Below are 60,948 nucleotides of genomic sequence, written 5' to 3'. Positions count from 1 at the left end.
CGGTCACCCCAACCAGCAGGACTAAAGATCTCTGATTTTAAGATATCTGGTACATCTAGGCTGAATGACCTTCTGACTCCCTGAGAGGCTGGATTTCTTTTTTACACAAGAGGACGGAGAGCAAAGGAGGGGAGAGCAGAGCTGAAGAAACACTTTGGATATCACTGATACTTGGATTGCTTATTGGTTGTCTGTGCATGAATCTATTCAAGCTTTTTCTGTGCTGCCACTTATTCTGAAGAATGCAGTCCATCAGAGGTAAGTGTTCACAGACTTTCACTGGATTTACTCTGATTGTTTCTTCTTAACCCTAACCCTAATTTAAAATGTTGCACAAATTGGTATTTAGTTGTTTTATCTTAACCACAGAATATCTCATTTTTCAGTTCTGTGATTAATTTAATTTCTTCTAGACTTGAAGGCCAACTTCAGTGGCCCTCCTCCTTCCTCCATGGCTGCTGGCCCTGATGCCTATCTCCAGGGCAACATCAGGATGACTCTGGAGGACACTGAACTCTGGAAGACCTTTCATGGAATCGGAACAGAGATGATAATCACTAAACCGGGCAGGTAAGACAAGATGAGAATCCATATTTAAAGCAAGATGTAAGAAAACTAGCGCCTGTTGTTCTTTGTGTTTGCTTGTTTTTCTCCAACCTTCACATCTTCACCTTTGTGTTTTCCAGGAGAATGTTTCCACACTGTAAAGTGAATCTGTCATGTCTTATTCCCTGCGCCAAGTACATCTTACTGGTCGATATGGTTCCAGAGGATGGATTCAGGTATAAGGTAAGACAGCAACAGTGATTTCAGGGTGTTATCTTGATCTTAAGTTTTAGCAAATTTCCTTTTACTTTCCATTTAAAGAAAATAGCCTTGACTTTCATTTGGCTTTGGCCGTAGATATCCCTCAGTGGTTACCAGAGTCACCCCCTGTTTATCCCCCCCACCCCCCTCCTCCAACCCCCTTGTCATCGTACATCAAAGGGTACTATCTCTTCCTGTTTTTCTATCCCCTGCTGGGACCCCACTGTACTACCCCCCTATCTCTGTGGGTGGTACCAGCCAGCCATCACTCTCCACTCCGTCGTCCTCCTCTCACTGTGGGAAGTGGAAGACGTAGCCCCTTCTGTAAATCCCTTCTCTGTATGATAGATTAGCCTTTAATGATTCCCTGACTATCTGTCTCCTTCCCACAGTGGAATAAAGAGAAATGGGAGGTGGCGGGAAAAGCGGAGCCTCAGCCTCCCTGCAGGACTTACCTCCACCCAGACTCTCCGGCCCTTGGGAGCCACTGGATGAAGCAGTCCGTCTCTTTCCTCAAGCTCAAACTCACCAACAACACGCTCGACCAACACGGCCATGTGAGTAAAAAACACTCAGAGATATTGGAATGAGATGCTACTTTTTGAAAGATGTTAGATAATTGACAAAAGAAACTGGTAACATTTAAAGAATTGATGCTTTAGCAACAATAAAGTACATACTTGTGAAGTGTGTACTGCTTAAAACTGCTTAAAATCCCAGAAATAAAAGAACTCCAGCAATAACCAGTCTCTTTATATCTGCAGATCATTTTGCATTCGATGCATCGCTACCACCCGCGCTTCCACATCGTCCAGGCAGACGACCTGTTCAGTGTCCGCTGGAGTGTTTTCCAGACCTTTACCTTCCCTGAAACCTCCTTCACAGCAGTCACCGCTTACCAGAACACCAAGGTCAGTTTCTGTCTCTGCCAACTATTGAAAACTTGCTGGTAGGATGTCACATATCGCTGAGATTTGAACATTCATTGTGTCTCTCTACAGATAACAAGGTTGAAGATTGATCACAACCCATTTGCAAAAGGTTTCCGTGATGAAGGGACAACTAAGAAGAGGTGGGTGTTGGTGGTTATGGGGATGGGGGCCTCTGCAGCAACAATTCCAATTTTGCTGTTTAATTAGAAAATTGGATCCTCATTTACACATTTCTTTTCTCTATTTTAGGCGTGCAAACAAGAACCCAGCCTGCCTTGAGAAGCGAGCCAAGATCTCAGACATGTTGAACAGGGACTCTGAGGAGGACAGTCCACCAGGTACTAACTCAAACTCTCTTCCTCCTGATGTTTCCTGTATCCTGTCCTGGGATTTTAAGTTGATCTGATGATTTTGTGTATTCGCAGATTTTTGCCGGTCATCCTATGAGGGTTACGATGCAGATGAAGGAGACTTGCCGAAAAGGAAGGAGGACGACGACACAGTCAAAGAGGAGCGTTACTCCCCCTGGGCTGCTGAGAGGGAGCACAGCGTGAGGACCGACTCGCCTGCTGAGACTGACAACAGGGACATGTACAGCACAGAGCAGCTGGTTCCTGCTCCATCATCCTACCAGCCTTACAGGTGAATACTGGCAAAGTTATGTGACATGTTAGAACATCATCGTATTACAGTAAACAGAAAACTGATCATCTTTATTTTACTCTTCAGGTTCCACGAATTTGGAAAGTCACCGTCTCCCTCCTCCAGCATCGGCAGCAGCAACAGTGGATCAGGGCGCAGCAGTTTCGAGTCCAGGGTCCCTGATGTCGCTACTGTCCCCGATCATGACTCGTCAAAGCACCGCACCCATGAGATTGGGCCTTCCCACGGTGGACCCCAGCACCTCCCCGGCCCCCAGGACTACACCGGTGTGCTAAATATGACCATGGCTCAGGCCGGAAAGCCGGGAGTGATCGGCCACCACATCTACAGCCCCTACAGTGCCGAGCAGCCCCTGGGTCAGTGGAGTGGCCCCGGTCCTGCCCAGTATCCCCCTCCCCACCATCTGACCACTGACTACACCACGCAAGCTGTGCACCACGGCTATCACCATGGCAACATGGCGGAGTGGAGCCAGTACCCACTGTTCTCTTATTCCTGCTGGTGAGGGGATCTTCAGTGTTAACTGACTGAGACTGACTTTACCAATGCTGCTGCTGCTGCTGCGCCATCTTACCAGAATGCAGATCCTGTGCTCACAGCTACAAGAATGCATGCCCACACAAGGCTGAGGGCCAGAGGCCTGCGACAAGAATAGAAAAACTGAAAGAAGAAAAGAAATATGGAGCCGTCTGTCGCTGTCTTCTGTTGAGACTGGCAGGATTCAGGCCCCAGTTGTGCCGAGTGCTACGCCATGCTGATCAGTTGTGTTATTGTTGAATTGTCTATTTATTTTGAATTTCATCCCATCTTCATGTGTATATATTATTTTTGTAAAAAAAAAAAAAAAAAAAGAAAGAAAGCATTAAATGTAAGTGTGCAATTTATTTCTGTCTTCCAACTGTAATGTGATCTGCAAATAAAAACCTAAAAGTGACTTTTAATTGGTTTCTTCTTTTTCCAATATACAGTCAGCAGTTAGCAAGTTTCCTGCGTGTTTGGTAGGAGTCTTTGTCCGTGGGTGCACATCTGCATGCTGTGTACCTTGCAACCTCTGATAAGCAGCACATCCATTGCTCATGTTTGTTTGCATTTCCCCTTTGTTGATCTAATGAGTACCACTCTGTAGTTTCGACAGGCCCAGCATGCATTAAAGACATTGTATTACCGTGACTCTGGCTCACCTGCTGAGGTTTACCCACCGGCATCATAAAGCACTGCACGACTCTCGTTCTCCATCTCAATGAGCCTTAAAAAGCATGAAAATGGGGGGCTGTTGGCTCCTTTTCACAACTGAAAAACACAGACTGAGCCCATCACCTCCACCCTGGGTGGATATGAGCTGCTAATGACTGTTGTAAAGTCCAGGGAGGAGGAGGAGGAGGAGGGGGAGGGAGAGGGGGTGGAGGTCATCCTTCAGGAACAAACCTAGTGTGGATTCTATTCAGTACTATTCATCATCTTCCAGAACCAATATGCACAACCTGCTTCTCCTTTGCCTCAGACTTCTTCAGTACTCAGTTAATTTTCTCATTTCAATAAAGGTAAAGAGAAGGGAGCTCTGTCCGGCAGGGTGTGCAGCTCATGTGATAAAGATCAAATCATAGATCAAGATCATATATTCAAATTATAGAGATATCACCCAGAGGCCAGTGTTTTAATTAGACAGGAACAGAAAAACTAAATCCTGGTTATGATATTAAAGAACCTTAGGCATTTATACGACCTTTATATAAAGACTAGATACTCGAAACAAAGTACATTTGTCAGTGCACAGTAAAAAATTAAGTGATTAGGACAGTAGTAGAAGTTTTAATAACATATTATATTTATTTATATTATACTTAATTGAATTTAATTTCATGGTGAGATAGTATTGCTGGCAATATACTAGGATCTATCCATCTTGCCCTTTAAATACCTGTTAACAAATGAGGAAGAAGAAGTCACATTGTTCATAAATACTAACCAGCAACAGCCTCGCTCCTTAAATTGTGGTGCCTAAGTAGCTCAGAGGGGACCTGGAACAATCTGCATATTAGACAGGCCTCTTCTCTGCCTGTTTTTAAATCTCTTAACCCATCTCTTCTCATTGGCCTTTGAAACCTTGTGAGACATTGATTTTATTCATTTGGTTTTATGTCTTTTAATGTATTTCATTTCATTTGATTTGTTATATGCAATTATATGCCTCATGTGAGCTGTTATGCCTTTTATTATGTCTTTTCATCTGTACAGCACTTTGGTCTTTGGTCTTTTGGTTTTAAAGTGCTTAAAAAAATTAAGTTGGATTGGATTGGATTAAATTCAATGACAAAATTCAATGTTCTTGACTATCTTTAAATATAAAGGTTGAGGATATTCTGTTTCTTGGATAAACGTGTTATGTTATGATGATAGTGTACTACACTACTACAGGCTGACCGACACCAAATGTATTTCTCGCTGAATATAACGTTGGTTATGGCTTTTTGTAAATGCCTAAAATGTGGTTCAAATAGAGCAATGTGAGAGGGTTACCAGGTGCACCATCCAGCCTATTCCCAAGATGCTCAAATATGTCACACAGTGAAAAGAAACCTTTTTGAGTCCAAATCTCCATCCACAGGTGACTTCCTTTGTTCTCTATTGATTTGTTTCCTGACAAACTGGCGTTGGACCTCTCCCACACAGCAGGAGAAACAAGAATGAAAGAGAGCACTTAGTAAAATCCCCTCGACACAAACACGCACAACTCCACTGGGTTTAATCTGCATAGCTCCACATCAATGGGTAATTTGGGCCTTTTAATTGCTCTGATAATAGTCCAGCAAAGAGCACCAGATCGACCTGCACTCAGATGACTGTAAAGGCTGCTGGGTTAAGTGCATGGCATACGTCTTAAGTGTCCCCCAGGTGGTACTAACTTTAGATTTGAAAAGATTGGCACATAAACGTAGCAGATTGTTGATCCTGGATATCCACTGCTGGTGTCAGCAAGATCCCACCAGACAACGTGCTGGGGGCTGGCACAATAGTGTGAAAGAGAGAGAGGAGGGGGGGCACTCACTTAGGTCTGGTGGGAGGTAACAGATGTAGATGAAACGGCCCAGGAGAGGAAAGCAGCAGTCAACCTTCATAAAGCTGATGGAGTGTAGGGCCAAATGGAGAGGAACTAGTAGAGACTGGGAGGAATAAAGGGAGCAAGGCAGTAACCACCAGTAACCAGTCAGTATAATGACAGGTAAAACATGAGAGATTATCTGGTATATTTGTGAAATTGTGTTGAATTAAACAAAAGTGCAGCAACATAAACTTTAATAAATGAAGATATACTCTACACCTAAAATAAAGCTGTAGTCAGGATTTCAGGAGGTGATGAGTCAAAGCCCCCCACCCTCAGACACTATTAACAGTGTCTTAAACTCTGTTTATTTGGTCTGTTGTTACTTTTTGCAAGTTTCATCTGAACAGAGCAGTTATTTTTTAAGTATATCATTAACTGCTTGTAATGGAAACACAATTCATTTAATTCTAATCAGAATATTTTCCTTGTAAAATTACAGGATTAAGGTTAAAAAGTTATTTTCACTAAACATTTAGATATTTACAGACCTGTATAATGAAACATTACCATGTTCTTCCCCAATATGAAGACAAATTGGTGATAAAAACATGCTGGTGGGAATACATTTCTGATGGAAAAGAATACTGAATCCCTTCATTTATTTATTTTTGTTGGACTAAAAATATCCATTTAAAATACTGAAATCAGCCTAAATAAAAACAGCTATGTGTTAATACAGTGATAGATTTCTGTGATCGCAACTAACACACACACACAACAAAAGCATGTATTACCAATTTTATTAAATTTGAGAACTTACCTTATGAATAGGACACTAAATTTGCATATCTGGTCTAACAGTGTGTCCTAATACATCAATACCATACATACAACATAATATGGGAAAGAATTCAAATTCTACAACAGATTTTGTTCCTGAAAAGTTTCAACCACAGAGACATAAAGGATGCATAGTGAAGCAGGAGTCATTAAACTGGACAGCGTAACCGTGAACGGAGGAAACAAACAGAAGTACAGAGCAAAGCAGAACCAAAATATTCTAAAACTACTCTTCATTGTGCTCTTTGGATCTTATCATGGACTAACTTACACAGTTCGAAAAAGTTACAGTTAAATGAAAGGACACAACAACGACAAAAAAAAAATCATAATGGTTAGCTTATCATCACACAAACATGGAGACATGATGCTACTTGACTTACAGACATGGCAACACATTGTGATTTGAGGTCTACAACCTTTAGCACCAGTGCCTCATCATTCAGGTACGAACACAAATCAGTTCAACAAAGTTTTACCAAACAATTTGTGATATCAGAGGCACAAAACCAAAGGCTAATAAAAAGCACACCACACCACATAAGTTCAGGAAGTAGCCAGAGAAACGAGGCACAATGTTAAAATTGAATGATGACTCTGTAAAGCAGATGTGATGATGCCTCCCATGTACTTCCTGGCATTAATTAGTCACTGCCAGGTGGGAGAAAAGTCAACAGTAGTCTTTAATCTCAGAAATTGACAATTTAGCTGTTTAATCTATTGGGGCGAAAACTCTCCCTAACCCTAGCTGCCAGTAATGCAGTAGTAACCACGTCAAAAAAAAAAAAAACTATGGGCAGCTGAGAGTTGTCTATATTTCCCTGTTATTGCATAGCCAGTAGTCTTCACTGCTTAATTTCACTTAAAGATATAAAGGGTCTCTCTGCAGAAAATAATGAGGGATCACCAACAAACAGTAGCATTAACATTTAGGCAGGTAAAGATTTTGTGGATGTAACGTGATTATCTAAGAAAATATCTGAGAACTAACAAAAAGTGCGCAAAGGTCCTAAATGACACTTTGGTTCAGAGGCACTCAAAGTGGTTAACATGCATGAAGGACACAATGCTGCCCTAACCACTGCCACAAAAGTATCCTTAAAGTACTTCGGATTCAACATACTGAATAAGAAAAGTGCATGACAGTCACCAGTGCTCATACTATATAGATTCACTTAATTCTCTGCAGATTAGTCCTCACTCAAGTCCTCTGAGTTATCAATGTCCAAGTCTTCCCATGAAGCCTTGGAGCGCTGCTCCCAGCTCCTGGCCTGTGCCATCACAGCAGGAGGCATGAGCACAACGCAGGCTGCCAGACCGGAGACATGCTCTTTAAAGTCTGTCCCGTTCTCCCACTCATCTGTGTCGGTGTTGAACACGTGAACATATTTCATCCTGCTGCCTTTGTCGTGAGAGCGCCCGCCTAGTATGTAGATGCGACTGTCAAGTACAGCCACACCAGGTTCCCCATGTCCATCGGGGAGAGGGCTCAATAAAGACCAAGAGTTGGCTGCGGGGTCGAAGCATGCCACCTGAAAGAAAGAAAAGGAAAAAAAAGAGAAAATGAATTATTCTGTATTTCATAAAAAACTCTGTACAGACAGAAATAAGCTCTGTCAAAAGGTGACGCTCTAGCTTGAACAAAAGTCAATTAAACTAATTAAATGCAATGGCTTTTTACCCCACAAAAGCTTTCATCAGGATGTAAAAGGAGGTTGGACTCAACAGAGTGTAGTATATTTTCTAATTTAAATTCATGGCAGCTAAAGGCTGATTTATGCTTCTACGTAACCTCCACGCCGTAACTATGCCGGTGCCCCAACGCCATCGTGCACCTTTCACAGTTCTGCGTCTCTCTGTCGTGTCGTGTTTTGTCGCGGTACAATTCACCACCAGAGCGGTAGGGGGATGAGCTCCTTTCCTGAATGGTTATCAGTGTCTCTAGTTGATTCTTTGTTTAGCTTCGGGTTTTTCTGGTCACAGTAGCCAAAAGAGAGAGGATCTTGCTGCAGTTGCTGTTGTTGGATGTGGAAGAAAATATGCTTTTATTGGAGTATTACCAAGATAAAAATGGCGGGACGGGCGACCGAAATTAATTTCACGATACCAGAAATACGTTGCTACCAAGCAAACCAATCACAGCCCTCACGGTCTGCGTTGCCTCGACGTGTAGTTACATTTCTGTTGAGGTGCACGTCAGGGGATGGCGTAGGGGTCCACAGCGACACAGAGATTCTCTGCGTAGGGGACGTCAACCCAACGTAGAAGCATAAATCAGCCTTAAGAGTGTGGGGAGGTCAAGAGGAAGGAGAACTTAGACATAAAAGTTAACAAATGACCACTTATGAAAAGCAAATGGAAAAAATACACTCAAAAAGAAATCTGTCACGTTACAAGTAAAGACATCTTCAAGTGTAAAAACTTTTAGAGAAAGCAAGTACATTTTATTTGAATATAAAAAAACTGATGGCAGAAAAACAGGAGTACACAAAGCATCATTATATAGCTTATGAAAGATGTTCAGAGCATGTCCAGAATAAACAAAGCTTTCAGTGTGCAGCTTTAACAGCTCTCATGACTTGTGTCATTGTACCTTCAGGACATCACGCCGGTATCCATAGTCATCATTGCTTCCCCCAATGACATAAGCTCGTCCATTAACAGAAGCCATGCCGTGCCACGCCCGCCCCACTGGCCCTTCTGCACACCCTGTCCAGTGGTTGGCCGCTGGGTCGAAACAGTAGGTTTCTTTGAGGTACGCCAATCCTCTGCGCCCACATGTTATATAAATTTTCCCATCCACCACTGCTCCAGCATGGGCATAAACCTAGAGGGAAGGTTAGATAAGTATTGAAGGAAACTCAAGGAAAGAGGGAAATACTTGGTATGCATCAGGAAAGCACCATTAACAATACACTGGTGAGTATGTAGCACCATCATGTGGATGATGAGAGTATTACATGAAATCTTTTTACATCTTTCAAATTTACTCTCATACCTCTCTTTTGAGGGGTGACACGAATTCCCATTTGTTTGTTTTTGGGTCGTAGCGCTCCACACAGTCCAGCTCACTGCTGTAGTCTCGCCCTCCTATGGCATATATATGGCCACCCGCCACGCAAACACAATGGTCAGCATGCTGCTGCTGGAGAGGCTGGATAGTCTTCCAGCTGTTGTGACGAGGGTCGTATCTGGAAAGAACAGACAAGTTACTAAATAGCCCTTGTGGTGAGATTATATGCTCAATTTTAATTTTAGTTGGTCCAAGAAATTCAAACAAGGGAACAGAATAAACATGGAGAGAGGGAATTTGTGCTGAAAAGATTAGTCCATTAATAGAAATATCTAGTTGTCGGAACATGAGCAGAAAGCTATTTTGATAAATTACTTAATGTATTTAAAGACATTTCTTTTGACTAAATTTAAATGTATTAATAAAATATTGGTAGTTTCAGCCCTTAAATGAACACAATACGAACCAGTCAACAGATCTGCGTTAATTTGAAAAGAAGAAGTATTTTGATGGGTTCTCACCTCCAGCAGCGGGTTTCAGCAAGAAACCCACTGGTGTTCTTGTCTCCCCCAATAAGATAGACAAAGTTGTTAACCACGGCGATGCCCTGGTTGGACATTCGTGGTGAGTGAGCTGCAGTGAGAGTCCTCCACTCCCCCCAGCTTGGGTGGAACACCTGAAACAAGTACTCGTTGTCTGTATATGAGGTGAACATCCCCCCAAAGCCCAAGATACAGTGGAAGGTGGACCTCGGCTGGGTGAGAGGGCTCTGCAGGACGGGCTGCCAGATCTCCTGCTCATGGTAACGCAGGGCATCAGAGACGCAATCCTTCAGTGGACACTGGCTCAGTTTCCCGTACAACCTCTGCAATACTTGTTTCTCAATCAGGCAGAAACGTACAGCCTCAAGCATCTTGAGATTGTCCTGTGGTTGAGAAAGATTTTAAAAAAAGAATTCAATGTAAATAAATCTTTGGCAAATAATGAGTAAGCAGGAATTGTGTTTCTAATCTGGGCTGAGCTGGAGAGATGAATACAAAATGCAGACACACCTTCAGACTGACCTGCAAGTACACCTGGTCAGTTTCCACCTGCTCTGGACTGTAGTGGTAGTGAAGCGCTGCCTCGTACACCTCATTCTCACTGTTCACCTGAAGCTCGTTACTGCTCAGTGCTTTGAATATTTCATCTTGGGGGAGCTGTCGGTACACGTCGGCTCGAGACAAAGTCTGGATGTTCCTTAGGATGTAGGAGTGCAGCCTGGCTTTAAGCTGCTGCAGAGCGTAAAGATCAGCGAGATGGTGCACCTCTAAAATGTTGCTCTCGTCCAGCCAGGAGAAGAGGAAATCACAGCAGAAGCCGATGACATTCTCAATCTTGAAAAAACAAAAGGGCAAAGATTAGCTGAAGTAACCTTATATTGAAAAAACGTAATTCTGCAGAAGAAGAGTGTGCTACCTGAACCAGTGTGGCAGCTATCAGGACTTCATGCACACAGTCCAGGTCCAGCTCAATCTCTGACGTGTAGATGTAGTCGAGTATTTTTTTCATGGCCATGTAGGATACTCCATGAATTGCGATCTCATTTTGCTGTGTCTCCCGAAGGCCTCCAGCAAACATCCCCCTGGTGGAGAAGAGAAACTCTTTGTTAAATGGTTTATGTTGGGAAAAACTCATGGTCTAATTTGGTGCCAATCAGAAAAACCTTCTCATGCTTTCAATCACATTTTCTGAATACATGAGGCAAGTTGTTAAACCTGAGAGGCAGGTGCAGAGTAGACCACATCATATCGCATCATATCATATCTGTAAAGTAATGTTGTGTTGTGTCTTATCTTTCACACACCCCTCCGGCCCAATGCACACTAACACAACTTATTCTTTGAATTCACATTTAATTAATCCATCTGTATCCTTCCTCTACATTAAGTTTGCTTCTGGTTGAGTGTGGACATCAATTATTAGATCTGTGATCTACTTTACATTGTCCACAGTTGCTGGAGGTTCATTTACATCATGGCAGAAGCAGACAAGTAAAAACTAGAGTAAACACAAACAAGAAGGTCAACCAGAAATTATCATATGATATTGTTGAAGAGCTGCAGGCGATGGTGGGAAAGAGGATGAACCGGGATGAACCAAGCAATGGCTGCGTCTTGTGACAGGGGGCTGCAGACACCTCCACTGTCTACTCTGCAAATGTGTATGTAAATGGAGACAGGAATAAAATAAATCAGCTTGTGTCAGTGGGATATATTTAGTCTCATGGAGGCATCTTTTTATTTGGTTATGACCAGAGCTAGGCATGAGTGGTGTTACATACAATAGCCTATATCTTCACTGATTTTGTATCTTTAGTGGCATCTGCAGCTGTAGATGCCTGGAAAAGTGAAACCCCTATGACAGTAACTACGATTGTTGCCTTTTTTTATTTCTACCTGCGACATATCTGACATTCACAAAGAAGAAAGTGAAAGTGCACACAACAGGGAGAACTGCTGGGATTTTTACCTAAAGTAATCGCAGGAGGCTGCCAGAAGTATACGGTGGGCTTGAATAGGTCGACCCTCCACCAGCAGCACCACATCAAACAGGATGCCACTTTGTCTGAGAGCCAGCAGGCCCTCCAGCAGGCTGCGGGAATGGGCTGAACTTCTGTAGGTCTGTCGGCTCGGGCGGCCTGTGGAGCCGAAGCGTCCTCCCTCTTCTCCCTCTCCATCCTCAGCCATTGCACGACACTGATATTCAGGTTTCATCACTCTTATCTGCCTGGTACTGACATATTTCGAAGTACTTCTCACATAGTTGTTTAGAAATAGAAGCAACAACTACTGTCAACAAGCAGAGCAAATACACAAACAGGAAGGGGAGGAGGAGCAGCTGGTCAAAGAAGGGTGGTTGCGGTTTCTTGAAATGTCATTCGTGCAAGTTATAAACACGATATTAACGCTGTCTCATTTAAACGAAGGGCTATTAGAAAGACGCTAAGCTATACAGTTACACTCGTGACCTACTGTCGACCTGCTATCAGCGGCTTCTGCGCAGCTTAGCTGTCAGCTAATGTTAATGTAGTTTAATCGGTTCAAAACATCAGCTAGCAGCGGACTAACAGCTCATGTAACGCAAAACATCGACACTGGGCTAGATAATAACAAGTGACACAAAAACGACAATGCCAAAACCTGCCAGTCTTCGTCAAAACAAGCCGTTCAACTGTTTGGTCGTAAAACGCCAAACCTCCCCTTTTATGGAGAGACTAACGGGACCTTCTGATTTTTAACAGATCAACACAACGTCTGTTTACTTTGGTATCTGGCGGTGAGCTCAAACGCGATTGGTTGTTGTTGCCCTGTTCCCTCCTCGAGTCCCGCCCATATTTCAATAAAGGGCCAATCAGAAATGTCCGTCACACTTAGCAGGGACTAGAGTGCCTATAGAACTCTCTATAGGCACTCTAGCAGGGACATAACAGGTTCAGGTTGTCTTTAAAATAATAATTACTGTTTATTGTGTGTAGAATTTGCCATTGTATGTTTTCCTTTGTTTAGTTTCTGATTATTTCCATACAGTAAGGCTTTAGTGAAAAGAAATGTAAGAACATGTGACTCTCTTTTTCTAACACAAGAGGATGCTGTTCCCTTCTCAAATGTCTTTATAAGGACATTTCTACAAGGTTTCTCTCTGTGTGTGTATGTGTGTGTGTGTGCTGTCACTGTATTAGTGGACCTGTTCCAGAAATGGAAAGCAAGCCAATGTACAATTACCTTTTTCTACGGTCTGCTGTTTTGCTTGTTTGTTTGTTTGTTTGTTTGTTTTTACATAAGTTGACTATTTGAATTTAGTTTGACTTTATACTGCTATTCCACTATCTTTATGGGGTAATGTTGTTCTTTTTATTCCTCTACATCAGTGGTCACCAACCCTGCCCCTGAAGAGCTACTGCCCTGCATGTTTTAGGTATCACACCACTCTAACACACCTGATTCTAATTTGTAGTTTGTTATCAAGCAGCTGAAGCCTGATTCTAATAAACTTGTCAGGTATGAGTTTATTAGAATCAGCAGATGTGTCTGAGTGGGGTACAGGGGTGATTTTAGACCCCCCCTATACTTGATTTCAGCACCCCTAAAAACAAATAAATGATTATTGTATTTTTTTAACACTTCATATTCTGACTTTTAACACAAGTTTTATTTGGAGCTGAGACCCCCTAAAGGTCTGATCCTACAATCGCCCCTGGTGGGGTAGTAGCTCTCCAGAAGCAGGGTTGGTGACTGCTCTACATCATAGTTACAAGTTTCTCCAAGATAAATGAGACTATTAACCTTTAATTGGGTTCAGCATCACCTAAACCAGCTAAACCATTAAACAGCTGCTTATTTTATTACATGACTGACTGCCTACAAGAGAAAACACATTGTAATGATTACAACTTTAGATACTTAAATACTGTACATACATTAAGTCTTAAATGTAATAATACAGTTACATAATGGATCATCATTATCACATAATGTTTTTTAAATTATTATTATTCTCGCCAAACTGTTTGTTGTGTTTATTATTTTTGCACCTCCAGTATTTGGTCTCCATCTGATCAAATGCTTTCCAGATCTTCTACTGTTTGATAACTGCATGAGCTGCCAGATAGATTTCCTAAGGCAGCCAGTCATGATGGTCTTTTTTCATAAAAATTGAGGCTTCCATATTGCTTAGGTTTTACAATCTCATTCATCTTCTGCCGCACTTTTAATTTGCATATGTCATTTCCTGACACGAAGAGTAGAGATTTTTCCACTTGCAAAAACACAGTTGGAATGATCTATCATTTGATTTATTTTGCAGTGTAATATACATTGCTTGTAGAGTGCACAGGGAGAGTTGAAAGAGGTGATGGCTTCTATGGCTTTTTGTCTTGGGTGTAAGAATGCCCTTTTCAAATGGCAAGTCATAACTTTTTTTCCTCTGACACATTGGCTGTATCTGTCACCTGCACGAAGAAACAGTCTATCATTTCTGCCACTGCAGCTCCCTGAACAGCAAACATGTATACATACAGTAACTTTACCAGGGGCAGTTTCTTCTAGACCAGGTCTCTGTTGCAGATCCGTGTCAAAATAGACCTGCATGCAACAGTTGACTGAATAATTGATTTGTTCATAGACAGAAAATTAATCTGTCAGTTATTAAGATATTCCAATTGATTTTTAGAGTAAACATTCCAGTCCAGTTTTCAAATGTATTTGTCTTTGTCTTATACCATAGTGGGCTGAGTATCTTTAGGTTTTGGAGACTTGGTTATACAAAACAAGCATCATTGATGACATCACTACAGGCTTTAGGGAATAGTCATGTAAATCTTTCATCATTTTCTGAACCAAATGATTCATCAATTAATTAATCAATAAAGAAAACAATCATTAGTTACAGCCCTATAACCACAATATTATATTTCACTCTTATACATTATATACTGACAGGAATACTATGGTGCAGTGTTAGAATGGCAGCAGACCCAACCTGTGCAGTAATAAAACTCATTAGTCACTGACATAAAGTAATGAAAAAAAAGAAAAAAAAAGATATTACCTTTTAATGTGTCCTTTTGTTAGATTTCAAGTTTCTACTAATGGTACCCATATGGCGGCTTATCAGAAAGACACATTTTGATTATTTATTTTTGTTGTGAAATTCACCAATTATTCTACTAATATACTTTTTTTGCCAACATAAGGTATCAAATCTTCCAAGCCGTGAAAATCACACACATATCACTTCCCTTTTTAACTGCCTAACATGAATTCTAAATCATTTTCACACATTACCTGTTAAATAGGGTGACATAATCATAGGGATACAATAAATATTTAAGTTCATAGGATTGTGCTGGTGCTCTTGTTCTTGTGACGTCAGTCAAGGTGAAACTCTGTCTGATTTTGTATCTGGAGGTCACAGAGAGCCAGGATTTGCTATTACAGAGAGTAGAGCATTCCAGCACATTAGCAGCAGACTGTCTCCTCTCATCAGGAAAAGGCTGTGCAGCAGGCGCGCCACAAGACGTAGGAAGAAATGACAAACGAATGAAAACAAAATGGTCTGCATTTACTGAATTAGCTGTCAAGCTCCATGGTACAACAAACAGACTTTAAAAATTGAGATGTTGGCTACAACAGTTATCAAGACTCGAGTGACCTTGAGCATCCTGTTACACAAATCTGGCAATTGTTGACCCTCACTCAAATGATTACTGAAGGAAACCATCTTCAGTGCCATTACTGGTCATCCTTTGAACTAGAGAATTTGTGAGTAGCAAAGAAGGTTATGTGTGCTGTGAGCACAATAGGCTCTAAAATGGAATAGGCTGTTGAGGCAGGTTGTTAGAAAAAAGTGAGAGTACCAGTCATGCTCTACAGCATGGCTCCTGTATGCTGCATCTGATAAGGGAAGAAACGGGCAGACCAGAGGACAATACAACTGATTAGTTTGGGACAGTAGTGCTCCAGTGGTGCCATTTATTCTGCCTGCTTCACATCCAGCCTGTTTACCATGCCAGTTACTTGCCATCGTTCATGTGGCACAGGAGGACCTGCCTGACAACTTATTGCACAAATACACCCCCCCCCCCCTAAAAATAAAAAACTGTACAAGCAATGTTATATGCACACTTGACCTGTGAACACTATGCTTAATAAATACAATCTGAAATCTTAATGAAGGCTCCCAATTTGCAACATTTTCTTTAACTAATTTTAAATGTTACAGTAGCATGAATGTGTTACAGGGTGTAAAGATTGCAAATCAAAATTCCAAACTGGACAGTCCATTAAGCAATAGGAGCAATGTGAAATGTAATATGTCTACTGTATTATACACACTCAGTGCTCTGTGATTCATAACTTAAATGGATGGTTGTAAAGTGACTGAGGTGCGGCCCTGGCAGGTGCAATTTTGCTGTAGCTGCTCAGTGATTGTGAAGCGAGCAATCAATTTTCCTCTGCACCAAAATCCTATAACACAACAACTTCCAGCACTGCTGTTTGATGAAGCCTGCCAGCCGTCTGTACTGTTTACTGTAAGATGGCAGCCACTTGGTGATAGATAATTCTCTTCAAATGATAAACAGCGGGGGGTCATTTACACTGCCACAGGATTTGGACAGAATGTCTCTGTGTATTTAATTGAGTTTATAAATCATTTTCTAACAAATTGCAGTTGCACTCGATGAGATGATTCTAATATTTAATTGTAGGCAGTCAGGAATCAAGATAAATAAAATTACATGAGAAAATATTGACAATTATTGTTTCCCTACCAGCAAGTCAGCTGAAGCAGTGTCTCTTTCTTCCTTGGCTATGTCTTTCACTGAGGTCAGAGTCATCTTTGGAAAAGGCTAGGACATTTCTGCACCCCACTGGGGAATTAGAGAAAACAAACCAATGTTGCTGAAATATTTAAACCTCCTAACAGTATGTGCTGCGCTGCAAGATGCAAGGTTTATTTATTGGGCAAATAACAAAGCATGCATTAGGTAAATTCATCTAGTTTTCTTCTGGTCTGTTAACATGTTTGTCCCTTATTTAAAGAGTATAAATGGCTGAACACCAACTTTAAGGCTTCTTGTATAGGATGGAAGAGGTTGGACCATTTCCTCTTTTTCCCACATGGCAGGAAAACAGCATTTCTCAGTGGAAAGTATTATACAAGATAGCAAGTAGGGACTTGATAACACCAGATAGCTTGTCTGGACTGTGCTTTGACAGCTGCTCTCAAAGGGGAGGTTTGGTCTGAGTCATGTACAGTTTGCCTACACTGCTAATGGAATATCAGAGGCAATGGAAATAGCTTTATGTCTCTGCATGGCTTCACACTGACATGAAATGATTAATTTACATTATGCTCATCAAAGCATATTCCATATGCGTTTTCTGAGATTTCATAAGCGTTTCAGAATCATAGCCAAGTACAGTAACCCTGGAAACTGCCATTTTCTCCAATGCTCGCAATTATGCCGATTAAAATGGGACTGATAGTGGAACAAATTTTAACCAGAATATACTGTGGCCAGTCACCTGTGTGGGTGGTTGGTCATATCTGCCATGTGTCAATGGATCTGGATTCATATTGAACAGGGCTTATGGGGATCAAGAGCAACTTGTCATCCTCCTTCTATCACTTTATGCCGCCTCTGAATTCAGTTCCCACCTCTTGCTGTTGGGCTGTGGGCTATTTTGGGGTGTGACATCCACCGTCTTATTCGCTGTGACAACGTTGGTGTACATTCTGAATCATGTGCAGACGCCAAGGAACACCGAGGGAAAAGCTAGGCAGTAAAAGAAGTGTCTGTGCCACACACAGATGTGACTGGAGCTGAGTAGAATACTTATGTGGTTTTAGGAAGCAGGAAGGACATGCAGAACATTTATATGAATTAAAGGAGGAAGGTCAGCAGGTCTAATGCACACTGGATTGAATCTACCTTTCCTTCTGCTAATGCAATTGTGTTTTAATAAACCCCCATCTCAGGCCCCTCTCTGTCTATTTCTCTCTCTCCATAGCTCTTCCTTCTTTTCACTACTTCAAATCAGTTCATACCACTATAATAAAATGTTATTCTCAAGGTACTGCATACCAAAAGTGAAATCGATTTTTTTTTTTTTTTTTAGCTTTGTTTCATTTCATACTTAATGGTCCATAACCAGAAGAGTATTTCCAATTCGGGGCATGACTTGGAAACATATTTGAATTGAATGTGGAGTTGGGTCGATGCTGAGTTTAACTTTATAGTTTGATATTTAGAATCTTGGCACAAATACTGGAAAGGAGGAGAACAGTTAGGCTGGCTCACTATCTAACCCATTATATCTTGCTTGTTTAATATGCACAAATATGTTGTGGTTTTGCTGGATTATTTCTTGGCCAGTAATGTTCTGCCAGGCAAACGGAAGTTACTGCCCCAGGCCATGTAGTCTGGCTCATAACCCTACTTAAAACCACAATGTTGTGTCCTTACTCAACAAATGAGATGGAATTTGTTAATCAATGAGCTTAAGAGTTGCTGGTTGGCAGATTTTGTTACCATTTGGAGAGAACCAGTGTGGTGCTCTCAACCTGTTGCTGGTTTTATGTTAACTAAGCTAATTGGCTCCAGACTGTAGCTTCCTAATTAACAGATAGATCTAAGTGTAGTATCTATATTATTGCATTCTAACTCTTAGAGTCAGCAAGAAAACAAAAAAGAGGATTCCCTAAACAGTCAAACTACTTTATGACTACTGTAATCATTATATATGTATAGACTTCTATGTTTATACTATATATATAATCATGATTAGGAGGTATACAAACTATACACCTACAAAAATAGATAATTGTGCAGAAAGTCCTGCTTGCATCAGTTTGTCCCTCTCATGAGCCAATCTTAGAGAAGTTGGCCGAATGTGGGCAGTGCACTTCTCGGGCCTGCGTCCTGGGACAGAACCTCACAAACTTGGGTGTTAGTCCAGTGGGGGGCGAAGGTTGTGTTAGATAAATCTATGTCTGTCTGATGTTTGGTGCTGGGCAGGAAGCATGGCGTGTCTGAGCTTTTTCACTGAAAACAGCTGCGAAAACAGTTGGCGAAAACAAGGTCGATGAAGCAACGAAACTGAACCAACACAATAAACACAAATTGTGTTCAAAAATCAACATAAGAAGCCAAAATGTTCTACAGAGCGGAGGGGAACTTCAGATTTGAGTAGTAATCCTGTGTAGGCTGAGCTACCTCTTTCACACATTTACTCATAGTCATTTGCTTCACTGTTAATGTAAAAATATTGATTATAGCCACTTTAATTATAATGATTAACGTCTTACAAACAACTTAAAATAGATCAAAGTCCAAGTGAAAATATGAACTACTGAGAGTACAATGTTGCCTATGTTAAAAAACCATTAGATGTTACAGTATATAAGCAGTGTTCAGTACTCACCAGTGTGTTCTTCTCCCAAAAGTCACATTTAAACACAGGAGCATCAGGGTGAGCTATGTGTCAGATGTGATCTCTGCAACTGATGAGGGTTGTTTGTCATGTGCAAGTACCTGAGGCATTGTGGCATTTGTTCTTGGCTGGGGTTATTTAAAGCCTCAGGGGATTTATAGGACTATGTTTCAGTGATGGTGTCAAGGATCATTTCAACTTGGTTCATGTAAGAGGCTGTAATTCTGTAGCAGAGACTGTCCTTCACTCAATGAGCTGCTTCATGAACCCAGTGCTTATGGATTAGGGTTGCGATAAGGGAAGAGTTGGGGGAAAAAATGAGCCACCCAATCAATATGCTTTCCCTGTGTCAGTGCTGGATTTTAATTGGCTTGAAAAGTTGATGATGGATTACATTCCAGCCACATTCAGATTTTGTATTGTTAGCGGTCAGCTTTTTAGCCATCAAAATCCAGCAGTAATTTTGCTGCTTGTATGAGTTAATCTATAGGTGAACAAAGGACACAGCAACAAGACAACTTGTTTTGATTTTCCCGTTCTTGTATTGAATTATTTGGATTCCTCTCTTTCTCAAGAAAAACATCTTATATCACATCATAAATGTCATAATTACGACATCTCATACAAAACACATTACATAAAATTACACATAAATTCAGATGCACATCGGTGGTCAGCATCATTTTTCAAATCGTTTTCAAGATACAACCCTACAACAGAGCTGCCACATCTCTGAATGACAAACTGTGCAGCACTGATTCATCAGTGTATCAATGAATAAATGTAAAGATTATCAGTGATGCTTATCTCTACCTATCTATATAATCTGCACACAAATGTATATATGCATATGGTATCACTGCCTGACATGTGGTAATACAGTATTTTATGCTATAACAAATACATAACCAGCAGTATAAAATGTCAGCATAGAATAATATCTCATGGTCATCATTGTGAGTGACTATAAATCTTTTCATATTGATCTTTTCATACACTGTGAGCAGTATACAAGGGCATACAGTAATCCCTGAACAGACATACCTTGACCTCACTTTAAAGTAACATGGCATTTACATATAAATGTGTTACACCTATAGCATGAAATTTGCAGCACTGTCAATAAACAGTAGGCTATATTGCTATTATCCCTAAGGCTACATTTAAAATGATGACCAAGATGTTCCGACTCTGCAAACTGTAAGAACATCCCAACCTAAAGATGGCCCCTGAACATGTTCAGTTACCTTAAAAATCCTTAAATTCACATCTACTCCTTCTCTTCCCTGTTTCTTAATTCACTGAGAAGTTCTTTCTCCACATCACACTTGTGTACACCACATACTGGGCCATGAATACTGAGCACATCATGCTGGTAGGTGAAAACAGTCTTTAGTATCAGGATGCTAATTCAGGTAATACTAATTATAAGTACATGACTCGTTGTGGGCTTATAGTAATACAATTATTTTATAATATTATCATCATTAATAATAATAATACTAGTAATAATAATAACAATACTACGATATATATATATATATATATATATATATATAATATTTTATTTCTTAAAATCTTTTTATACCCCAGAGGCTTCCAATTGCCATATCTTAAAGGAATAGTTTCAACTTTTTGTGAGCTCTCATACTGTAGCCTATATGACCCTACTGCCAGCAGCTGGTTAGTTTACTTTAGTGTGAAGACTGGATACAAGTTCTGTCCAAAACTAACATTATTTATGTATTACAGCACCTCTAATGTTTACTATTTAACAAGTTATTTATTTTTAATAGATACAAACTGACTTTTTCATGACCAGATCAGTAACTTCCTGTGGCCCCTCGCCTGCCTCACAATGAAAACAGAGCCAGGCATACTTTGTGTTAAGCTAAGCGAACTGATCATGTTTCAAAAGAGGGGCATGAAAAAAACCTTTATCACAGCAGCATGAAATATTAACTCCAGCAATATATAAAATAATTATATCACAATATGTTTTTATGTTCTTGTAAGAGACTTCTTGCCATCATATTTCACAATGGGCAAAATATACTTTATCTTATACGAGGCATTTTTCAAAGTATACATCTTCCTTCTGCTCTTTCTTTAAAACATAACTGAACAAATATGAACAATTGTGAAGTTATATTTCTTTCTATGTTTTGGCTGGCTGGTGTTAAAATCTATCTAACATCAGGCCCACTGCACCCCAGATGATATTATAAGTGAGAGTTTTTGGCAAGAAAAATGATCACACAAAAATAGGCTCCCTATTAAAAATTTTGAGGAATGATTGTTCCCCAAATACTATTAAACATGGATATGGGGAGCTACAGCAAGGGAACAATTCATTGTTTTGGGCAAAGTACTTTATTGATTTACACTGGCAGTGACACATAAAACCATTAACAATTTTCCCACAAGAACCACTTGTACAACTGCCACCTTATGTAATGTGAGTCTCTCTCTGAATCCAAATATGGCCATATTGAATCAAGTAACAATATGTATTGTGTAAATGGACACAGGATGGGAGTTTAAACAGTTGATAGAGTGTACTGAACAAAAGACATGATCAAAGAGTAATCAAATATTTCATGTGACAGTGAGATAATGTTTTCGGAAAATGTTTCCGACATGTTATCTGTTCTTGTTCTACCGTACTACCTAAAATGGAACAAATCTCCTCTGTTTGTTTATGCACACAGCCTCCACCACAGAAGTGTTTTAGAAACATGTTCCCTTCTCCGTGAGAGGTATTTGTTCTTTCTGGATTGCACAAGTTTATCTGGCCAGCACCCGTGTGCTAAATGACGTGGAGCCCATCAACTTGTCAATTTCATGTCACCATAGACCTAGACCTACATTTAAGACTTACTCAGAAAAGTGTTTTCTTATCTCCCTCCATCAAAACATGTTGAAATAAAAATCAAAATGTGAGTGACAGTAGTGAAGATTGCACAAGGGGAGAAGTAGAACAAATCATTCCATGTCTCAATATATTGAATAGTTGTTCATTAAGATTGAAAAAAATCCAACACTTACCTCGCTTTTTCTGCATTTCTGCTTTTCTCTGAAAAACATGAGCATAGATTAATAATTTTGAGTGACTTGACACCCATGCCTCCGTGTCAAGTAAACACCCACTGAGCTGTTGTTGTTGATGGCAAGTCATTTCACCATTCTGCCTCTCAGACAAACAGCTATTACTGTTCTCTCAAACAGCCTCCACTTGAAACACGAGTGTGTGGGGATCATGTGAAGAAGCAGTTAACAATCTGTTGCACAAGCAAGAGAGGTGCAAAAATGGTTTTAAAATAGTTCTAGGTGTTAGCTTCACAGGGATCTGGACACAGATTTTTAATCGTGATGGTATTTCAGAAACAGTGTGTGCTGCAAATGAAGAGAACATACCAGCTGTGTTATTAGTTTTGCGTATTTGAACTGCACTATGGATAATCAATCTAAGACATTTGACACATAATGATAAGTTTAATAATCTTTAAAATAGACATAGAAGTTAGTTTATGGCCTTGCCAGATTTCATGCACATATCAATCGATGTACATCTGTAAGACTATCCATTAATATTTATCATTAAATGCTGGCAGCAGAAGTGATTTTCCTTTTTAAAAAACATCTTTATGCATCATACTGTTTTGGGTGACAGAAATATACAACTGTAGAAGATGATATCTTTATCTTCTATTTAGGTGATATTTGGATTCTACTTCAACAATCACACTCATCATAAGAGTGAATTATGATCATCTCAGGCAGGGTTTTTTGTGTTTAGTGTTTTTCTTTCTCTTTAGGCATGAAAAATATATTGAAAAATATTTGAACTTCAATTTTCCCCCTGTCAAATGACATTATAACATTTAACATAAATGAACTGATTCACCAAAAAAGTTACTCTATATGAAGTGTTAGTGTCCACTGTGGTGGCTGAAGTGCAACTATGCTATCAAAATCCATGAATATAAGAAAACAGCTTTTGAATAGCTGTCCACTGTATTGACCACTATGTATGAAAGGGTTAAAAAGTCACGCCATATGGACACAATAACTCAGTACTATGACATATTTAACAAGTATGATTTATAGACAATATACTATAATTTAATGACGAATTCGAGTTGTGGGAAATTTAAACATCACAGTACAATAATATCTGATATCTCTATCTCAATATTATATTACAATGATATTACAGCGATTTCTCATTTAGGATATGAAACTTGTATCATTCTGTAACCGCTCACTGACACATTGCTTCAGGTGGGTGAAGCAGTCCATGTGTACAAATTTCGAATAACTCAATTTCCCCATTAGCCCCTGTGCGGGCGCGTGCCTTCACGCGCGCGTGTACATGCTCGCGTGCATGCGAGCCACGGAGAATTTATTATGTAACATGTTCCCAATCACATCCCTGTCTGAGTCTGAGGCATAAGGTCGCTTTAAGAGATATCTCAGCTCCTATCAGTGATCCTGGCAGGACACGTCCTACCCCCTTCTCCACCAAAAACTCTGTTTGTGTCTCACCTGATGTAAAGCGTCGCCCCAAGTCCAAGAAGAAACAACATTTCGGTAAGAAACAATGGCTAATTTGGCAGCTTATTAAAACACTGCATTTCAAGCTAGTCTATAACTCTTTTTCTGAAATTAAGAAATTGTTTTGTTTTTTTTAATCTCAGGTCGGTTCATTTCTTTTCATGACATATTGCGGCAAATCTTTAATGAAAAAAAAATCACCCTGATAGTCTTTCATTGTGTTTTAAGGTGGGTTAATGAGTTTTAATAACCTTAGCGCTCTTTCTGTGCTGTCAGTCTAAAGCAGCTATTCTAATGGGATTTATAGTTTCCTTTTTACTTGCCACTGGCCAGACTGCTCTCCATATGAGATGCTAAAAGTGCAAGTGGCTCTGTTCAGCGGACGTTCAGGTGGATGTTTGTGATGGGTCTCCCCCGGACAGGAGAGCGGGGAACACACACGGAGGCATAAAGGAGGACAGAGGAGTCTCCACCTGTCCGGAGCTGAGAAAGTCCGCCTCATTACGAGAAGAAACAAGTGCAGACAGAGAGACACACAGACAGTGCATCCACGACAGCTGCAGCGATCGGGTAGGATACCATTTTAACACTGTCTCTAATCTTTTTCTCTTTTTTTCATGAGATTTGTAGGACTTGCTTCAGTTTGTTTAGATGATGATTTAGATTTGTTTTGGATCTGACTGAAGTGACTTGATATTCAGTATCTTTGAATTCTGTGTCGGATCTTTCTACAGTATCTTTACACTCCATCTCTTTCCTGTAGGTCATTAACTTTTATAATATGTAAATAATCTGTATAATTAGAATAGAGCAAGACTGTAATCTCATGTTTTGATAAATACCTTCATACATTTCGTTATTCCATTGCATTGAACCGAGCTTTACAGCAGCAGATCAGACAGCTCCACAACAGTAAGCGATGCATCACTTTAAGTGTTTAAATTCTGCCAAAAATAATCAGCATCAAGGGATGGGTATGATACTGAAACAACATATTCAGAAATTCAAATAGGTTTAGTCTGGTTGAAATCTTGGATCATCTGAATTATCTAGAAGAAGCCTGTGATGACTGTGAACCACAAAGGAATTCAAATGATATGAATACACTTTCTCCAAATATAAGTATCTACTTCTGTTATGAATACTCTGTCTTTGTTTGTAATTGCCACAGATGGAACAGCAGATTATAATAGGACATTAGTGCTCATAATAGAAATGGCCGTATGCAATTATTGTCCTACCTGTCAGCATTTATCATCATGAAGGAGTCTTCAATTAAAAATGATAAATCCTTTTAATCCTGTAGATTACATTCTTTTAGCATGGCTGTGTTGCTAAACTAATTTCTGGGGGAATTGAGCCGTGAGCAAAACATCTCAGTACATACATAAATATGCACATATGCATGCAAACATCCACATGCACTATTCTCTGCTCTGTCTCTCGGTGTAATGAAATTGTGTTGCTGCTCTGTTTTCCAGTACATTAATTTGTTGGAGAAGCTATTGTGAATGTTCAGTTACAATGAGAGGTATCTGTTCCTTTATGGACTGAAGGAGAATAAATTCCCACTGTTAAAACGGGAGAAAACATTGCGAGGGGATAATTGTCTCTGAAGGAGCAGTCATTATGAACATTATTGTGATGGAAATTTAAATCAGCATGCCATTAGAGTGATGTGACAAAGTCCGGATCTGTGCAGTTTCTTGATGATAAGCCATCAGCATATCATTTTATTATGGCCAGTACTGGGGGAGATAGGAAAATCCTTCTGATATCTGCATACCCACATTAATTATTCCCTTCATAAATCTTTGTTTTTGTAATATTGAATCCAGTGCCAGTGTATAGAAAGGTGAACCACTTAATACAACACAGCACAGAAAAGACACTTGTGGATTACATACAGAAAAGCTGCCAATTTAAAAAACCTGTCCTGAAGCAAGATAATCAATTTCTGCCAAATTTAAAAGGACTAATGATTAAATGAGTTTTTTCAACAAGTAAAGGTCAATATCTTTTTATGCTGCAGTTTTCACATTTTAATTTGAGTCTTTAAACAATTCTAAAAAAAATACACATTTTCAGAACTTGAAATGTGTCTGGTTACTCATTCCTTTTCTTCTATTTTTCTCCAGGCTACAAATGAAGACTTCTGTAAAGACTGCCAAAGATTAAACATAAGTGAAAGCTTGCAGAAAAAAATGCAAATTTTATTCATGAAGTAATTACAGCAGGTGTGACACAACAAATTAGTTCAATTAGACCGTTGCCTTTGAAGTGATCCCAGGAAAACCATAATGGAGCTGCAACACAGCACCAATCACAACCAAGTATTGTGGAAAGAGGGTCAATGGGATTTAACATACGACTGCTCGCTTTCAGTGAGCAGCACCACTTTTCTCATTGTAGCATACAGTACAGTCATGGCAGTGGGTCTCATTGGGAACTCTTGCCTGGTGTTTGTCATCACACGGCACAAGGAGATGCGCAACGTCACCAACGTGCTCATCGCCAACCTGTCCTTTTCTGACATCCTCATGTGTATTGTTTGCCTGCCAGTCACTATTATCTACACACTGATGGACCAATGGATCCTAGGAGAGGCCCTCTGTAAACTCACACCCTTCATCCAGTGTATATCAGTTACAGTTTCCATTTTTTCCCTCGTCCTCATCGCCATGGAGCGATACCAGCTCATTGTCCACCCTACTGGATGGAAGCCAATAGTGAGCCAGTCCTACTTGGCCGTGGCTGTCACCTGGATCCTGGCCTGCTTAATCTCAGTGCCTTTCCTCTCGCACAGTGTACTTACCTTGCCTTTCCAGAACATGAGCATCCCCTTCCCTGTCAATGACCACCCCGTCTGTATGGAGCGGTGGCCAACGCTTAAAGAGCGGCGAGCGTACACCACCTCTCTGCTCATCTTCCAGTACTTCCTTCCCCTCTTCCTCATCATGGTATGTTACCTGCACATCTACCTGCGCCTCAGGAGGAGGAAGGACATGGTGGAGCGTGGCAGGAACACCACGCAAAAGAAAAACAAAGGCTCTACGAGGATCAACATCATGTTAATTTCCATAGTGGTGGCATTCGCCATCTCCTGGCTCCCACTGAATGTCTTCAACACAGTATTTGACTGGAACCACGAGGCCATCCCGTCCTGTAGCCACGATATCATTTTCTCATTCTGTCACCTCACAGCCATGGTCTCCACCTGTGTCAATCCCATCATCTACGGTTTCCTTAATAGCAATTTCCAGAAACAGCTTAAGTCTACCCTGTTGCGCTGTCGCTGCTGGGGGGTGGCAGAGAGGTATGAGAGTGTTCCCCTCTCCACTGTTAGCACTGAGGTCACCAAGGGGTCGATCTTGAGCAATGGATCTATCAGCATCAATACTTAAAACCAAGACATTTGTTGAAGACAAAGAAACTCTTGGGGCCTCTCCAGCCCTCATTGTGTCATCCTTTGGAGCTTTTCTTGCATCATTGCGTGCAAAAATGAGGTTGACATTTAAAGTTATAAACCTCACAACAGCCGTCCAGAGGGAGCAGACTGAAGACACTAAACCAGCATGGCGCATTGCCCTCGATTTTCTTAGAGTTCACATGTAAGAGGAAGTAGATAAGAAAATAAAGGTGCAAAGGTTGGACAAGTTTAAGGATTGTTAGGTTGTTACATGAGCGCTTTTTCGCAAATGAAAGAAGGCACAACATTTTATCTAGTTCCTCTGAGTATACATATATCATGTTTTCTTTTCACCCATTTTTAAGTAAATACCAGCTGTTTACTTTTTAAACTTGGACCTGCTGTACTTGTCAGCATCGAACCACTGAATATGGACCAAGGGGAGGGGCCACTGCTAAATGTTTGTTTCAGTTTTGCTGTTCTATGGTAATAGTATTGAAAATGACATGGATTGTGAACTGTAATGTGTTAATGATTATCGACAGTGTGACTGTGTAGCTCATTGCACAACTGAAAGGAGAGAACATTAGTGCATTAAATGTGGTTTCAGGCATTCATTCGGACAATTTACTTAATTATCTTATTACCTAAAACCATCACAAACGATGTAATGGTATTTTACAGAGGACCTTGGCAAGAGCTATATACATCTCACGCTGTCCACCAAGGTCTGTGCTCCAGTATATTGTGTTTTTTTCTCATAGAGTGCACCATGCAATGACCATATATCAAGTGCCATAAAACAAAATAAAAGTGGCAGTAAAGGACTTTGTGGGGGTCTTCTGCTGTATATAACCTTACTAAATGCGTATATGGCCTGTAAAAGATGTGACACAGTTATAGTTTATTGTGTGTTCGGCAATAAAGAGCACTGTGTAGCATAGCAGATATCTCCTAGGAAACTTGTTGTTAGTCACTTCTATTTGTTGTACTAGATTGAATTAAAACATTTACTATTATCTTTAATGATACAGTTCCATGTTGTAATATATTGATTTTGATTTTTTTCTTTTTTTACAATCTTGTGTATTTGTTTTGTAGTTACTGAGGCCTTTCAGGCAGGAAGGTATTTCTTTTTGTTTTGGTCAAACTTCATGTCTGCTTTGCTTTCTGAGTGTATGTTAACACAGAATTGATTTTTTTGCTGTCACCTTGTAGGTCAGTTCAACTACCCCATTCCTGGCTTTTAACAGATGATTGATTGGTCCTGAGTCACCCATTAAAGACAAAATGATGTACTGAGACCAGACTGTACCATTTCCACTTTAGGAAACAGTGTGGCATGTGGGATCCTAGCTCCCCGGAGATTATAGCACTGATGTGTCTTAACATGAGCCAATTGACACTTGGCTTGACATGCCAGTGTTGTAAAATATATAGGGAGCTTTGGTGGGAGGGGCGGGGGTGGGGCAATTTCTAAGCATCCAGGTTTTCAAAATCTTTTTCTAAGGTCAAACGCAGTGCGCTGCCTCTGTGTGCATTATTCAGGGGGAAGTCTGAGATCACAACAGATTTTAGATGTGCTTGTGTTGAATAAATCAGTGTTGTGTTTGGTGCCTGAGATGTTAAACAGCATGGAGATTTAAAAAAAATCTGAATGAGAGATCAATGGGAATTGTGCTAAATATTCATGCTGTGGGAATGCATGTTATTCTTTTATCTAAAATAAGAAGTTTATCAACTAAAGATAAGAAAGGAGAAGGTAAGATTTTTTTGCTGTCAGATTCCTTTACTTTTAATGATGATGTCAGGAGGTCAAATGTAGGATGTTTTCACACGTTAGAGAAAGCCTAACCTGTTTTTGACTCTGACTGTCTCACACAACCTGCCAAAATTGTTTCCCAAGTGCAGTTTAGCCCAAGAGAGCACTCAGGAGTCCTTCTCAGGCATAATTGACAGTGTGCTTCTGCTGCCTTGGCCTAAGCTGACATTCTCAGTCAACCCCCTCTCTCCCCATTATATTTCCTTCCTCTCTCACCTGTCTCTCTTAAAAACACCACTGAATGGAGCAGCACTGTTCATTCTGAGTGAAATAAAGGACCCAAGATGCCCTGAGGTGCTGATGTACTCCAGCAACACTTGACTGTGAGAGCAACTTAAACGCTGCAATCTTACATTGTTACTAATCTGTTAAGGGGCCATGGGCACATTACTATTGCTATGAAATGAAGCTCAGCTGGAGACAAACACTTGATGAGTCCGCAGGGCTAGACTTTCCCTGTCAGTGGAGCATTTCCAGGAAGATTAGCATCTTGGCTTTCTGCATTTTAATTTTGAGACATTCTCCTATACGCAATCACTCCAGATCACAGGAACAACATGAACTACAGAGTTGGCCAGAAATCACCACAAGCTGTTCTCCTCAGTTAGACATTCTTCCTGCTGTACCACTGTAAGAGCATTTATCCTATTCTGCTTTTTTCCATTATTAGTAGTAATAATAATTCCTTTTCATGCTCTCTGTAGCTTTGTAGCAGACAGTCCCTTCTCTGATGTGGCAAACATTCTCCCTAGAGAATGCTTGTGAAGATCAGGAGGCAGCAAGATGTTAAAAGCTGGGTACAGTATTCTGTATGTGGTGTCTCAACCAACCACAGTAGAGCATCTATAATCTGAATCTGCAACCAGAGGAATGGTTAAAAGTTATGTAAGGTGTAACAACATGCATAGCAAATTTTGATGATTAAGTCATTTAGAAACATTTTGCGCCCATACAAATATGCTACTAAGATGTTCCATGTTGTATAGAATTATGTCAGACAAAGTCATTGTGCACCTCTGAGCCCTTGTGAGGAGGAACTAATCGTTTTGTTTTGGCTGATGAAAAGGTCACAGGGAGTCAGGCTACTGCCTCTGGAATCCTAATTGAGGTGTTATACATACTAACATCTGTAGGACACATTGAAAGAGGCAGGTAGCTCATCTAAGTGTCACATAGATCAGCATAGTCAAAATTTCTCTGTCCCTTTTTCTATTGAATTGTCCTTATGTTTCTGTTTTGTATTGGGTGTTTCCTGAGTCATCGAGTTATGTTAGGGAGGGTTTTTTCTGGGAGCAGCTCCTGGTCAATTTATCTTTTCAGATATTGTAACAGCATAAATGTTGCCAGCCTGTTTATGTGCCAGACTGGGGTCCAAAATTAATTCATGGCATAACCGTTTTGCGTGTCTCTGCTTTTGAAATAAATCTAGAAATCTAGAAATATCCATCATGTACTGGAAGATATTTTTGGGCCTCAATTCCTCTGTGTCTTCTGTAGTATTAATGATGCACACGCACATGCAAACACACACACACGCACACACAGTTTTGTCTTGCATAACACAAGCAGACCTTACAGCCAGGAATAGCAACCCTCTGATTGGAGTCGGCCAGTTTTTCCTCAGGATTGGTTGTATCTTTGCGTGCTTGTGCTTTCTTCACAAAAAGAAAGAAAATAGGGATAGAGAGATAGAGATAGATATAGAAATTTTTCCAATAGCCACACAACTAATTCTTTCTTTTATAATCTTGCCCTGACAATTTAGGGCTTGGCCTCTGTGTCTGACCTTCCATTTTCTATGATCAGAAGAAAAAAGGTAGACCACAGTGTGCTTTGGTTGCCTGGTTACAGCTTCCTCAGGGGGTTTCAATGGGGTTCCTTCAAGCTGACACAGAGCACCGAGCTATTAAGGAGCTACGCCAGGTTGAAGCACTTTTAGTAGAACCAGCTCAGTCAGATGGTTCTCCCTCTCTCAAAAAGAGTGAAGTTAAAAAAAGCATAAAATTTATTGCTGATGACGCATAAGTTTTCTTTTAACTTGCTTGATAGTTCAACATTTGGGGAAGTGCTCTTATTTACTTTCTTGGCAAGAGTTTGATATAAAAGGATCAACATTATTCCCATGTCTGTGTGGAAAATTTATAGCTGAAGCCAACAGACTATAAGCTTAGTTTAGCGTAAATACTAAAAACAGGGGTAAACAGTTAGATTGGCTCTGTCACAAGGTAGCTAAATCCTTTTATCAGCACCTGTAAAAGTCACTAATTAACATGTTATATCTAGTTTGTTTAATCTGTACAAAACAAGAAGAGTAAAAGCAATAATTTCCCACTTTATGAGGGGATTATGGGAATATTTTGGGGCTTGGACCAGTTGCCAGGCAACGAACAGAGATTCTAGAAAGTTACTCCTCCCGGCCAAGAAAGAAACAAATTAAACAAATTAAATATAACATGTTAATTACTGAGCTTCAGAGGTGCTAGTAGGTGGATTTGTTAACTTTGGAGAGAGTCAGACTTGCTATTTCCCCATTTACAGTGTTTATTCTTAGCTAAAACTATAGCATAATGCCAAAGTCTGCTGTTAAAAAGGCCTATTGTTGATTCAGCCTCACAAGTTTCCTATCCCTATCCCTCAAGCATTAACTTACATACTGTCCATATTTTGACCCTTCACAATATCACCTCATAATAAGTCTCTACAGCAAATTTCTGAACCACAAATCTATTTTTCAGTCATTAATGAATGGGTGACTGATCCCCAATTAAGACTTCAGAAAGGTTGTATTCTTTAGTTGTTCACGGAGGAAAACCACACCACAATCACACCATATTATGGTCCTATGTTGCCTAAAACAGGAGAACATGTGAAGAACATTAAAAGTGATTGTCAGAGTTAACCCAAAATACCCTCTATGTACAAAAATATCAGCTGCATGACATTAAAAAAAAGGGGGGACATTTTTCCATTTGTTTATATTCTTCGTCACTTTAGGAATTTAGTCCTAACATTTCAAGCTAAAAGAAGGATGTTCAGATGGTGTTTTCACTGCTCCCAAATGTTTAAAAAATTGGTGAATTTGACCTGGACAGAATGTACAACATTTACAGTATTTAACTTCTGCTGCTGGTCTGCATCAGCACAGCTCAGATGATGTCCTGAAGTTCATTTTTCTTAGTTCAGTTTGTATCAGATTGGTTTCAGTGAGACTAATTAGAAGTAACCTGATGGACCCTGCAGGTGTGGGAGTACAGACTCAGCAGGGTATGTGTGTCCAACAGGTGTCTTCTTGATTATAGTGCTTATCTGAAATCCTCATATACCCCACTAGTCTTTTCTAAATGCATTCTCTGATCATTAGTGCTGCTTTGATGTTTGTACTTTAAAAAAAAATCTAAGTAATGTCTCTGATATGATGTCTTTGATTTCAAAATGGAGGGTAGATGGGTGCTGAGAGATAGTCTATTGTTCATGACGGTATCGATCTTGGGTAAATATTTTGTGTCCTGCTGTGCAAATGTCTCTCATGTTGTGATATCCCTTATCAAATCACTTTCAATAAAGGACAATACTTGACCCATATGGTGTTGGCAGTATGTTCAATGAAAGAAGCTGCAATCTCATCAGCAAAAACCCCAAAGTGATTTTCTGTCCCTTGTGTTTGCTGAGTAACAGCAGAGTGACAGAGAGATTGAACTACTTTGAAAAACACACTTTCCATTGGAGATAAGACTACAGCTACCACATGCACCCATCAGCAGGATATTACAGGCTGTTGTATCACTGTCAAATCTACATGATGAATGCACTTCGATTCGATATTCAGTTTGTTTAAATTCCATACACTAATGGCAAACACACACATGTGTCACTTGGTCAAATCATTTTCATGTTGTTCATCCACCCATGAATAAGCACCTTAGTACCTATAGTACAAAAGAGATTGTGGAGTGTGGGTGAACCAAGTCAAGCAAGCAATGAGCTATCACAATACAATAAATTACACTCAGACACATGTCCTCGTGGTGAACAAACACAATAAAGTACACTAAATTACAATAAATTACTGTACTGACAGGATCATATTCAGCCTTATTGAAACACTGTAGACAAAATCTCAGCAGCTGATCAACAGGGTGTTCATAAAAAATTACATACAAAGTTTAGATTTTCCAGCAGATTCTTTTATTAGACATGCACTAAAATACTATAGCAATGGAAGAATGGAAGCTTCTAGGACGGAGTTTCAAGTTGCTTTCTAGTGCCACCTGGTGGTCAAGCACTGAGCTGCTGATCAGTTAGTGTTTAATACTTTTTCCAAAATTAAAAACTACTTTTGAAATGGATTCCTCACTATGAAAATCAACGTCTATACATATATACATATATAGTAACCCCCCCACCACCACCACCACCACCACCACCACCACACACACACACACACACACACAAATGTATGACCTTTGGTGATGACTGGGTCAATTTGAGGTTCAAATTATTTACAACATGAGCAGAATGTTAGGGTAAAACATACAACATTCACTGTATTTACACTCTGCTGCTGGCTTGCATCAGCACAGCTCAGATTATGTCCAGATGTTCACTTTTATTTGTTCATTCTGCTCAGTGAGACTAATTAGCAATAACATGGTGGACCTTGCAGGTGTAACAGCCAACCTCTTCTAAATCTCTTCATAACCCACACACTCACACCTGTTAGTTGGTGTTTGATTTTTCTCACAGCCTCGAGAATGGCTGAAAATGATAGAGGCTTACTTTTTAATGACGTTGAATTTAAAGTTTTAGGAACTCTTTTTAATTCCAGAGATGTTTTCCATTAAACAAAAAGAATGCACCATATGCCAATTTTCAAAATGTTTATATTAAATATAAAAAATGCACATCATATACATGTCTAAAGTGGGTATAGTGCATACAGACAACATAAACACATGTCAGAATTGTATCTAAGTTTATTCTATTTTAAATATAAAATAATATTAACATAATTTCAAGTTTCCAATTCCCCTGAGCTGCATGTTTTTGGAGTGTGGGAGGAAACCAGAGCACCCGGAGGAAACCCAAGCAGGCACGAGGAGAACATGCAAATTCCACACAGAGAAAAGGCGCTGATTGTGCAGAGAAGACATCAGCACTTTCTTTCTGTGCATCCACCGTGCCGCCCGTGAAGATGAGGAAACAGGGAAATGTAGTGAAGGTAGATAGGTAAAGGAAGGAAGATGAGGAGAGAGTGATGAGAGAAAAAAAGAATGGCTATCTAATGAAAGGAATGTAAAGGGAGACAGGGCGGATAGGTAAAGGAAGGTAGATTAAAAAAAAGAGGAAGGGTGAGTAAAAAGGATAGAGATGTGAAGGAAAGAGGAAGGAAGGATAGGAAAAGTGGGGATGTAAAGGATTGGAGAAGGGTGGAGAGGAAAAGAAAGAAGTAAGATGAAAATGAAAAAGGGAGGAAAATCAAAGAGAGAAAGGGTAGAGGTGGGAAGAATATGAGAAGGAGAGAAAGGGATATGAGGAATAGACACATGGTGAGAGGATGAATGACAGGAAGGGTGAAGGGGCAAAGAAAAAAGATTAAAAGCAAAGAGAGTAGAATATGTTTTAAAAATGAAGAGGAGTGTTGGAGATGTAAAGGCAGAAATGAAAGGAAGGGTGGGTGAAGCATGGAGTGAGAGTGATATGAAGGAAGTCTGTAGAGGAAGAGGAGGGACAGAGAGTTGATGGGAAAGAAAGGGAGACAGAGAGGTAAAAGAAGTTAAATAAGGTAACATAAATCATAATAGTTGAAAAAGAGGAAGAACAGAAAAGGAAGTCAACAACAGAACAAATTGAAAGGAAAAGAAAAGATGAAGGATGAGGTGGAGGTGCAAGAAGGAGGATAAAGGATATGAAGAGCTGATGGGATGAAGGGTGGATGGGAGAGGGATGGAGATGAAAAGGCAAAGGGGGAGAAACAAAGGATATAAAAGCTGGAGAGATAGAGGACAAATGATGAAGGATAGGAAGGAGAGACATGAAGAAGAGAAATAGAGGAAGTAATAAGATGCCAGAGAGGAAAAGTTGATGAGAGACAGGGAGATGAAGAAATGAAGGAAAATTTAGGACGGAAAGGTGATGTAAAATGAAAAAGAGGAATGGTGGATGATTAATTGCAGGAAGATATAAAAAAATCTATTTCATCATGATGGATGAAAAAGGTTGAAAAAATGAGGAAAAATATTTAAGGAAAGGAAAGAACATGGATAGGAAGGATGAAGAGCAAAGAAGAGGAAGAACAGAAAAAATGGAGAAGTAGAACAAAGGTTATAGAGAGAAATATGGATGAAGGAAAGTAAAGGTAGATGGGAACAGAAAGGAGATAGAAGAGAGAAAGTGGAGGAGAAGGAAAGGAGATGAAAGAGGGCAGGGCAGAGGCCATCCGTCCAGAAAGGTTGGAAAAGAAAAGAATAAGAAAAAGTATAGAAAGAGGGGAGGAAGCTGAAGGACAGGAAGAGTGGGTGAGGGCACTACACCTCCTATCCACAAAGGATAGAAAGGATGGAGAGGTAAAGGAAGGAACATGGAAGAAGAGATAGCAGAAGAAGGAAGAAGAAAGAAAGGAAAATGAGAGAGAAAAAGATGAGAGAGGGCCCCACCTCCCACCCATGAAGGATAGAATATGAAGAAGAGGAAATTTATGGAATTAGGAGAAAGAGGGTGCAGAGTTAGAGAGAGGAGGATAAAAGAAGAAAGAAAAAGAAAAAGATAGGAAGTGTGGAGGTGTAAAGGATGAAGGAGAGGGAGAATAGATTGGAAATAAAGAAGAATGATGAAAAGGGTTGAGAAACAAAGGATAGCAGACAAGGGAAATAACCAGAGGAGAGAAAACTGAAAGAAGATGAGGGAGAGGAAGGGTGGATGAAAGTAAAAAAGAAGAAAGTCAAAGAAAGTGGAAAATGGAGGCAAAGGAGGGGAAGATTGGATACATTGAACAGGATGGAGGACGGATAGATGAAAGATAAAAGACGAAAGAGAGAAGAGTAGACATATTATGGATCGAGATGAAGTTCAACAGGTGATTGAGGGAGATGGAAAGATGGAAGGAGTGAATGAGTAAAGAAAGAGAGAGGGAAAAGAAAGACAGAGAGGGTCCTGCGTCTCCCATCCATGATAGATATGAGGTGAATGGAAGAAAACAAGTAAAGTTGAAAGTTAGATGGATAAACAAAGGTAAGTAAAAAAGTTTGATAGCAAAATCTTGAGAAGTGAAGGAAATGAGGAAATGAAGGGTGGAGACTGAAAGGAAGGTGAAGATAAGATGGAAAGAGGAGTGGAAGAATGGAGATATGAAGGACAGCAAATGACAGAAAGGGTGTTAAAAGACAATAAAGGGATGAAGGTGGATAGATAAAGAAAGGAAGATAGAGAAAGAAAGAGGACAGAAAGAAAGGGTGGATGGGGTAAAGGAAGGAAGATGGAAATAAGGACTGGAATGATAGAGGTAGTATGGAGTGGTTAGAAAAGGGAAAGAAGGTAGATGGGAGAAGAGATAAGAAGGAGAGGAGGATGGATGGAAGACAGTGTTAGATGGAGAAGAAGGATGGAGAGGTGAATGAGGGAAATAATGAGAGAAGAGTGAATGAATGGATAATGGAAAAGGAAGTGTTGAGAGCAAAAGGATGAGAGATGAAGGTAAATAAAAGAAGATGAAGTAAGACTGGATTGGAGAAGGAGATGAAATGTGGAAAGAGTTGAGAAAGTAAGAATGAGAGATGAAAGAGAGAAAAGGTGGAGAGGAAGATGAAGGAAAAAGAAGAGAAATGGTGAAAAGTAAAACAAGAAAGAAAAAGAATAACATAAAAGGTAAAGTAGGAGAGGAAAGGAAGGAAGGAAGAAAAGGAAGGAAGGAAGGAAGGAAGGAAGGAAGGAAGGGAGGGAGGGAGGGAGGGAGGAAGGAAGGAAGGGAGGGAGGGAGGAAGGAAAGGAATTTAAATGGAGGAAAATGGAGCAGAGGGACAGTTGAAAACTGAAGGTTAGATGTTAAAAGAAGGGAAGTGGAAGACTGAGAGTAGACATGTCACAGAGAGAAGATGGATAGTACAGGTGGATGAGTGAAAGAGGGAGATGAAGGAGAAGAGCAGTGCATTTTGAAGCCAGTCAAACAGTAGCACTGTTATCTCTGCTGTCACTGTCTGCCTTCTTTTTCTCTGTGAGGCTCCACAACTTCTTTTTTCCTCCCCCCCCCCTGCCCCCCCCCCCCCCCTCTCTCTCTCTCTCTCTCTCTCTCTCTCCATCTTCACCAGTACAGATCACATCCCGTAAGGGTGTAACCTGTACTGTAAGCATTATATATATAATCACTACCATGAACTCCACTAAAAATGACAAAAAGACAATGTTAAAATACAAATATGATTGCATTATACATTTAGAGAAATCCAGCTCCATACTGCAGTAGGAAGCAGTGTTCAGCCTATGGTGAAGCCAAGGACTGTCTGTATTTTAGGGGGAGCTGGAATCAATATTAGGGGTCAATGATATTTGATTGTGCCCATGTGGTTTAGTCCAATTTAAAGGGGTTAAAATGTGACTTGCACACATTCCTTTTTTGTGGACCCAGCATAAAATGTCTGCTCTTAATCCATTTTGAGAGAATATATTAGAGGATCATGACAAAAATGTCTAAGTGGTGTAACCATAAAAACTTATAACTTGCTTTAAAATATTAAATTCTCAATAAAGCACTATATCAACTAGTTATGCATGATCTTATATTATAACTTTTTATATTAAATAAAGGAAGTGGAACACAATTGTTTATTTTTCAAAATGGTCTAAATATTAAATTGAATCTAGGGAATCATGTAAATCAGTAATTAGTTATTATTTTTATAAGTGCAGTTAAATACACTGTAGGTGGATGAAATATGGAATATTTATCAATATTTTGTGGTTACACCATTTGACATTTTCAGGAGCATTCAGTCTTCCTTTTAGTTAAAACTAAATGGTGCAAATGTCATTTCAAATGACATGAAACCAACAAAAATACAAAATGTACATTTTAACAAACCTGATGCTGCTCGTCTTGTCAACACTTATTCATCAGTGACCCTGAGATAAGTTTGATAAATAAAGACCCTGCACATCCACAGTGTTTTCATTTAATGATGAAATAATGTGTAATTTTTTCAGAAATGAGTGATGGATATTTTGTTCAGACATGCTCTCTACATGGCCAGAGCACACGTGTAATGTTGCTGAATTGAATTGAGCTCATTTGGCTTCAGGGTCCTGTCATACTTTTGGGACACTTATGCAGAACAGCACCATCATTAAAGTTATGAGTAACACATACAAACAGTGACACATGAACGTAACTAAAAGTGTCTGAAAATCCATATGCTTTGTTTAAACCTGCAGTATATTAAAAAAGTAAGTAATTTAGCATTCCTAAATTACAGTAAATGTTTGCACAAAGGTTTACCTTCTTCAGATGAGAAAACCTTACCTTGCTCCTTCTGCTGTGTCTGCTCTCCATGTGTGTCCAAAGAACTAAATCCTGTAGCGTATGAAGAAGATGGTTTTTAAGATTTCAAGATCCACTAACAATAAGTCCCTATCTGTCCAGGTCCTGGGCTACAGTGAGAGTACTGTGCACAATCTGTGCCTTATGGTGATTTACTGCTAGTTCTAGAATTAGTGGATGTCATTATGACCACAATGCTCATTACAATATCCTTTGAAGACATGCATCCCCTCTTTATGGGATGGTGGTAAAGCACAGAAAATGCTGACTTTTAAATAATTTACTGAAAATAAATGTCCATTTGTACTGCTGTGTGAATCAGAGGTGGGAACATGACCCCGTTGAGGAAGTCTCAAGTGGTCAAGTCTTGACACTAAACAGACATGTACAAGCTCCAGCAGTGGTGTCTTGAAAATAAAAGTAACATAATGTGTCAATAGTCAACAATACCACATTTTGTTTTAATGAGAGCATCTGTTTGTGTGACATTTTTAGCTCAAGACACCTGATCACATGTCTGTCCAGCCTGAATCCAGAAAGCATACAGAAATTGCTTCTCTTAATGTAAAATCAGGACAAAATCATTATATTGTCATTTGTTTATCTTTGCATTTTGCAAGCTGTAGACTTTATTCTTGGTCAAACCTAAATACATCTGCTGTAATAAATACCATTAGGAATTTAAATCAAAGACTCTGTTTACACCTGGTGTTAACGTGCATCTTGGGTGATCTGATTACAAGTGACGGCTGTAAATGTATATTCATTTTTGAAACATTTTTACTCAATCTGGGCACAAGTGGTGAGCTCGAGATACATGATAGAGTCAGGTGAGAGCGGTAATGTGTCTCAGCTGTCCACTTGTGATCGCATCCAAGACGCAAGTTAATGCCAGGTGTAAACAGGGTCAACGTCATATTCATAGAGAGACTGTTAATAGTTATTCAAAAAGTATATCACTATAGTTTCTCAGAGCAAGAAATAATGTGTTCAATCTTAAACTGTATTGTAAGCTTGTATTTTGACATTTATCAGCTAAGCAGCTGTTTGTCTGTACTTCTGTTTGTTCTGTTCTACAATATGATAACATCACAGTTTTATGCCAGTGCCTATATAACTTGCACATACACCCTTTGAAGTCAACCTATTTACATTTCTATCCAATACAGTTACATGTTTGTACAGTAGGATAAGCAGCCCATGCAGAATCACAAACACTGTAATTAAAATCTTGTGTGTGTGTGTGTGTGTTTGTGTGTGTGTGTGTGTGTGTGTGTGTGTGTGTGTTTGTGTGTGTGTGTGTGTGTTTGTGTATCGCTTGTAAATCATAACAAGTAATACAGGAAACAATGTAAATGTGCCAATATGATCATTTATTAAATCAACTAATCCTCATTTTTTATAATTTCTGTGTCCATTCTCCCTGTTGGTCACACTTCCCTAAAAGAGAATAAGAATAACATTAAAATCTATAAACATACAATCATCATTTAATAGAAATATCTGGTCATACTTACAAATAATCCTTTCATTCTGTAGATTTTGGCAAAAGGTGATTCCTCCGCACAACCCAAAAAACTGCAAGGTGTGTCCACCTGTGGAAACCCCTCAACTACCTGTGGAGGGAGGGAGGAGGGGGGCGAGGGTAAAACACTGCAATGATCAGTACAGAATAGATGTTTAAATAAAGTGTGAAGAGCCATGCTTACATCATCCATTGTGTCTGAAAGGCTGTCCAGTTCCCTCTTCCCTCCTGGGCTCAGTCCATATGACCAGTGCTGACAGCAGACCTGTGGCACTACTGATCCAAGAAGCAGCAGCCACAGTGCCAAAGTTTGCATAGCCATTCTGAGGGGAGAAAAGCTTCATATTACACCAATAAGCAGCTCAATAATCTTTTAAAATCACTTCATTCAACCCCAAATACTATCAAAGTCCTTCAATTTTAAATGACACATGCCCAGATGTATTTATCACATTGGTTTTACCTTCTGTGCATAAGGCAAGCTGCTTCTCTGATTTGTTCTTGTGTGCTGTAGTTTGTGAATACTGCTGCTGCTGCTGTCCAACATTTATATGCTGCTTTGCTTCCTCAAAAAAAACAAAAAACCTAACACTTCACAGCAGGGAGGCACAAAGTGGGATTAAGCAACATTCACTGGTGACCCGCAGAGCTGTGAAATAAAAAAACATTTAAAAAGAAAATTGCAGTGTGATTTTTGCCCTTCCACAGAAAGGACAAATCATCATCATCATCATCAGACAAGCTATGTTAATTAGCTGTGAAGTATTTCCAGTCATTATCCAGTACTCGCTGGTAAATAAAAGAAAAGACGAGATGATACAGACTTACTCTTCTTCATAGCAGTTTATTTATAACAGTCATTTATGGAAATATATTTCCACGGTCGAGTGCAATAATCATACACAGGGAGAACTACACCGCCCCCTGTGTCAAACAAACAAAAAAAAATAACAACCACCTCTGCCCCATATTGCATTGAGAGAGATGTATTAAAATAAATAACCATAGCTCTTTGCAATTTTCACACTCACGGTGAAATATGATTGCCTTCATCATTCATTCTCACAGGCTGGGTACCTACGATTTAACTGAGTGAATAGTATTGCATTGGAGCAGCTTTGAGCTACAGCTAAAAAGAAACTTCACCAGTCAAAAGGCGAGGATAGCTCTTCACACATGCAAACAGACACTGTCCAGTAAGAACTGAAGTGAGATTGTTCCGTAACAAAAGATCTGCCTAATCTATTAATAGTGACTTTTTTTTTTCCTTCTTTTTTTTTGGAAGCACTGGATTTGATTTACATAAGAATACAAGCATTAAACATTTTTTTTGGTGAAAAGATATAACATGTTACAAATCAAAACATATACTTGTGCAAATAAGTTCAAAGCATGATTAAGTGATACGCGTCTGTACATGGAGCATGTTTTTTTCCAGGTAAACCCACAATATGTGAACACGGCCTTCGGTTAAAGCGCCAAGTTGGATTATTTTTTCTCAAAAATGGGATTGGAAGAATAATGAGTGTCGTACATAAACGTTATAATAAGCGGTGCCACAGTCAAATGCATGCAGCTGTGGATCTCTCACACACACACACATGGATTTAAAAAATTCAAAACAAAAGAGGTAGTTTCACAGAGCGCAAAACAATGGAGAGCTTTTTTTAAGAACACAATATTCAAAAGTAGGAAAAGAGTAATCTCACAGCTGTAAATCATGTATTGCATACCCAAGCTGTGTTGAAAACTAGCATAGTCGCATAGTTTTATGGTGCACTAACAGCACTTCTAGCCTTTGAGACTGTGCTGTCGTATGGCTTTGGCTTGCATTGCTTCCTTTATAGTGTTTTGTATCCAGCAAAAGTAAGTAACATACTTAAAAGAGGAACGTACAGCGACACAGTTATTGGTTAAGTGACCCCTTCAGTTTCTGCTACAGCAGCATTCAGTAAAGCTCAGCACTCTGAACTTTACTGCAAAAGTCTGGTTTTGACTCCCATTAACATGTCAAGTAATATGAAATGAATATAAGTTATGCAAAACATTAAATGAGTATAGTCGTTGGATTGCATCCAGACACATCTACATACATGTGGAACATCATTTTGTTTTGGTGATATATGTAGCTGGACATCTCAAAACATCCTACCATTCAAACATACATGGACAACCCTGGATAAATTCTAGTGCAAGATATTTAAAGCTAACAATAACATAGGTGGAATGCCAGGGATGTGCATACAACTACCTGTGCTGTACACAGGTAAAGAGAGATTGATAGTAGGGGGGGTGGGTATAGTGTAGGAGAGGCTGGAGGAACTGAGTAACAAAGAAGCCAACTGTGGCTAAAGTCCAGATTGGACTTGTAGGCATGTTGCCAAGTTATCTGACACTCTGGGACATGTGCAACGGGGTCAGCATCTCTTCAAAAATGGCTCCTTTCACGTTGGATCCTCTCAGGTTGGCTTCTTGTAGATCACAGCCAGACAGGTCGCAGTTCTGCAGAGACGCAGCAGGGACAAAACAGTAAGGCAGATTGCACGGGTTGATGAACTTTAGCTTTAATTTTGGAGATCCTGCAGCTGGGCTGTCAGTAGGGAAAGGGTTTGGGGAAAAGATTGTGGATTCAGTTCAGGCTGCAACTAACAATTATATTCAGCATCAAGTAATGTATCAATTACTTTTTTTACAAATAATCATTTAGTCTACAAAATGTCAGAAAATAGTGAAAAATGCACAGCACAAGTTCCCAGAATCCATGTCTTATCGACTTATTGTTTCTGCACAAACATATCTTAACCCTTACATACTGTTCATATTCTGACTTATAATTAGTCTCTACACCAATTTACATCCATAAAGTCCCCATCTGTCATTAATGCATGTTTGATAATTCCTTAATGAAGCTGTCAGATAGCAAATTTTTGAATTTTGTACAATTACATATATAAAAATGTGTATCAACTGCATGAAACTATTACAAAAATGCTGCATTTTATTTCCATATTTGTATACTTTGGGTCACATTAGGAAAAGTCGGGCTTTTTAACAGTTCTCAAATGTAAAAATGGGTCAAATTTAACACTGAACAGTTGGCCCCATGATAAATATTGTCACCTGCGTCAACATGTCTGGTTAAGTGGGCATTTTTAGAGCTAATCCCTTCCGATAGCCTTGACTTACCTCTAGATCAGTCCCTGCTAAAGTGGCGCCCCGCAGGTTACAGTTCTTCAGCTTTGCATTTTTCAGAGTGGCCACACGCAGGTTGATGCCGGTCATCTGGCTTCCTTCCATGTCAACTCCTTTCAGGTTGGCTCCTAATCAAAATAACACTTGCTTAAGATGTGGCGACAAATGTGGGAGCACAACTTGTTTGCATGAGACTTGTTTACCTTCCAGGTTGGCCTTCAGTCCAGAGGGATCTTCAAAATTGCATCCTTTGAGAGAAGCTCCCTCAGCATTGGAACAGAGCATCTTCACTCCTTGTAAATTGGCGCCCTTCAACAAGCAAACCAAACAACAATATTTATTATGTTTTATTGTAATTTTTTACATCACACCCTACAAGAAATTCACATTAAGTCCCCAAACAGAGAAGCAATCAGTCTGCTTGTTATTTAAAAAAAAGGGGTGAATCAGAGTTTGAAGTAGGTGAAGGGCAAATATGTTAAAGCCTGTCATTCATAAAACTGAGGAGGCAGGAGGTGGCCAAATACCAAAACCACAGTCCATTGTTTACCAGCAGGAAGGCCAACAATTAAAAATAACACATAAATGACACACAACTCAGACAGAAGTAGGAAACGTTCACTTCCCCGCGGTGAGGACCTTTTGTTGTTGTGGCATGAATCATTCGGTTCTCAGACTTACATCCAGGTTGGCTCCAGACAGATCGGCCCGTTCCAGATTGGAGCAGCACAGGTTAGCGTGTGTCAGATTGCAGCGGCTGAGATTAGCCATCTTGAAATTGATGTATCGCAAGTCGAGCCGGGAGAGATCGGCCCCGCTGAAATTAAGACCCTGAAACAAGAGCGACATTAATTAAAGTTGATATAGTGAAACGATGGGGGTGAAGACATGGAAACATCTTTAACTAGCTGTACCTGGCAGCGGAGCTCTGACTTGGTGGGTGTGGCCAGAAGAAAACGCACAAACTCTTTGCGGGAAATGGGGGAATGGTCCTCAGGAGGCTGAGAGTTCTGATTTAAAAGTAAAGCAAGTCAGTGATCATATACATAAATAAAAATAAGGATCCACCTTGCTCACTTCATATTACCTTGATTGCTGCTTCCAGCTGTTCAGCAAGTTGCTCAATTCCAAAGAAACGAGCCTCCTCGAGGACACCTGGAAAACAATTTCAACTGTGTTTATTTTCACATTTTTATTAGGAAATGACTGTCTTTTTATTTATTTATTTATCTTTTTAGATCTTTTAATTCTGTAGACTTGACATGTTTGGACTGCTTAAAGAGCTTACCTCGTATATTGATGCCTTCATTGATAATAAGCTGACCATGTCTCAAGTAGTTGAGAATAGGCTCAAAGTATTCAGGGCTGCGGTCGATGAGGTAGGCCCCATGCTTGTCCCGCTTGTTCCCCCACACATCTGGAGCAAACACAGACATTCATGAAACTGATGTGAAAGGAAGGTTCCCATTGTAAAACATGAAATGCGTCTTGATTGGCTTTAGCTCTGTAGACATAAATTACCTTTCTCTCGAAACATGTGAGCGAGCATACTCTCCGGTTCTTTGCTGACCAAGGTGCTTCTGTACAATAAACAGATACATTCAGCAAAGAAGTGAGTGAAAAAAAAAAGATTTATCATAGTAGATCTTTGCAACAGAAATATACTGTTTAATTCAGAGTGTTTTCTAATGTGTTTATTACAATGAAAGCAGCTAGTAGTACCACACATACCTGGTGGTGGTGAACAGACGACCACCAATATTAAGGGTCAGCCAATCAGTGTGAGCTCCATGTGAATCAGCTGCAACCTTGACTTCATTCTGAGGGTCTGAGACACAAAAGAGAGGAAGACGACATGTCTGAGTGAGACTTTATTCACTGGTGAGCGAACTGGACTCGTGCAGCAGATATAACAGCACTCACCAATGAAAGGATCTCCCTCTGATACATACAGCACATCATCATCTCTGTTAGAAGCACAGGTTAGACAGTTAAGACACACAATGAGGTGACAGAGGTCAGCAAGCTGTAATTGTTATCATTGTGTTACCTTATAAGGGCGATGTCATCTATAAGACCACCTTTTCCATTGTATAAACAGGAGGCTTTGATTCCTAACTTATTGCTTGCTACGGATAGTAAGTCAGACAAGGCTCCGTACACTGCTACAACCTAGGAAGAAAAGAAAAAATATATCACTGGGTTTTACAGGATAGAAGTCAAGGGCCCCTAAATTGACACAAATTAGACCACAGACCCCCCCCCCCATTTGGTAAGATTTTGTCCAATGGTCCCAATCTAATAACATGTATGCTTTTAGTTGTTACAAACAGTCATACATCATATCATTGTGTTACCTATGGATAGAATTAAAGTGAAAATCCCCTTTCTGCTGGGGTCCTCTTAGTCTGGTGGCTCCCACACTGGGGGAGGGATTAATTAAAGGGGTCACAAGATAGTAGGTCAGAATAGGATTAAATCATTTAGAGATTTAAAAAAAAGAAGCTTTCTTATGATTTTGACTTTATTTATGTTCTGTTGTATATCGTCAAGCCTCTTAAAAGTTATTCAAACAAAGTTAGTCCTCTTTCAAAATGAATTGATTAGTCACTTGACAGAAGATTAATCAGCGACTATTTTGATATTTAAGAATTATTTTGTAATTTTTAAAGCAAATATGTTTTTAATAAACAGCTTTTTAAATGTGTTGATTTATTGCTTTTCTTTGTCTAGGTGATTCTAAACTGAATATTTGGGTTTTGAACTGTTAACCAGACATTTGAAGATGTAACTTTAAACTGTGGGGAACTTTCACGGATATTTTTCACTATTTTCTGACACGTTATGGACAAAATGATTATCCAAGTCAATAATCGGTAATTTAGCTGACAAGCAAGATAACATGTGACAATGGTCCTGGGTAGACTTTGCTTTATTTTAAGGGGTCACAGGCCAATAAAGCTGAAAACACTAATGTACACTAATGAGAGATTAATGAGTCGGGTGAGCTGAGTTTATGCCGTATGTAAGAGATGTCACTCAGAGCTAACATTTACCTGGACATGATATAGTTGATAATACAAGTGTAAGACTGTTCTTTAGCTATAATTAAACACGTAAGTCAATTTTCAGTAAAACGCCAGTCATTGTGCGGCCCAAGCTCCTTCACTCATCAGCCTGTCCCGTTGTTACTCACCTTGCCATTTTTAGATGTCCCGTTAACAAATAACGTAACTCTTCTCATTCTTTAGGTGCTTTGGTTTTAAGTACTTTATTGTAATTTTAACAATAATAATATACAATGTATCTTCTTGCCAGCTAACAGTTTCTTACAGAGTCAAGCTGGCTATAGCTAGCTGCATCAGACAACAACACGAGACAAAAGTTGCCTTCAGGAACAATTGGAAAAAGCAGGAATTATAAGATTGATATTGTACATGCGTCACACAAGATGAGATATTGGACTTTTAGCCATACCCGAGTATGAGAGTTTTGTATGCTTATATTAATATGATTATGTATTAAATACGTGAATAGTACATTTCCTAATGGAGGACATTCAAGAGAAAGGGAAAAAAATGAGTAATATCAGAAATCATTAACTTTAGTGATGAATGTTTTTGATTATGTACAAACAAATTTTGAATGTAATAGCTTGCTTTCCATCATCATTTCAACACAACAGAACAACATTACGTGTACTGCCCTTTTTCTTAAACAAATACATTACAACAAACCGACAATATCAGAGAGCACTTGAAGGTTGCTCTCTGACTGCAGCTCTGTGATTGGTCAGGGCGTTCAGGCGTAGGTACGTTCGATTTAAATCTCGGATCGTCCCTTGCAGATATTCACTGTTCGCCATACTAGAGCCTTTTTGTTTTGTTTGTATGACAGAAATTAAGTGTTTTACCGTGTGTCAGAAATAATAACATATTTTAAGAATGCATTGTTGTTCTTTATAAAGTAATTTGCTTCTTAACTTTATTTCTGGTGTGAAGCCGGGCCAGTTGGTGGTGCAATGCACCACAAATTGGGTCGACCACTTGTCATAGAAGAAGAAACACGGAACTGACTAACAGAAACATGTTTTCACAGTCTTTATAACTTTTAAACTAATGTCCAGCTTCAGGTCTGAATCAATCTGGGACTATTTACATCCTGTTTGTGCGTATTAACACCATGGCCTCTGATCGGGAGAGGTGTGCGTGCTGCTCACATCCAGCCTCATCTCCTAGTGTTCACCAGACGCTGAGTGAAATGGATTTTGAACGAGGTTAGCCTTTTATATAGTATGTCAGGCATGTGTTTATATAATGGTACCAACTGAGTATTATAACATACTGACTACATTCTGTCAGTTAGGGCTTCCTCCAAAATTGAAACACTTGCATATTTCACGTGTGTTAAGTAACTAACTTTATTCATTATTGATGAATCTCATCTATCATTGAAGGCCACTGCTGTGTTTTGTCATCATAAGTGTCATTCTTATATGCAGGTATCTGGTCTGCTGCGATTGATGGGGAATTGGAGAGGGTCAAGTCCTTGATCCAGAAAGGCACACAGCCTAACCAGAGAGACTCAGCTGGATACACAGCTCTAGTGAGTTTGCTGGCAAGATCTTTGGGGTGTTTGCTGTTTCCTGTTCATATCTATTGGATCTAAACTTCTGCTTAATTTTGGTGTGTTTGTCTCAGCATTATGCAAGTCGCAGTGGTCATCTTGCTGTATGCAAGTTTCTTCTTGAGAATGGCGCTTGTGCGTCTCCCCAGACACCAGGCGGTGCCACTCCGCTCCACCGGTCAGCTTACTGTGGTCATCTAGATGTAGTTAAACTCCTGCTGCACCACAGGGCAGATCCAATGCTGTGTGATGACGATGGTGCATCTCCTTTGCATAAGGTAGTCATGTCATAGTACATGCGCTGCCAGTAGTGCCATAATAAAACTATTGATGAGTTACAAAGTATATTTATTATGATGTAACTGGTGCCTCTGTGTGTTATTTTGTTGCATGCATAAGCAGGCTGCAGAACGGGGTCATGAAGAGGTGTGTCAGCTACTTCTTGAACACTGTCCAGCACTCTGCAGCCAGGAGAACAAGAGGCTCCAGCTACCCTACCAGCTGGCACCTCAGGGAGATCTGCAGCAGCTCTTAAAACCACCTCGATGACAACAGACACACTGCACCTGCATCACACAAAGTCACTGCTGTCTTAGAACAGACAAATTATATGAGCCCAGAACAGACTGTTAGAGCATGTGAGGTCTGCTTTAAGTCAGGATTATATTCACCTTGACGTTGACCTCACTGTATTTGTCTGCTTTTTCTCAGCTGAACCTGGACAAAGTACCACTGAATGGAGCAGACTGAACATTATCACCATATTAACCATATGCATCACCCTTGTTTGTATTTGTATCCTACCTTCCAAGTTACAGAAATGTGTAAAACCTGTCAAATCACACTGAGATCCAGCATCTGTTTTGGCTGCACTCTTATCAGGTTGTGATGAATAAATTATAATTCTCTTTTAATTGATCCATGATGTATTGATCCTTCTTATTATTGGCCATGACAAAGAGATACAACACATCAGCCTTTTCTGTTATGAAGAGAATTTTACAACTGAGGTAGTTATTTGGGTTTTAAGAGCTGTGAAGTGATAGATAATCCAACAGATGTGATTGATCAGTGGAAGAAATTATGTGAATATCCCACTTCACAAGTGCTAGTGGTTGAATTTAAATATTCAAACATTGATTTTGTGTAAGCACACCCAGCTGTACTCAACATTTGTTAAATATTTTACTTTGGGTGCTTTGGCCTGAAGCTTGCATGAAAATCCACCTGCCAACAGACAAACAGCAGCCTAGTTTCTGTTTAAAACCGCTGCAATCAAACCCTTTATGTGCAGAATTTGAAAGTATTTGACTGAAAGCAGCACACAATCTGCAAATTCCAGCAGAAATACAAAAAAAAAACATTATTAGATTATCTTGAAAGATGATAAAATTACATAAAACGTGATTTCAACACAGTGAGCCAGAAAGCACCCGAAACTTAAATATAGCAAGTGATGCAAGTGATGATTGGTTGGAGTTACTTCATTGTCAGTCACATGTTGAATTTGTTAAGTGCGCAGCATCTGGTCTCTCTGCAGTGTTTATGATTGTTTGCTTGGACCATGTGGTAAGTGAAACATCAGATTTGTATTAAAACTGGAAGCAAAAGCTGTGCATGTGTTGGATTATTTGTTCAGTTTTGTCTGGCAAACTGAAGCGATCCTGGCTGGGTTTGGTACAGCAGGTGTTGGACAGCAGGGGGTGCTATTAGCTTAAAAGAAGAATGTGTTTTTCCCACTAGACCATGAGAATTAGCTGGCAGTTAACATAGAGTGACCTCATTCGATCCTCCCAGCACAAGGTTGGAAAACTAAACAGGGTAACTGTTAACAAGAGAGAAAAGCATCAGTGTTACAGCTGATAGTAAAGCATCATGAGTGGAACATCAACTTAAGTATATACCCCTGAGGCGGCTTATGTAAGTAAAGGTATCAAGCAAACACAGCAACATTTTTAAATGTTTCCTTGATGTGATGTTGATTGCAGTTGATTTTGACACATTTGTCCAATTAGACATTTTAAACATTTTACTTGTAGTTCAGGAACACTCAAGCTCAACCTATAGACTGTTTGTTTGCCAGTGACAGCCTCATGTCTCAACTGCTTCTACCAACTTTTAAACATTTTAGCAAATACTTAAAACCTACTGTTGCAGATGCTGATGGTTGATGGGCTTTGTATTTTGATTAAAAACGACCTCAAACTGCACAAATGAGTTAGGGTTAGGGCCACCAACCTAGAACCCCAGGCGCCTCATTTACTATAAATGGTGTTTTTGATGCTTCTTGATGTATACTGACATCACATAAACAGGTTGTATACGTCTTTCCCAGGAAAATTGCTTCTTTGGAATATGTAAAATATTTAAACACTCTGTGAAACATTTTAAATTTATTCATTTTTGTCTTTCCATTCTCATTGAGATGACTCAGGTTATCAAAGGCTGAACATATTACTCAGATTACTGAGTGCTTTCTTGAACAGTATTTATATACAAAGGGAACAAAGAATGGAAGCCTGGGGGCAATTAAAGGATGTTGATATTTCCATATCTACTGAAACAGATGGAAGTACTTCAACTATTGTCTCACTTAAGCAAGTTGAATAAGTAACACATGCACATATATAGAAACGGATACCTTTCTCTACCCCCAGATGTGCACTTCTGCACTTCTTCTGCGCTCCTGCAGTCCGCACAAATACAAACCCGCGACAGAAACCTCTCGCTGCAGTCTGAGGAACTTTCATTGGGTCCGCTGGTGGGTGGTGTTTCCAAACTACCTTCAAACCACATCCAGTGCGGTGACTGGAGGGGTGCCAGGCCACATCTGGAGCTCATTGCAGCTGACGCCACACAACACAAGGAGATGGGGCATCAGGGGGGTAGATGGGGTGGAATGGGGGTATATTAGCTTGCAGAACTAAGCCAACAGAGCTGGTTAGGCTCTGTGACAAGTTCCTCCTTCCACACAGCTGAGGAGCTGTTACCAAGATCACCCAACTTGAATGCCACATGTCAGTGATAGTCTTTTTCACTGTTCACTGAAGAGATTGGACTGGAGATATCCCTGTTTGTTTTCTAAATGGCAATATAAAACAAAGCTCGTTATGCTATTTGACTTTGAGGAGTGATTTTGACTGGCACACAGACGATCACACCCGCCCACAGCACCCTCTGATTGTTCCCTTGCCAGGTTCTATGTAACATAATCAAAGTTGATGTCTAAGATTTGCAAGCAGTGAGCGAGGTAATGAAAACCCTCTGTGTCACTCGGTAAAACTGGAGGAATGTTGAAGGGCCTCATTCTTTTTTTGGATAATTTTTCATGAGCTGGTTTGAATTTTAGAGCCCCTTTATATGGAAACAATCAGAAACTGGCTTGTGTTGGGTGAAAATTAGCAGCTCTCCCAGGAAAAAAGACACTTTCTCCCCCCAATTTTCATTCAAACAACCGCGCTACTTTACTCAGTTTTGTCAGTCCAAATGTTACAATCAGTGATATCTAGAACGGCACGGTGTGAGTTTTTATGCCTATAGCTTTTAAAAACTTTCATGTAATGTGAGGACTTAGGGAGGACTCCACAAGATGAGGAATTTGGATTACAGCTCTGTTTAGTGAGATTTATTTGGAAAGCAATGAAACTTCCTGGCTCGGGAACCCACTTCCACCATAATGAGCCCAAGTTAAACCAGGACTGGATGTTATTTTCCTTAGAAATAGAAGGCAGTCTGTGTGCCATGCTTGCTTGGAGGACTTGAAGTTAGTGCCTGGGATTTTATTTTCACTAAGCTAGCACTTAAGAATTTTCAGAAAGCATAGATGATGAGAACAGCTTGTCCTCTGTTTAAATTTCTCTGGTAAAGTTAGTCATATCTGTAGCTAAAAAACACTTCAAAATGATTCACTCGTATTCCAGTGTACCAAACGTTGATTTCCTCCACTTTGGTTATTCATGGCTGCTTATTTTTTTGATGAATGAAGGGGTCGTCTAGTCTTTATCTTTTCTGCGTCCACCTGCACTGAACTAATGCCACTCTCCAGCCTCCCATCTGCCCTGGCAGAGCCCGACCTGTCTGTGTTAGCCTCAAGTAATCAGGTAAATGGCTGGCAGATGGGCACACATTAAAAGTGGAGTACCAGAGTCTGGCATGGAGGACCGCCCCGCGTTGTCTCATCTGCATTGGCGAAGCAGGAGTATGGGTGTTGGGAGGGTGGGGATGGGGGTGTGTGTCTGTAATCAAATCTACGGGAGCTGCTCCTCAGAGATGCTGCATAATCCAATTTAGGTCCACTCCCACTTCAAAGCAGCATGTCGTCTGCCGGGTGAAGTGATGTTGCTGATCTTACGTTCCCACTTTCCAGGTCAGCGGGTGATAAGAGCCACGAGTCCAGGGGCCACAGACCAGCTCTTCCAGGAAATCAGCACGGTGACTGTGGGAAATGTCAGGTTTATCAGATGATCCAGCCAATCACAGTGTACCATGTGATATGATCAACATATAGGTTAGCTTTATATTTTGATATAAATGATAGATATTTCAACCACATTATATCATATTGTCCAGTCCTCTAAGTAATGGACCATGTGAGTGGAGTTAGGGTTGCTGCAGCTACTCTTGGACTTTAATGCGACTAACACATCTGGACAATGTCAAAAATGTTTGTATTTGCACCAGCAATCACAATCATAAAAAAAGTCTCCCCAGGAAATTATGTGCAGTCAGCATGCTGTGTTTTTCTGTGTTGTTGTGACTATATTTGAAGAGGGAAAGTTTTCTTTTTTTCATGTGTGTCAAACTCTGGAATGGATGGCTAAGTTTTTTTGTATTGATTATGGAGATGTAATCTCCTCAAAAGCATGGCCAGACAAACAACCCGTAAACTGTACCATATGAGTCAGAGGACAATTAATGAACCCTTTTGCTATCATATATCTAGGTCCCGCCATACCAGACTGTTATTAGAAATCAGCTTATTGTGTATCATCTGCCAAATCTGTAAATGAACTCTACAAATCCATGTGCTTCTTTGTTGAAAACACTGTGCTCCCTCAGCCTGCTCTTTATGTGATTCATGTGATCAAACCCTGGCTTGAAAATTCATCAGGCGGCTGTTCATATCCACACAAGTGTATTTCTTCTGCCCATATTCACTGGTACATTTGAGGTACTTGTGCTTGAGTATTTCCATTTCAAGCTACTTTATACTTCTACTCCACTATGTTTTAGGTTCAAATCTTGTACCTTCTATTCTGCTATCTATCTTATAGGTGTAGTTCTTATAGATTACATTTTTACTTGCAAACTATATAATAAACTTTTACAAATGTTACATTGTATTAGAACTACCCACCTATATATAAAATGTTAACACCACCAAGTCCTCCAATTGTGACGTCCTTATCATTTTATTGTGTTCTTTTTCACATATAAATATTGTTTGTATGTTTTGTGCGTTTTTTTTTCTTCATTTTTTCTCTTCGTATTGTATGTTTATGTTATTTGGAAATAATAAAGAAAAAAATTAAAAATTAAAAATTGCATTACCAACTATAACATTAAAATATTGCGTACACATTCATGTGTTATTAATATAAATACAATTATAATTATAATGTATAGTATGACACTCACACAAGGTCATTTTCTACATAAAGAGTACTTGTAATACTTTATATAAATGCTGCTGAAGTGATTTACCTCAGTAATATTTGAAGTGCAGAACTTTTACTTGTAATTGAGTTTTTGGAGAATATTTTTACAGTTTTATTACTACTTTTTCGTGGGTCAAGAATCAAGGCACAGTGCTAGAAAAAAAGATCTTTAAAGATTGTCAAATGCTATAACGTAAAGATGAGGAAAAAACATTTCAGTCTTCAAAATTTCCTTTACATGGTCTGACAAAGACTTTGGGGAACTGGATAAAAGATACACCTAAAACTGAATCTTTGATTTATATAGGTCAGCTTTTATTCATTCATTGTCAGGTATGGAACATGAGAGAAGATAAAGACAAGACCCTGCAAGCCCTCTTTTAGTATGAATCAAATCAGATCCATCAGATTAGCATTCATTCATCCATTCACTCCATAGCATTCAGATGTCAAAGGGGATATTAGCAGAGTACAATAGAGGGGCAGAGCTAAATAGCAGCATTTAGTGTTAATCATTTACACCTGAAACAATGCCGCTGCCACCACATTCATTAACAGCTGCTCTGCAGCAGCAAGCAGCAAAATATCCACAACTGCAGTGACAATACTCCCATTCAGTGTGAATAACCAGGGAACGCAACACCGTGCTGAACGTGTAATTGAACAAGATGGTTACGCTGATGAACTAAGACTCATAGAGGCACGTCGTCCCTCTGTCAGCAGGTGCCCGGCACACACTGGTCCATTCATATGCGCATTCCTGTCTCTCCACTTGCAGCCCAGCAGGTTCCTCCCGGCCACTCAGGACAGGGGCTGACGCACACAAAGGGTCTTCAATCTGCCTCAGACAACAGACAGCATAAAGGCCCGGAAAGCCACAACAGCGTTATGTCAAAGCCTAGGCTGGGGGTGGTGAGCAGAGCTTGGGGGGCCCTGTGTGTAGGACTAGGGGCACCGCTGATGGATGGATGAGGGCTGGGCCCAGGCGATGTAGTAGAAGGCCTTGTCTGAGGTTTTTGTGGATAAAAGGAGGATATTTGTACTTGCCCAGTAACAATGGAATGCAAACACGAAAAGAGAGGACAATAAAACAGCACCTTGGGGCGATGAAGAAGCTGCTAGGGAAATCATCATGCAAACCATCCTTGGAGCAGATATTGTTCACTCTGGGCATTGCATGACTCTCTGTTTGTTCTCATGCTGATGTGTGGCTTAGCCTGCCTTCAGTTTGCTTTTGCATAAGGTATTCTGGCTTTAACAGTGTCCGGCACATTTCCTTACGTTGAAAGGAAGTGAGGAGTGATCAGAAATGCCCCACCTCATCTTGAAACAGACTGTGTTTCTGCTTTTGTTCAACCGACTTTAAATCCCACACTGTCCCAGGCCCCATCTCTGACCATGTAAATGACTAACATATACGATCTTATTAGACAATAATGTTTTTTAGCATTTCTTAACTGCACTGTGTAATTATTAATAAAAAAAATAAACACTGTTCGTTTTATGGCATAGGATTGACCACTCAGTTATCTCCAGAAAGTAAACTTGCCTATATGTTTCTTGAGCTACCATGGCATGTAAACATCACAGATACAGGTTAATGATTAATCATAGAAGCCTTTTTAAAAATTATCCACACATAACACTAGTGCTTTTTTCATTCTTTCTTTTCCAAATGAAACAGAATGGAAGTATAGACAGTACGTCTCCTGTGTTGCAATAAAAAAAACCAAGAACATCTTTTATTGATTTGCCATTACTTTCATTAGTCTGCAATTCATCTGTCTCGTTGTCAGCTTATAATGTGTCACAGTTCAGTTCAGGGTGGAGATTTCCAGGATTCCAGATAATGTCACTAACCTCATATCGTCAGAGGAAGACAATAAACAACCAAACAAATAAACAAATATCCATCGTCATGTGTAATGAATTATGTCAAAGCTTTCTTGACCTTTCATGTAGAACTTTTTTTTTTCCATTTTCATCTTAACCAAGGGAACTTTCTATGACACTGATGGCATGGCACAATAAATTTCTGTATATTATCTGGCTTGAAACTGCTGTTGCATCAAAGATCTTCTCAGCCATGTTTTGATGCTTTGAAACTGTAAGATGTGGCTGATTGCAGCACATGCATATTTAACTCTCACTGTTAGTTACCCTAATAAACATGTTTGGTTTTACTCTGGTATGTGTGCGGTTGTCAGATTCACACTCCATCTGCTTCGTAGATAACAGCGCCCTTTTGAAGTTTGCGGTTAATTTGAGCTCAAAGTGCATTTGTCAAAAAAAGAGTTAAAGCAGTTAAACGTTAAAAGCGAGAGAGTCTGACCAAATAACATCAATCTTACAATGAAACATAAAGACAGTATTTCTTTTTGGCATCACATGTGACTGTAACTTACAGGAATAGTTTGTTATTTTGGAAAAACACTTATTTTCGAGTTAGATGAGAAGATGGATAACACTTTCATGTCTATATGAAGCTACACCCAGCAGCTGGTTAGCTTAGCTTAGCACTGACTGGAAACCGTTAGCCTGGCGTTGTTAAAAGGAGACAAAACTCAGCTACAAACACCTCTAAAAATCACTAATGAACTCTTTCTGTCTTGTGTTTTTTGTTTTTTAACTCATAAAAAAGTTGAAGTGTAGGTTGTGAGGTGTTATATACCAGAATATTTGGTTGATGTGAACAGTGACTTCCTGGCAACCTTGCAGTGATGAAAAGTTGCTGTAACCAGCTAAGAAACAGTCTGAGCAAACATTCCCCCTGTTTCATATCTTTGTGCTAAGCTAAGCTAGACGAAGTTCATCTAAATATATTCATGGTTTGAATCAGTATGCAGCCATCTTTTCATCTATGCTATTTTTCAGTATCCTTGCCTAACCCTAAACCTAACCCATACCTAACCTAACCATAACCCCTTCTTTTGACAAAGTGAGCAACATGTATCTCAAGACCTACACCTGTCAAGCACCAAAACTTTACTGTAATAGGAGTTTTTTATTTAGACTTTATTCTGTTCTGTTGCAATTTCTCCTCAAACTTGTAGTTTAGGTTCAAACTATAGGCTATGGCTTTTACAATGACTGATTAGCAGCACAGAACTTTGAGGGAGGCAAAGCCACATGCAAAATAATATCGTGCCAAGAACCTCCTGTGTTTGCTGATAGGAGCTGACATTGAGATCCGTGTGATTACTAATACAAAAGCTATGAGAAACTATTTTGCTTTTATATTTTCTTAGTAGAGGACAGATGGTAGAGTAGGATAAATAAATGTGCAGCAGGAGGATATTTGTTGGAGGCTCAGTTGTTTTATTCACCTGTAACCTTGTAATACTGATCTTCAAAATAGATTAATCATGTTGTGGATATCTTTAACATACATACATGGTTGATTCTGCATACGTGACTCAAGGCTAACACATGTTGGAACATAAATGTGTTTCATTCTCATCCCATTCTTTTATCTACTACCAAGCTGGGCTTCATGTGTCTCTGCAGCTTCGGTCGTCAGTCATTTGTCAAACTGTGACATGAAATCAAAGACCATATGAGTTCTTCAGACATGAACTATGTGTTTGATCATGCAGAACAAACTTGTGTTTGTGCTGAGCTGGCAGATACATTTGAAATTCTGATGCTCTTTGAAATGCTGCCAAAGCATATGATCTTTTCGCCAGCATAATAAAGCTATTTTATCGTTGCCTTGAGCAGGAAGTTGATGAAAGTGTCCACTTTCTGTCGATATATTAATATTCATGTTGCTTATCTGAAATCCTGCAAAGAAAAACATTTCCTGCAGATACATGCTCATACATACATGTACATATTATTGAAAGCACTACGGTTAAAGTTTTCACAAAGAGTTTAACTTCTCTGTAAAATACAACATTTTTATTATTGTCCTTTTCACATCTACCTTGGATGTAAATAAGGTAAAGGGTTCTTCCAAGTAACAGTGGTGTTCTGTAAAAATGAACCATATGCTGCTTATAGTGTGTCTCTCAAATTAAATAACTTATCTTGTTGAACACTTAATTTCTATTTTTCAAGTGTTCTTGTGTTTATTATTTCTCATAGTGTTTGTGGGGATCAGGATGGAGTCTGTAGTGAGTTTATGTAGCCTTTAACCACTGTGTTATTTGAAATGTAATGCAGCAGCACTATAATTACAGTTCACAGTAGCCTGAGTGTTGTTCTCCATTCCCACAATGCAAAGAGCGCGGTGTGGAGAGCTGTTGAAGCTCTGCTGGAGAGGTGCTGTGGATGGCAGGGGGAGCCAGGTTTCTACCAGCCCGAGTAGACCTGCGTTAAGCTAGAAAATAACAGTCTGAATAATGTCAGGCTTCCTACAGAGGGATCTTCAAAATAAAAGCCACACTTTTGTCAAAGAAAGGGGGGAAAGCTGCATTTTTTGTATTAAATGTAGAGTGAATGGATTCTGTAAATATTAAACTTAATGCATAATTTGCACAATATTTCCAGATGAATTCCCTCACAGTGAGAGTTGAGGTTAAGAGACTGTTTTTTTTCTTAAATAAGTTAACTCAAATGGAAACACAAAATAAAACAACTTTCCACTTTAAATTCAATGAAAAATAAGAATTATGTAAAATACAGACAAAACTCATGTGGAAACATTTTGTCTGGAATACTAAACCAAATAGAGCTCTTTCCATTATGTTGAATAATGTGTTTCTATTATAACTGTAAACTAGAATCACCAATTATAACATATGATCAACAAATATATTATTGACACATTAACACCTCCAAGCTATTTCCTCAGGGTCGGCTCATGGCACAGGCCACATAGGTGATCCCCTACACCGGCAACACATGCGTTATCAACAGGTGAGCTTGCTTCTATACAGCTTTTAGAAATACACACTTGCATGGGATTTCATCTGGTTTTACAAAGCCTCATTGGTTTGCCCACCACCAAGCTTCTTGTATTATCTCAGGCCATGCCATCAAACACTCTTTGAATGGCACCTTGAAGAACTGGGAAGATTAATCTGGGCTGGAGGTATTTCACTTCATTTAAGTGTGAGTTTTTAAACTAGATGAACTATTGTTGTACTTTTTGGGACTCCAATTAAAATTTTCCCTAAGTCACCAACATAGTCAGGCGGCTATGTTCCAGCTAACCACTCATTCATAAAGCAGATTCTATGTTAAAATGTTGCTCGTGGTGTTTTTCTCTGTGTGTTTTGTTTGTAAATGCCAGGCCGGATGTTGCGTGTGTCACTGTGTGTGCCTTTACGGAGGTCGGGAGGATGATGCGCATTTTCTCAGACTGAAGGGGGGAGGTTTGGAGGTTTGGAGCAGCCCGGACTCTCGTTGTTTTACAGAGTTATCCGCCAGGAATGGTCTAAATACTTTCTAGGACTCACTATCTTACCTCTCATTTCCGATGAATACAACATTATACGACACCTCGTTTGCGGATGTTTCGTTAGAGTGAGTGGAACAACTTTAGGACACAGTTTTTTTTACGGAGGTGAGAGAAGGACTTGATTTCATCGTGAGCGAAGCGATTTGGGATAAAGGGACTAACTTACCAAAAAAAAAAAAAAAAAAAAAACAGCTCATAGGCAGCACTCGCGTAGCTTCTTTGGATGTGTTAGCTCGGTAAGATAAAGAAGAAATCACAACGCTGCGTTCAATGACTAAAATTTACCACCTGAACTCTCAACTTAACTTAACGCTCCGTTGATTATTTGGGGTTTTTTTCGGAGTGGGGGACGCTCACTTGTTTCTTCTGTCTCACAAGTTTGGTTTTAAAAAAAAAAAACTATGCGCCAACTTGTTAGCTAAACGTTTGTAGTTTTGGAGAAAGTGAACGTCGATAAAGGGGCCACACATTTACGTCTGGATATACTGTTTTTTTCGGGAAAGTTTTTCTGCCTCTAATCTCAACCAACACTGGCTGCTTCACAGTAAGGTGAGTTACTATTTTATTATTCCTTCACTCTTTGATTTAGCCTCTCTTTACTGTAACATTTGTGTTCAACTGGTTAGCAAATGTTTCCCGCTGTAAGTGAATTACCGTCACCTCTTTGATTTCACTGATTAGCTAACCTCTAATCCTAAAAAGGAGATAATTAAAGATTTGTGGCTCTCAAATTTACCAGCAGACATTTTCATTATTGTTACTCCATCGCCTGTTTTAATCTTTTAGAAATGTGTATGAGCTGTGAACATAAAGTAAATGTTAATGAATATAACTTCCAGTATGTTTAAAGCATAGTAACACCTCAGTCTCCTCCATGCTGAGAATAACATGGTAAGTTACAAACACTGACATTTAAGGCCCAAATTCAAACACAGTCCTTCTTTTATATAAAATCTTTTTCTTGTTAAAGTCATAGCATGGTCCTTTTTAATCGAGTTTGGTACTCTACTTGATAATAAACTATTTAAATTAAGGATAAAAACTAGAAAGCAGCATTCAAATCTAATCCTCAGCAGTGCAGTTTGGATTGGTGGCATTTATCTGAGTTATCTTTGCAGGCATGCTCTGTTTTATCTCTGCAGAAAATGTCCATGGTCCCTGTCACCTCATCCATCCTTTAGTTTTGGCTTAACTCTGTCCATCTCTGTCAAAAGGCTTAGATGAAACTCTTTTAAAACCCTCAGCAACATTTCTTTATTTCCTACACAATAGGAGAAATCACTTCTTCAGAAACGCAGTGGCTCTCAGGGGACGGCCATCATTACTAAGTTACATCTGTCATGAAGTGCTGGTCTGGAGGGGCAGCCTGATGTTATGTAAAGCTCTAAATGTTATGGTATAAAGGGAGAGGGAGAAGATGGATGGTTTCGAAAACCGGCATGTCCACAGGGAGTTCACCAGGAGGGGAAAAAAAAAAAAAGTTCTCCCCTGAACCTTATAATGGGAAGTGAGGAATAGTCCTGCCCTTTAATTTACTTAGGCTGCTCCCCTGGCACAGAAATGTTGTCACTTGAGCTCTGTGATTATATTTTATATAAAACCGAATTAAACATTTCCTTGCAGGGTTTGTGTGAGAGTGAATTTTTTTAATAGACAAAGTTGATATTTTAGTTGTTGTCAACATGTTACGGCTTTTATTTGCTTTTTTTGTGTGTGTTTTGTGCTGCTTTAATTAAGGCACTTAACATATTCTGTGCATATTAAAAAACATTGCCCCAGTTTTTTTTTTTTTTTTGTATCCCGCTTCAACCTCCCTTGGGAAAACGTAAACACTTGATATGTGCTGAGCGTACTGAAAGGCACTTTGGATCTAAGTGTCAACCAAATGGCATGGTGTCTGCCAGCTTAACATTAATTGTCTTTACATTTGAGTGTAATCTCATGACACCTGATCT

The 60,948-nt window shown here is 39.6% G+C and overlaps 7 protein-coding genes across 8 annotated transcripts in view; 4 read left to right on the top strand and 3 right to left on the bottom strand.

The window, feature by feature from the left end:
* Positions 1-242: 242 nt before the first annotated feature.
* Positions 243-2,907, top strand: tbx16 (T-box transcription factor 16). The gene is made up of 9 exons (XM_053325797.1): positions 243-258; positions 414-570; positions 687-789; positions 1,200-1,364; positions 1,572-1,718; positions 1,809-1,879; positions 1,989-2,077; positions 2,165-2,381; positions 2,469-2,907. Exons 1-9 carry the CDS (start codon positions 243-245, stop codon positions 2,905-2,907), a joined length of 1,404 nt encoding a protein of 467 aa, XP_053181772.1.
* A 3,277-nt stretch (positions 2,908-6,184) lies between these two features.
* Positions 6,185-12,552, bottom strand: klhl22 (kelch-like family member 22). Of its 2 annotated transcripts, none has more exons than XM_053325795.1 (7): positions 11,810-12,552; positions 10,757-10,922; positions 10,351-10,674; positions 9,820-10,223; positions 9,284-9,476; positions 8,879-9,112; positions 6,185-7,817 (listed from the first exon to the last, which is right to left on the bottom strand). In XM_053325795.1, exons 1-7 carry the CDS (start codon positions 12,052-12,054, stop codon positions 7,476-7,478), a joined length of 1,908 nt encoding a protein of 635 aa, XP_053181770.1. In that variant the 5' UTR covers positions 12,055-12,552; the 3' UTR covers positions 6,185-7,475. The 2 variants fall into 2 exon arrangements, with proteins under 2 accessions (XP_053181770.1, XP_053181771.1); XM_053325796.1 differs by having other exon boundaries at positions 10,363-10,674.
* A 13,565-nt stretch (positions 12,553-26,117) lies between these two features.
* On the top strand, positions 26,118-27,236 carry npy8br (neuropeptide Y receptor Y8b). Its single transcript, XM_053325378.1, has one exon. It carries the CDS (start codon positions 26,133-26,135, stop codon positions 27,234-27,236), a length of 1,104 nt encoding a protein of 367 aa, XP_053181353.1. The 5' UTR covers positions 26,118-26,132.
* A 12,705-nt stretch (positions 27,237-39,941) lies between these two features.
* On the bottom strand, positions 39,942-40,628 carry LOC128364772 (progonadoliberin-1). The gene is made up of 4 exons (XM_053325379.1): positions 40,578-40,628; positions 40,299-40,437; positions 40,107-40,205; positions 39,942-40,029 (listed from the first exon to the last, which is right to left on the bottom strand). The coding sequence occupies exons 1-4, from the start codon at positions 40,586-40,588 to the stop codon at positions 39,982-39,984; spliced, it is 297 nt and encodes a 98-aa protein (XP_053181354.1). The 5' UTR covers positions 40,589-40,628; the 3' UTR covers positions 39,942-39,981.
* Positions 40,629-42,397: 1,769 nt separating this feature from the next.
* kctd9a (potassium channel tetramerization domain containing 9a) lies at positions 42,398-46,673 on the bottom strand. Its single transcript, XM_053325374.1, has 12 exons — positions 46,503-46,673; positions 45,357-45,478; positions 45,230-45,273; positions 45,038-45,134; positions 44,828-44,886; positions 44,595-44,723; positions 44,394-44,461; positions 44,221-44,316; positions 43,988-44,137; positions 43,510-43,615; positions 43,301-43,434; positions 42,398-42,616 (listed from the first exon to the last, which is right to left on the bottom strand). Exons 1-12 carry the CDS (start codon positions 46,548-46,550, stop codon positions 42,500-42,502), a joined length of 1,170 nt encoding a protein of 389 aa, XP_053181349.1. The 5' UTR covers positions 46,551-46,673; the 3' UTR covers positions 42,398-42,499.
* A 640-nt stretch (positions 46,674-47,313) lies between these two features.
* Positions 47,314-48,936, top strand: ankrd39 (ankyrin repeat domain 39). Its single transcript, XM_053325377.1, has 4 exons — positions 47,314-47,582; positions 47,808-47,911; positions 48,007-48,210; positions 48,335-48,936. Exons 1-4 carry the CDS (start codon positions 47,489-47,491, stop codon positions 48,479-48,481), a joined length of 549 nt encoding a protein of 182 aa, XP_053181352.1. The 5' UTR covers positions 47,314-47,488; the 3' UTR covers positions 48,482-48,936.
* Positions 48,937-59,289: 10,353 nt separating this feature from the next.
* The window catches only part of fgfr1a (fibroblast growth factor receptor 1a), a 27,014-nt gene continuing 25,355 nt past the window's right edge, over positions 59,290-60,948 (top strand). The window contains exon 1 of the mRNA XM_053325368.1: positions 59,290-59,542. The gene's annotated coding sequence lies outside the window, so the exon portion shown is untranslated. The remainder of the gene's footprint in view (positions 59,543-60,948) is intronic.

The sequence above is a fragment of the Scomber japonicus genome, chromosome 9 (genome assembly GCF_027409825.1).
Source record: "Scomber japonicus isolate fScoJap1 chromosome 9, fScoJap1.pri, whole genome shotgun sequence".
Taxonomy (NCBI): domain Eukaryota; kingdom Metazoa; phylum Chordata; class Actinopteri; order Scombriformes; family Scombridae; genus Scomber; species Scomber japonicus.
The sequence above is the reverse complement of the archived record's forward strand: the minus strand, read 5'-3'. Positions and strand labels throughout refer to the sequence as shown.

Bases quoted from the DNA above. Each gene is read 5' to 3' on its own strand.
- ankrd39 (XM_053325377.1), top strand. From the start codon at position 47,489: ATGGCCTCTGATCGGGAGAGGTGTGCGTGCTGCTCACATCCAGCCTCA. The intron at 47,912-48,006 runs GTGAGTTTGCTG...TGTTTGTCTCAG, and splicing joins CAGCTGGATACACAGCTCTA to CATTATGCAAGTCGCAGTGG. The intron at 48,211-48,334 runs GTAGTCATGTCA...ATGCATAAGCAG, and splicing joins GTGCATCTCCTTTGCATAAG to GCTGCAGAACGGGGTCATGA.
- LOC128364772 (XM_053325379.1), bottom strand. The intron at 40,206-40,298 runs GTAAGCATGGCT...CTCCCTCCACAG, and splicing joins TTTCAGACACAATGGATGAT to GTAGTTGAGGGGTTTCCACA. The intron at 40,030-40,106 runs GTAAGTATGACC...ATTCTCTTTTAG, and splicing joins ACAGAATGAAAGGATTATTT to GGAAGTGTGACCAACAGGGA.
- npy8br (XM_053325378.1), top strand. From the start codon at position 26,133: ATGGAGCTGCAACACAGCACCAATCACAACCAAGTATTGTGGAAAGAG.
- klhl22 (XM_053325795.1), bottom strand. From the start codon at position 12,054: ATGAAACCTGAATATCAGTGTCGTGCAATGGCTGAGGATGGAGAGGGA. The intron at 10,923-11,809 runs GTAAAAATCCCA...CTTCTCCACCAG, and splicing joins GCCTCCTGCGATTACTTTAG to GGGGATGTTTGCTGGAGGCC. The intron at 7,818-8,878 runs GTACAATGACAC...TCTTTCTTTCAG, and splicing joins ACCGGCGTGATGTCCTGAAG to GTGGCATGCTTCGACCCCGC.
- tbx16 (XM_053325797.1), top strand. The intron at 1,365-1,571 runs GTGAGTAAAAAA...TTATATCTGCAG, and splicing joins CGCTCGACCAACACGGCCAT to ATCATTTTGCATTCGATGCA. The intron at 2,078-2,164 runs GTACTAACTCAA...GTGTATTCGCAG, and splicing joins TGAGGAGGACAGTCCACCAG to ATTTTTGCCGGTCATCCTAT.
- kctd9a (XM_053325374.1), bottom strand. From the start codon at position 46,550: ATGAGAAGAGTTACGTTATTTGTTAACGGGACATCTAAAAATGGCAAG. The intron at 45,479-46,502 runs GTGAGTAACAAC...TTTTCTTCCTAG, and splicing joins GGACATCTAAAAATGGCAAG to GTTGTAGCAGTGTACGGAGC. The intron at 45,135-45,229 runs GTGAGTGCTGTT...TTTGTGTCTCAG, and splicing joins AGAGGGAGATCCTTTCATTG to ACCCTCAGAATGAAGTCAAG.